Source organism: Myxocyprinus asiaticus, chromosome 33 (genome assembly GCF_019703515.2).
Source record: "Myxocyprinus asiaticus isolate MX2 ecotype Aquarium Trade chromosome 33, UBuf_Myxa_2, whole genome shotgun sequence".
In the NCBI taxonomy this organism is placed as follows: Eukaryota; Metazoa; Chordata; class Actinopteri; order Cypriniformes; family Catostomidae; genus Myxocyprinus; species Myxocyprinus asiaticus.
The window spans coordinates 42,244,293-42,309,292 of NC_059376.1; the positions used below are offsets into that span (position 1 = coordinate 42,244,293).

Below are 65,000 nucleotides of genomic sequence, written 5' to 3' on the forward strand. Positions count from 1 at the left end.
TCTTACTGAGGTGCAACAGTGCTAACCACTGAGCCACTGTGCCGCCGAAATTACACGTACTGTATATTTCACACAAATCTCAAGACTTTGAGGGGCAGCATTTAATGTTCTTATCTATCTAGTGTCACATTATAGTGGACAACCTCGTGCATTACCATGAAAACTTTAAATAATAAATCACATACATCGTCAAAAATAAATTCAGTTTGCTTACTTACAAATTAAATGTTGCAATCTCAGAATAAACAAATGTTTACGCTGTTTTCACTGTATTTTCTCACTCTTAGACCTCTCTAACAACCTGAAGCAATTCAGAATTGGATTTGTAATGTAAATAAAATACTATGTATGATTATTTTTAAAAGCACCTTCAACTACTTCCAAGTAGCTGATTTCTCATCTCTAAAACTTCAAACACACACATTTCTCCTGGACTCACTAAATATATCTTCTACTATTAAAACACATTATTATGACCTAATTTACCAGCACACACACACGCACATTTTGAGGTTGAAATTTTGTGTATGACAGATGCATTACATTCTTGAAAGAGACCATCATGTTCACATCCCTCTCTCATAGTCTCTGTTAGTTTCACTCGCTGCGGTCTTTTGGTTCCTTGTATTTATACTGGATGTAGTCAAAGATGTCCTTCTCACTGTCCACCAGCAGCGGCTCTCCCGCCACACCTGTATAAAACACAAAGTTTCAGACATATACATTCATGGGACTTCAGCCTTAATGTGCAACCTAGTCTCATCAAATGAACAATACTATTACAACATTTTTGGCAAACTGACTTTTTCATGCCACGTTCTATGTTTTGCAGCAGTTTCCTGGTGAAATGAACACAAGAGGGCGCCACAACAACTGTGTGTTTAATTTACTTTCACACAAATCACAACTATAACGGCTGATTATGATATCGATACTGTAACACATAATTGAAAATCAATAAATTTTCTTGCTTGTATTACAAACGACCTACAGTATATTTACACACTTATTTCAAAGTGATTAGCTTCCGCGGTAGCTAACCTGATAAAGTGTTGGACTTAAGCCCAGTCAAGCACGGAAGCTGACACATGAGCGAGAGTGTCATAGAAGCTAAATTAAATTACGCGTTTGCTTCAGAAAATGTGTTTTTCATTTCTTATGTTTAGGCGTTGGTTAAGGGTAAGGATGTCTGTTTTGTTCACCTCTCATTTGCTTTTTGGACCCTATTGGTTAGATTTAGGTAAAAGTTTTAGGCTAGGGAGGTACGTTTAACTCATCAAAACCGCCATCTAATATCCACCTAAAATCCTTATCTGTTTCACTTACTTTTAGCACCCCCTGCTGGACATTTCACTGGGAAATGTGTAATAAAGCACGCAATTTCATTTTGCAAAAATGTTGCCACGGTCACGTAATGTTCATGATATCAGACTGGTACTGTAAGGTGATCCAGTGTTCATGCATTTCTCACCCGTGACCCCCAGTGGACGGATGGTGTACTCATTAAGAGTAAAGCCTTTCTCCAGTGCATGAGTCCTCATGTTCTTGTTGAATATGTCACTCCCAGTAAAGTACAGCACTCCACAGTAATACTGATCCTTTGGAATAAGCCTACAGAACCAGAGAGAGTGAGAACGATGTGAAGAACATTCTGGATAATATGACTTTTGCCATACGAAAACCTCTGAGGGCTATTCCATGTCAGATCAACCACATTTCAGAAACTATCCTGAAGAAAGACAAACATAAATGATGATTATAATGAAAGTCACACTGTTAAATGGCATGAATCAATTTTTACTAAGTAATCCGTTATTTTGCACATGGGGGTCAAAATGGCAATTTTCAACTATGATTTTGAAGCAAAACTATGGGTCAAAAAAATGACCTTAGAAACATGAAAGTGTCATTATTTTATTTTTTACACAGAAATAGGTAGGTCTATTACTAAAATCAGTTGACTTCAGCAACACTTGTTGCATTATATGCCAATGGTGAGAGTCCAAAAATGGGAAAAAGCACTTTTTAATGCTGTTTTTCCAAAGATGGAGCACCTATAACTGCAGAAGTATTAAAGATATCTTAATATCCTTTTAGATTCTGGTTCAGAATAAACTTTCCTTTATGTTTCTCCATTTTTAAGGCCCTATATGGTTAAATCCCAGAGATATGGTGCTCTGAATGTGGCTCCATTTGAAAATTTAGTTAATTTTACCCATTTTCAATGGTCGAAAACCAAATGTGGGTCACATGGTATGAAGCTAATTTTTCTTGTCCATAAAAACAAAGATCTCAAGAATAAATTATGTTGAAACTAGAAATGTACCTTTATTTATTTACAAAATAATAATAATATAGTCCAAAAATACACTATTATTAAAAATAAGAGACACATGTGGCTCTTCAATTAGTGTGAAACACATATCTAATTTTTGTATTTTAGAAATGTACATCTGCAAAGCTCTGGAACACATCATTAGGGGTCCAAACACCATAGGTGATGAAATCCTACTGTATTTGTATTGATTTTGTTACTCTTTTTCTGCCCTAAAAGTGTCTGGGTGTCAGCAGCCGTACATTGCAGAGATCCCAAACTTGGTAAAAAAGAAAATGATCAAAATACATTTTAAACCTGTAATGGCCCATGATAGATGGTAGAACAGGAAGCTTCCAAAATGATCTCAGTTATGTAAAAGCTCTGTGATGGAAGCACGGTGCAGTGATGTATGAGATATTTATGGTATTTTGATATATTGTGTTGAATGATGAATGATTTCCATATTCATGTGCCATGGTATTTCTATGGTCCTCCAAAATCCTTCACAAAATACCACAGAATTACAATGTTACCATGTCCAAAAAACAAGGTAATACCATGGTACTTTTTGTTAGTAGAAAACAGAGAGTGGAAGAAAAGGAAGAGGGCTTTAAGCAGATACTGAAAAAGGGAAATAATGAGTACAGACCTGATATCAATTCGGCGGTGAATATAATCTTCCTCATCTTCCTGAAGTTGGCACACACCCTGAGAGAAGATCCCATTTATTTTTAATTGTGATTTATTATTATTTGTACCCACTTTGAGCAAGTGAGCGAGATAAAGACCCACCATAAACTTAGTGTCTCCTTTAGACAGAGTGTCCGTGATGAAGCCGAGGGACTCCAGATGATCCACAACTGCATGAAGAAGTTTTGGCTGCACGAGGTGAGAAATCATCAAGAAATTTGGTGAGATAGAAAACGATAACCTGCATGCAGTGTATTGGAATTGAACAATCATCTGACTGTATCACTGGTCTGTCGGTTTACCTGTTTCTCAGACTGAGAGGTGAAGTCTGGATGGGTCAGCAATATATCAATATCACCACTCGACTCTGCTCCTGGAGATCATAACAGACATTTGTATGTAATTGTAAGTATTTTAACAAATAAAACATAATGAATAGAAGTAATAAGTGACCTCTAAAGCTCAGAACGCATGTCACATCTCACTAATCTCACTACAGCTGTTTTACTATTTGATAGTATGGTAAACCATCACTTTAGCTTCATTCATCTGAGGTGTAAAAACAATGCTGAGGCTTCATAAGTATGCCAGAAATATGCAGTTATGCCAGTTACCTCTCCTATAGCTGCCACAGATGATGCCAATGTACTCAGGATCCACTATATCAAGTTCTTTTAATATCAGAGCCTGCCAACATCAATTAAACACATTAATACAGACTTACATTAAAAATGGGTCAAAATAACTGATTGAAATCACTGAAAACACCAACCTCCATTTTCTGCATTTCTGCACGAGGAATTCTCTTCTCAAACTCTTCAAAGTACCTTAGAATAAATAAAGACAACAGGATGTAAACATGGACATCGTAAACAGCAGACATTCATTAGAAATACACATTTCACAATACGAAAATGTGTTGTGTGAAAACACTAACACAAAGCCAAACAGTGTTTGACACAAACTAACAACGCTGTTGCTATGAAACCAGACTTACTTTAACCCGATCTGCTGATGATGGTTGAGTTTGTGTTCAATTTTCTTCAGATCTACAAAGTACCAGATGAGTATTAAAACACATGCATTTGGAGCTAAAGAATACAACAGAAACATCTATGCAACTGACAGTATACAAACCTTCTAATGTCCTGACACCCTCATCATAAAACTTCCTCGCCGCAGCAGGACTAAAATGAAAAAGACATATTGTGTATATTAAATATATTTGTCAACACTACTGTGATTGTTTACTCAACATAAAGAGCGTCATACCCGATTCCAGTCACTCTGGTTAAGAAGTTAATGGAGGAGCTTGTGTCATCACTGCGAATCTACAGACCAAACATACAGACCACATGAGCAGGTTAGAATCTATAGAAGATATATAAAAGAAACTATACAATATATATAACATACATACATTTCAGAATCATTACAGTTTATATTACACATGTCCCAGTTATAATCTATACAGTATATATATAATATGTCCTGCAAGAACCTATAGAGTAGATATAACATATATACCTGATTGAATCTATACAGTGTATATAACATACGTCCCTGTTAGAATCTATAAAGTATATATTACATATATACCTGGTAAAATGTATATAGTATTTATAACATGCATCCCTGTTTGAATCTATATACAGAACACAACATACATCCATGTTAGAATCCATACATTATATATAACATAAGTCCCTGGTAAAATTTATATAGTATATATAACATACTTCCCTGTTAGAATCTATACAGTATATATAACATACGGCCCTGTTAGAATCTATACAGTATATATAAACATACGTCCCTGTTAGAAACTATACAGTATATATATATATATATATATATATATATATATATATATATATATATATATATATATATATATATATATATATACATACGTCCCTGTTAGGATCTATACAGTATATATAACATACTTCCCTGTTAGAATCTATACAGTATATATAACATACGGCCCTGTTAGAATCTATACAGTATATATAACATACGGCCCTGTTAGAATCTATACAGTGTATATAACATACGTCCCTGTTAGAATCTATAAAGTATATATTACATATATACCTGGTAAAATGTATATAGTATTTATAACATGCATCCCTGTTTGAATCTATATACAGAACACAACATACGTCCATGTTAGAATCCATACATTATATATAACATAAGTCCCTGGTAAAATTTATATAGTATATATAACATACTTCCCTGTTAGAATCTATACAGTATATATAACATACGGCCCTGTTAGAATCTATACAGTATATATAACATACGGCCCTGTTAGAATCTATACAGTATATATAACATACGGCCCTGTTAGAATCTATACAGTATATATAACATACTTCCCTGTTAGAATCTATACAGTATATATAACATACGGCCCTGTTAGAATCTATACAGTATATATAAACATACGTCCCTGTTAGAAACTATACAGTATATATATATATATATATATATATATATATATATATATATATATATATATATCATACGTCCCTGTTAGGATCTATACAGTATATATAACATACTTCCCTGTTAGAATCTATACAGTATATATAACATACGGCCCTGTTAGAATCTATACAGTATATATAACATACGGCCCTGTTAGAATCTATACAGTATATATAACATACGGCCCTGTTAGAATCTATACAGTATATATAAACATACGTCCCTGTTAGAAACTATACAGTATATATATATATATATATATATATATATATATATATATATATATATATATATACATATATATATATATCATACGTCCCTGTTAGGATCTATACAGTATATATAACATACTTCCCTGTTAGAATCTATACAGTATATATAACATACGGCCCTGTTAGAATCTATACAGTATATATAACATACGGCCCTGTTAGAATCTATACAGTATATATAACATACTTCCCTGTTAGAATCTATACAGTATATATAACATACGGCCCTGTTAGAATCTATACAGTATATATAACATACGGCCCTGTTAGAATCTATACAGTGTATATAACATACGTCCCTGTTAGAATCTATAAAGTATATATTACATATATACCTGGTAAAATGTATATAGTATTTATAACATGCATCCCTGTTTGAATCTATATACAGAACACAACATACGTCCATGTTAGAATCCATACATTATATATAACATAAGTCCCTGGTAAAATTTATATAGTATATATAACATACTTCCCTGTTAGAATCTATACAGTATATATAACATACGGCCCTGTTAGAATCTATACAGTATATATAACATACGGCCCTGTTAGAATCTATACAGTATATATAACATACGGCCCTGTTAGAATCTATACAGTATATATAACATACTTCCCTGTTAGAATCTATACAGTATATATATCATACGTCCCTGTTAGAATCTATACAGTATATATAACATACGTCCCTGTTAGAATCTAAATAGTATATATAACATACGTCCCTGTTAGAATCTAAACAGTATATATAACATACTTCCCTGTTAGAATCCATACAGTATATATAACATACGTCCCTGGTAAAATGTATGTAGTATGTATAACATGCGTCCCTGTTAGAATCCATACAGTATATATATCATATGTCCCTGTTAGAATCTATACAGTATATATAACATAGGTCCCTGTTAGAATCTATACAGTATATATAACATAGGTCCCTGGTAAAATGTATGTAGTATATATAACATACGTCCCTGTTAGAATCTATACAGTATAACATACTTCCCTGTTAGAGTTTATACAGTATTTATAACATATATACTGTATCTATATGGAATACAGTATGACACGCGTGTTGTTAGAATCTACAGGGGTTTTGTGAGGGTTTTTCTTCAGCCAAATCAACATGGAATTTAAGACAGAGTTCCATTGTTGGCAGCCGGATTTTGTTTTCCATACAGTGGGAAACAGTGTATACATATAGTGTTATACATACTGTATATAGTCGTTTATATGTAGGACTTTTTTTTATACACTTTTACCTCTGTATATTGAACCAAAATCTGCTTTCATCGTGGATGATATTAACAGATATAGGAGTCTCCATGTGACAGCATTTGGTAAACAGATACAGGTTAAATCATTTCTAAAATAAAACATGTTTTTCTTATGCAGTCATATACCTTTTCCAGTTTGCGCAGTTTTCCTGTGGTTAAAAACTCATCAATTTTCTCAGCTATCTTTGCACCAACACCATCCTGAGAGAGACATGATTTAATAACAAAAACTTTGCACTTAAATCAGTCCACATGTATTACACACATTTCAGGACTCACAAAACTCCCAGAAGTAACAAAATAAAAGATTGGGTACCAGTGTCTTTGCTTCTGTTCCACTTTTGATCTTCTGTGGGTATTTGGCGATCACAGATGCTGCTTTTCTGAACAGAAAGTGTCACGTGGGATTGGTACACTTGTTATGTATGAGTTACATTTCTAGTTATGACATTATAGCCTATGCCACTAGACATATCACATATGACTGTCTTACCTGTAAGCATTGTATTTGTGGATGGCTCTGTTGACATTTCTCTCATAATTGGCCAACTCTGAATGGAGAATAACCATAAAAAGTGTGTTTGAATCTACTTTAGTAAACCAGTTGTTAAATATAGCAATAAAATTTAATTTAGAGACATTTATTTTAAATAAACAAAGCAAAATCTAAATATCAATGAGGCTTGGGCTACCAAATCATTTCCTGACCAATGATAAGTCTATAAAAAATAATTTTAATATCTATCTTTACGAATATGAACAGTATTTATTCGTGCAAGATTAATTCACTGCTGTAAAAACAATGTTTACCTTTGTTTTGTTAAGTGGAGCATTATATTATAAAACTGTACCTTTAAAAGTAGCTTAATAATTGCTGTTTTCTGTCCAAGTGTGTATTTAGAGATGTCTAATGTCCCATTAAAGTGACATTTTTGTCATAACAGCCTGTTACGAATGATGAATCTATTCGTCTTCATTTATTCTGTATTTAAAGGTCCAGTTAGCTTAGCCACATGCTAACCTGAGATGTCACAAGCAACACTCACCAATCAGAAAGTCTGTGATTCCTTCGTTTAGAGTTTCTTGTGGCGCTTTTCGTTTGCTCATAGTTTAAATTGATCGTATGAATGGATATATGTGTTTATTTTTACTTTGTACCAGCAAAGACAAGCGCTGACTCAAGAGTGACTAGAGACAACAAGACAAAGCATTAATATTAGCACTGTAGCCACGCATTACGGCGGAGGCGGGGCTTCGATGTACCACGCCCATTGTGCATGTATTGACTAATCAGATAGCTTCATTAGATATGTAAATATGCATGGACACGCCCAATAACTGATGCAACGCCACCAAAATAAATAAATAAATAAATAAATAAATAAATAAAACTTCCCTAGAATTAAAACGCATGAATGCTTAAAGCAAATCATATTTTCAAGCAAAACATTTCACGAAGGTTGTTAGGTTTGAAATAATAAAAGAAAACAATAGATCTAGTGTTGGAAATGTCTGGTTGGTACAACTTGTAATGGGAACAGTTAAAGCAAAACTCTAAAAAAAAAAAAAAAAAAAATTTATTGTGACCTCACATTCAAAATAAACACATCAACGACACATCAAATACAACTAAAAACACAGATCCTACTAATACCATAATACAGTGGTTCTCAACCAGGGGGGCAGGACCCACTAGGGGGCCTCAGCACACTTCCAAGGGGGCCTCTAGTTGACTTAAAATTAAGAAATATTAAAACAATTAAAATAATTACATTTAATTAAAATGCTAAAAAATACTTTAAGATGTATGCCTGCAAATTATAAACAGACTCTTTCTGAGCCTTCTAGAATAAAAAAATATCCATGATTAATTATTTTAATCAGACATGTCTAGTTTTGGGCGAGGGGGGCTTCAAATATTGTCTTGGACCATGTGGGGCCTTGGAGTCAAAAAGGTTGAGAACCACTGGCATAATAAATGACTGCATTATGATTCATTGGAGAGTAAGCACTGTTCCATAATAGACATTCAACAGTTATTAGTGGATGAGACAGATGCAATACTTTGATTACTGCTAATTGTGGAAAATTAACAAAAGCAAAAACTCCCTTCGAAGTTAAAATTCTGTTACATCACACAAATCCAAATTGCACTTCTACAGAATAAGACTGTTTTTAAAAAGAAATCAATAATTTCTGTGACTACTGCAATTTATGTTTGTCACAAACTTCCGATTTACAGTGTCCATAACAAGGAACCAATAAGAGCAGGTTGTGATAAAGCACTTCAAATTTATTCATCAAAATTCAGGGAAAAGCAGCTACCACTAACTGAGCAATATAGAAGAAACAGTCTGATATACGAGTGATCTAAGAGTCGATTTTCACATAGACTTTGTCACGCGAGAAGATTTTGATGGCCTCTTCAACTTCTGAGAGACTCTGATCAAGTTCTGCATGTCGAGAGAGCAGCTCATTCACCAGAGACCTGTGAGCTACAGAGATATGATATATCAGTATGAGATGTCAATATGGCACCCATTCACTTGCATTGTGTGGACCTACACAGCTGAAATATTCTTCTAAAAATCTTCATTTGAGTTCAGCAGAAGAAAGAAAGTCATACACATCCGGGATGGCATGAGGGTGAGTAAATAATGAGAGAATTTTCATTTTTTGGGTGAGCTATCTCTTTAACATGAATTAGAGAATGTCTTAGTATATAGTATGTCTCTATTTATGGTGCAGTGTAGCCATATGGCAACGATTACATTTTTTTCACTTTCTCACTCTTTGGAAAAAGCAACAACCTAGTGAATTGTTGGAAATGATAGGGCAGTCTTTAAAGTGATCGTTCAGGGGAGTGCTCCACAAGCTGCTCTGTTAAACACATTTTGGTTTGTTTCTTTATTAGATATTAGATTTTGCTAACTGATCATCTTTATCTAACATAATTTTACCGGAAACTGAGAAAATACAGTATTAACGTTGCCACATGGCGACTCTGTACTACACTTGATTTGCACTATTGCATTTTCTCATTGGGAATTTTTATAGATAGTGGCACCAATTTTATCATTGCATTTATGCATTGATTTGGAAGTGTTTACCATAATATACTGTAATTGTGGTGAATCAGCTGATCAGCGGGAGAGCGAGATAAAGGGGAGCCGGAGGCGCCAGTTCGAGGGAGAGAGAGAGAGAGACGTACGCGGCTGTGTTGCATGTGTGTCCTTATGTTTATGATTGTTTTATGTTTCTGATTAAACTTTACGTTGACTGTTCAGCCGGTTCCCACCTCCTCTTTGCCCGTCCTTATACTGTTACACCTACCTTTAATAAAACACTCAGTTATTTGGCAATTGTGCAGATATCGTGCATTTTTGCCCTGTTCTCCAGTTACACGCACATTGATAACGCATTAAAAACAAGCGCAAAGCTTCATAAAGATCATATGGTCTTTTATCATATGGTTATTTTCGCTACAGAGAACAGAGGATATTCTATTGGTAAAATTGTCTTTTAAACACATTTTTTACATTAATGTGATCTGTGTGTAAATCCCTTTAATTCCTATTAATTTTAAATAAATTAATTAATTTTATTCCATTTTTGTATTATTCCTTTTTGTATGATTTATTACATAATAACCTTATTTATTATGTAATATATTTATACAGGCCTATAATATCTGGAATTATATAATATATCATACTACAATATTCTAGAAAAATACTTATGCCTATATAATGTACTTGGCAGTTGTGTCACCACCTTTATTCAGTATCTGTGGTGTGATAAAAAAGTAACAGTAATAAAATTCTAAATTAAGCAAAGATGCCATGCAAAAAGGCATAACAATATGCTGAAATAGACCCAGACCTCTGCCTGAGAGAAATGAATTGATATCTGATGAACTGACTAATGAATCTTATAATTTTATCATATTTGATCAAATGCATTATATTTTTAAATGACCAAGTAATTTATGCAATTTAAGGTTTTTATTGCCGCATATACAAGAACAATAAAATATATGTTTATTCAAATGAACATTACCTCATTTACATGGTTTCAGTTGTGCAAACCATAAAACATCAAAAACCAAATAAATAAATAAACTGAGGAAAAAGGTGCCACTTGTGCATCAATATCATACATAATAACAATATTACTGTAATAGGCCAACCCGTTATAACACATGGATAAATCTAATAAGCGCACTAAGCATTCAGTTGCAAAGGCTAGGAAAACTTGAATGCGTTCATTGAGATATAAAAGTTGCCAGATAAAGTTCAATAATATACACATTCACATAATCAAGGAGAAAAGGGGAAAACGCTCGAGATTGCGCATGCGCGGTTCATGCCCCTCCGCTGCTGTCTCCTTCAGTGTGCCCTCTCGCGCTGTACAGTCCGGATAAACGGACACGCACATCGACACGGTAAGACATTCACTGATTTACTGATCACTGATCAGAGCATGCTGCATTGAACAACATGTAGGTTAAATGATTTTAACTGCAGTCAGGGCTTGAAAACAGTGGGATCTTATTCTGGACATGCGTGCACACTGGATCTGTAGGTCTTGAGACAGTGTGTGTCCAGGGCCGCATACAGACTTCAGTTACACCGCAATAATGATTATTATAAAATTGTATCACATAAATATGTTTCATTTTTAAAAACGAAGCATTGCATGCAGTGTTTCACCAAGGACACTGTAGAATCTCTGTTCAGATGATATTAGAGGAAAAGGAAACTTTGTATCGACCTGCGTGTTATTGCTACAATGTTGCAAATTATTGTGACAATGTATCAGCTGCGGAATAACGGACTCGCGCGCTGCCTCTGATGTAACAATCAGAAATAGATACATAAACTCGCGTGCTGTGTGTGTGTGTGTGCAAATACTCGGATTGATTCTGAACCCTGATGATTGATCTTTATCCTGATAATTGGTGATAGGCATTAAGGAATTAAATTGCTGTTTTGTGAAACGCTCTTTGGGCGTTGCGCGTGCGTGAATCGCGTCAGTCACACGCGGTGGTAGCGGGGCGCTGAGCGACTTTCTTTGTCGTGTTGTTTGGTATCTCATGGGAATGTAAACAGTTATCCAAAAGATCCAAAGAACATGATTGAATCACTAAAACAGATGATTTATGACTCTTTGGTAACATAGTGTACTGTCGCATATAATGCCATGTGACGTCTGCTATTGTTCTCTCTGGTCTGTCACTGTGTTGCATTGTGTTAATTATACAATAAATACGTTTCCTCATTGCTTAGGAGTTATTCATATTTTTCAGGATTTATTCCAAACATCATAATACGCATAACCTTAAACTATAGATTAGAATAGGGATTCATTTAAATGGGGCTAAAAGTAGAGTTTGGGTATAAACAGGTCATTGTGGACTGGCCAGTTTAAACAGAGAGGGGTTAAACATTATGCCAGCTTAAAGAAGCATTAGTTAATTAGATAATCTTTAGTCTGAAAAAGCCTAACTGAATGTGAAGCAGATCTGAAATATCAGAATGTGGTTCAAAGCTGCCAAACTGAAAAAAAAAAAGGGGAGGTGTTGTCACAGGATGTTCTGGAAGGGTGTCTGGTGATAGGGCTTAACCTTTGCCCGTTGACCTATTCTTACTTCTCAGATCAACATACACAAATGTGTAGCTGCCATGACATACTTATAGAAAGTTGGCATGTCCTGCAGTGTGACATGCTATACTTCATCTAAAACTATTTCAAACCGCATTTTGATCATTCTTTTATAATAATTATGCACACAGCATTCATAACATCATTAACTGAGAGACTGCATGAATACTTGTGCTTTTAAAAATTCATTTGTGAATAGTGAAAATGGTGACCAGTTACAGCACCTAAAATGCACACTTTCAAATATACATTCATATCAATTTTAACATGCAATCTTGATGTTAATTTAAATGCTCATTGACATGTTATGTGCCAACCAGTCATATAGAGAAAACACACATAGAGAAAAATTAACTCATGCACTATATACATGCACTTAAACACGCACTAAAGCCTGAATATGATTACATAACAAAGACAATAAGCTCTTACCCCAGCTGTTTTGCAGCATGAATTATGTTTAGTCCTATGTACACTGAAAAGTGGAAACAAGCAGGTTTTTTGCTCTTTTTAAGGAGCTACTGTATATCAATCTAACCTGACCCTTAATTTCTTCTGTTTGTTACATTTGGAAAAGAGCCAAAAATGCAACAAATCTTTATAATGCTGGTCTCAAAGGAACACATAACTATACCTACATTTTTGCTAAATGATTTCTACGTGGCTTGTTGTATGTAGCATGTCAGGTATGTTAGACAGTATGTTAGTCTCAGTCCCCATTCACTTTCACTGCATCATTTTCCCATACGATGAAAGTCAATGGGTACGGAGGCTGTCATTCTGCCTAACATCTCCATTTGTGCTACATAGAAGAAAAAAAGTCATATAGGTTTGTAAATAATGACAGAATTTTTTATTTTGGCTGTATTGATTCTTTAAGGAAGGGTGAGTATGGCAAAGGTGGCAGTGTTGAGGAAAATATGTCTAATTTCGGAACACCTCTCATGGAAAAGCAGTGTCAGTTTTAGTGTCACTATATTTATAGTGTGTGTCTTGGGATCTGGGGGAGGGGATACACACTCTTCAGTGTGTGTGGTTGTAAATATGCTGCCTCAGAATCCTGTCTTTTGGGATCCGCCCCCATTCCCATGAGCAGATGTCAGTTCATATGTTGCCATGGTGACACAGAAGACTCTCACCAAGGACAGGGCTGTTCCCTAATGTCACATGACAGGTGATGCTAATCACCCATGGCAACACTTCAGAGCACACCACAGGCACCAGACAATCATTCTGTTATATGGGCAGTATGTCAGTGGTAGTTGGCATGTGCATAATTCTGAACTCTGACTCCGTTTTGAAGAGCCATGTCTGAGAAAGGAGCAAAGCAGAGTGCAAAGAAGGAGAGTGTGGAGGAGAAGAAACAGAAAGACATACAGAAGGAGAAAGAGATACAGGTGAAAGAAAACAGTAAAACCTGCTGCGATCACTGCAAACCAAAGACATGCGGTGAGTGACGAAGAGAGAGAGAGAGGGCCAACAATGCTGTCAGAGCCACTGGAAAGGGAACCAAACAGACAGTTAGTTAGACAGACAGAAAGTTAGTTAGACAGACAGACAGACAGACAAACAGACAGTTATAGTTAGACAGACAGGTAGGTAGATAGGTAGATAGACAGACAGACAGTTAGTTAGACAGGCAGACAGTTAAGACAGACATTTAGATAGATAGAGAGACAGTGAGTTAGAAATATAGGCAGAGACAGTAAGACAGACAGACAGATAGATAGAGACAAAGACAGAGAGGCAGACGGATAGATAGACATAAAGACAGACAGTTAGAAAGACAGACAGATGGATAGACAGACAGACAGACAGACAGTTAGTTAGACAAACAGTTAGACAGACAGATACACAAGATAGACATATAGACAGACAGACAGTTAGTTAGACAGACAGATAGACAGACAGGGCAAGATAGTGATGCTATAAAAAGATCAGGAATTACAAATAGAGGACAGAAAACTAGCAAAAAACTCTCCACAATGGTTCTGATGTCATTGTGATCAAGAAATGTTATGGGTTCAAAATGAGTTAAGCTCAATGTATAACTTTTAACTCGTCTCTCTAGCTGCAAGACGTAACGTCGGTAAACCAGATACATTTCAAACGATACACGCTAAGACACCAGAAACTAATGTGACAAATGTATATCCACAAGTAAATAAATAGAAGTTCATCCACCTAGAAAAGTAGTCCCACTTTTAATAAGCGCTTGCATAAAAATACTACTTTCAAATGTATGCCTTAAACACTCCGGAATGTCTTGCTCCACACACTTCCATTTTAAGCGTGTAACTGTAAACACAATTTTTGCTTGTTTTTATTGTCTGTGGTTACTGACAGCATGTCACAGATGCTGTACATGGAGCTGAACTTACATTGAACCGGAATCTTCCTTTAAAGACCCCTTATCTGTGTGTGTGTGACCATAGAAGTGAACCTCGCTCCTGTTGTTGTGTGAAGATAGTTGTGTGTTAGCGTAAGCTGCTAATAAACCCTCCAGTGTAGCCCTGTTAGGCTTGCTAACATGCGTGAAGTCAGCAGCGCTTGACGTTAGCAAGCTGATGCATCTCTCAGTGGTGATAAAGATTATAGAGCACACATTAAAGGGATTTGTGAATGTTAGCTGTTAGCTGTAGTTAGTATGCTAACAACTGTGCTAGTAGGCTGCTTCCAAGGCTGTGGATCAGTTCCCTATCAATTCAGTTCACTCGACTTTGCATTTGAACGCTATGGGGAATTCCTTTTGCCACAACCTAGTTGAAGCCCTTGTATCATAACGCCAATCTTATGATTGGCAGTGGTGTTTGAGCCCCGCCCTTTTAGGTGCATATTTGCCCTATATAAGTGGCCGCTCAAACCATTTCTTCAGAATTTTCTTCCTTCAAGATCGACATCGTCTTGACTACGCGTCTGGATCAGCCCTCCCTTCATCGTCGACGGACACCCATCAGCGGACGGGATTCCCTGCAGACGCATCAGGACATTCTTTGCCTGACTCGAAAGATTCACCCGCCCCCTCTAGTGTTCCAGCGAATAAGTCTCTCCGCCTCACCGCCAGATCGGGTTCTTCTTTCAGCAAGACATCTACCCGCTTCCTGCAGCATCCAGGCAGGAGCTGCATCCTTTGATATATGTGTGTATATATGTAATATTCCATCCAAGTGATGTAAAACACTATAAAAGAGCCGCTTGTGTGTACGCTTCTTTTTAAAGATGTCATATCGCAAGTGTTCCTGTGAGCGATATATCGCTCCGTCAGACCAACATGAGAGCTGCTATCACTGGGCTGCACCCATACCGAAGCAGCTCTCATGTGGAGAGACTGCCCTCACTGTGAGGACATGAGTCTCAAGATGCTCCGCTCTAGGGTCGCCCTCTTTCTGAGGGACGATTCTGTCTCCCACACCCTCCCGACCGCTTTCTCTGTGTTAAGTCTTGAGGGACCACACAAGGAAGCATGGCGGGGCTGCAAGGTAGAGATGGAAGAACCCGAGGAGGATCTCGTGCTGGTGCAAGTCCCACAAGCCCCTCGATCTTCCCACGCAGCGTCTTCGCCAGGGCAGTAAGCACCTGACGACCTCCGGCCCTCTATGAATGAGCACGGTCTTGTCGTATTCGGCGGGTCTGAGGATGATAATGATGCCGTGTCCCTCACAGCATCGGAGAATGGTCCATGGAGGATGTTGAAGCCCCTCCCCACAGCAAGGGTGAGGATTGGCCATTGGCACTGGCCATTGATACGAGTTACTCCGCGTCATTGCGCTGGTGGTCGAGGAGCTCAGCTTTGAGTGGTCGCCTTCTGTTGAGCCGGAAAATTCTCATCTGAATGAATGATTCCTACACACCGTCCACCGTCAAAAGACAGTTCGGAAAGCAGTGCCGTTCTTTCCTAAGGTTCACACAGAGCTTACTGAGACCTCGCGCGTGTCATACACGTAGATCGGAGGGGCTGCCATCCTCGGGCATATTTTAGCATCTTTGGCGCTACGATAAAAGGGCTTCAACTAGGTCTTGGAAAAGGATTTCCCCATAGAGTTCAGATGCAATGTCTCGTTTCCTTCATCTCAGCGTACCGAGATTACTTGAGAAACCAGAGATATTTTGTTGCCATTGAGTTTTGAATGAAGTGTGTGTAGGAGGAATATTGAAATGTTAGACGGCATGTGCTACTGTTATTTGTTGAGACTGTTGTAGTAAACATGTTGCACAACTCGCTAGCACATTGTCAGACAGCTGACTAGCTTCAAGCAGATCCGTATCTGGTAACTGAATGATTTTGTGTCTCATATTGACTAAAGTTTCTCTTTCTTTCTTTCTTTTTAGCAAACATGGCTGTTCCTCCTGCGTACGCTGACCTCGGCAAAGCCGCCAAAGATATCTTCAGCAAAGGCTATGGTGAGTGACATTATGGAAAATACACGAAAACTACAATGAATTATTGAGTACATCACATGGAATGATTGCTTTGTACAAAGTTTAAGCTGAAATAAAGCCCAATGTGTAAGACCACCAGGGCAACATGAACATAGCCAACCAGAAAGCCCTATTAGCACATATTCTCCTCATAGTGAACATGAGAGCCGCTGGTCATTGTAACGGTGATATTTAACACAATTGAATCAATACTGACCTGCTGTCCATTGACAGATGGGTGAGTGGGCGAGGTTAATGTCAGGAGGGGTTCAATAACAGGAGAGAGAGAGTGAGAGAGTTCTGCAATAAATGGGCTCTTGAGGGTCCACATTTCCTCTCGGAGCATCATGGCAATTAATGCATTCTGGAAACAAGCACACACACACACACACACACACACACACACACACAAGAAAACTATAGCCACTAATAGCAATTGTTACGACTACAAATTGTTACGAATTGATAGCAACTGTTACAACAAATTTGTATGTATGTTACATGCGCAGTAAATACAGTAAGACAAGGCACAAAATTCTAAAAGTACAATTAGTAGTTGCATGGTCATATCCTGCATTTTTAAAAGGATCAACACTGGTGTACTGTACATTGCAATGTACATTATACACAAACTGTATGTATACACATATACAGACTTTATTCACGCTAGCGCCATCTTTGATTTTAAATGGGAATGACAACTAGGCTGTGAGGGGGAAAGACTTACAGACTCTTTAATGGGCCGTACTGCAGTTTAAAGTGTTTCTGGATCGTTCTGCAGTCAAAACATTGACAAAATATATTTCTAAGAGCATTCAGTGTACAAAGAACTCCAGACAACATGAGTTGTGGAAAATCAGATGTGAGCTAGGAGCTTTATACAGCTTTATACATACCGTTCATGCCATTGAAGAGACTGTACATCTATCCCTCACAGCCTTGTTGTCATTCCCATTAAAAATTAAAGATGGCGCTAGCGTGAAGGTCTATATATGTGCTTGCATACATGCATGTGTATAATGCACATTGCAATGTACTGTACACCAGTGTTAATCCTCATATATTTGGTCATTTTGAGGTTAGCGGCATTGTTTTCCCATGAGACATACAATTGTATGTATATTTGTATGTGTGTATATACATAAACATACATACATATATACAAAGGGTTGGGAGCAGGGGCGGACTGGGAAGAGAAATCGGCCCGGGATTTTACATAGAAACTGGCCCAAAATTTGTTTGGGGTTGGGGGGGGTGGGGGGGTGTCCGCTGTCCTTTTCTGTATATCGCTGCCTCCTTCGGCATATCATGGAGGCCCATTTCAGCTTATTGCGGCCCATTCGGCCCCGTTTCATGACCGGCCCATCGAGAAAAGTCCCGGTTCTCCCGATGGCCAGTCCGCCCCTGGTTGGGAGGGTTACTTTTGAAATGTATTCCACTACAGATTACAGAATGCATGCTGTAAAATGTAATTTGTAACGTATTCTGTTAGATTACTCAAGATCAGTAATGTAATCTAAATACTTTGGATTACTTCTTCAGCACTGGTGGATTTTTTTTCACTTGTTTTATATATATATATATATATATATATATATGAAAATATGGTTATAAATCTGAACATATAAATGTAAATCTGAAAATATAGTTATAAATCCAAATGTGTAAAATATATAAAAATATATTCTAATTTACAACTATATATTCAGGATTCATAACTATATATTCATATTTACAAGTATATATTCAGATGTATATAATTATAAATTCTGAATTTATAAATGTACACTCAGTATTTATATAATTATTTCATAATTATTATGGCCCCCCATAATATGTATATTAAATATATAAATTTAATTTATTTAAATAAAATGTCCCTAAATGTAAATCATTTGAACATTTTAGTTCAGAAAGGCATAAAGTTTTGGTTTCTAATTCTCTGATCGATGTAACCATACATTTCTGTGTGTTGACTGTGACAGTCTAACTTAAGGACACTGAATTACTGTTATAACTCGCTCTGAATAGAGTGCCAGTTGATTTCCAGCAAAAAGTATAGATTCCAAATTCTCTCTGTCTCTTTCAGGCTTTGGAGCAGTTAAACTGGACCTGAAGACTAAGTCACAGAGTGGAGTTGTGAGACTCTTTCCCTCTATTTCATATTTCACTTAGAAAGTACTGTGGTGTTACCATGGTCCAGTGACGGTATTAGATGATAAATAACATCATATACCATAGTAATACCAAGCTACATATTTGATATGTTTTTGTTTGTGTTTACTTGTCACTTCTTGCTCTTTTTCATGTTTACTTGTGACCATATTTCTGCTGATGAAACACGTGTGTGCGTGTGATTGTGGTGCTGATTCATGTTCTCCACCGCTGCTCTCTTCTGTATCTGGGTCAAAACTGTTCTTCTGGAGCAGGTCTTGATTATGTGAATGTATTTGTGTGTGCGTGGTGAGGAAGTGGGTGTGGCCGGGCTGTGAGGGTGCACGCCTGGCGCTGAGTTGCCCCAATCAGCGGGAGAGAGAGATTAGGAGGAGCCGGGACACCAGAGAGAGAGAGAGAGAGACATGGAGCTGTGTTTATGTCTGCGTGTCAGTGTTCTGCTGAAAAGCAAAGTTTTATGTTGTCTTTAAGTTGAACATTAAAGTCTACGTGTATTGTTCAAGCCGGTCCCAGCTTCCTCCTTTTCCCACTTACGAACATGTTACAGTGTGATTTGGCATGAATGTGAATGTGTGTATCTGTGTATCTCTTTCCTAACTGCCTGTTTCTCTCTGTCCTTCTTGCTTTCTGTATTGGACGTCGCTGTCAGATGGTAAGAGATTACAGACGGTGCTTGTGTGTTTAAGAAAGAAAAGTCTCTCACTCTTTGCAGGCTACAGCTCACCTCCCCATCAAATTTTTTGTTTTTGCACTAATATTGAAAAAGGTTTGATGTCTGATAATGTTTCAGCAATGGGGTGTGAGAATGGCTTTAATTTAAACACTGATTATTGAGAAGGACATTCGTATAATTCAGTTAAAACCCAAAGACTCAATGCATGCAATATGACTGTTATATCTTGACTTCATGTTTAGCCCAATTCCAATTCAGCTCCTTCAGCTCTTCTCGGGCCAGTTGCACCAGCTGTGCATACATTGCAAATTACGCTAGTTTTAGTGCAAATAGTAACTAAGTTACGCTACGAAATTTCAGATGTGCATGCCAGGTTTTATGTGGAAATTTAAGACCTTATGAACAGCTGGTGCAGCCCAAACGTGCTCTATCCAACTCAGTGTTTTTAATTTCCCGTTAACAGGTTAAACCGTCTCCTTCACCTCTCCTATATTTCTGGATCTTTCTTGGGATTTTCCTCTCTCCCAGTACCTTTTTTCACATCCTCTGTTTCTCGTTTGCTTCTCAGGAGTTCTCCACGGGCGGCTCCAGTAACACAGACACTGGGAAGGCAGCTGGAAACCTGGAGACTAAGTATAAAGTGAAGGAATTAGGCTTGAGTTTAAACCAGAAATGGAACACAGACAACATCCTGACCACTGAAGTGACTCTGGAAGACCAGGTGAGTCCGGCATTTTATAACAAACAGTGGCCCCATATAAGTATTCAGACACTTGATATGTCATTGCACTAGGTCATTTTTTTACTGACACAAATAAGATAGGACATGCATACAGCCTACTTTTTTCATTATTTGTTTGCAGATGACATTTGTTTTGATATTTTGCCGTGTAATGCAATGAAATTCATTTGGCACCACAGTACATATAAACCTTGCAAAGAGTTATAGGTATAAATGGTGGAATATGTTACTATATGGTCTTGTTGTTTTTCTGTAAAGCTGGCTAAAGGTCTGAAGTTGGGATTGGATACTTCTTTTGTGCCCAACACTGGGTAAGTCAACTCTCATGCCACTTCAGTTCGACTGTCCTTCTAGTTCAAAACCGAGCTAACAAACTCTTGTTTTGAATAGAGCAATTTGACTAGAAAGTTGTATTTTAGCAAATTTGAAAGGGATAATCTAGAATCAGAGTCTAGAGCAAAAAGGTCATGTATCACCCTGAAGGGGTTTATTTTGAAATAATGACCAGCTGACTGTACATTATCCTGCTTATTACACGTCTGCTTACCAGATTAATGAATGCATGGACATATAGTTATAAATCAAAATATATTACATTTATATATTCAGATTTACAACTATATTCGATTTACATCTATATAGATTTCTAAATACGTATTCAGATTTATGACTATATAATCAGAATTTGTAACTATATATTCAGATTTACAACTATATTTAATATTCAAATATACAACTATATATTCAGGACTTATAACAATAAATATATATTCAGATTTAAATTTAAACATTCAAATATACAACTATATATTCAGGACATATAACAATAAATATATATTCAGATTTAAATTTAAATAATCAGATTTACAACTATATATTCAGGACTTATAACAATAAATATATATTCAGATTTAAATTTAAACATTCAAATATACAACTATATATTCAGGACTTATAACAATAAATATATATTCAGATTTAAATTTAAACATTCAAATATACAACTATATATTCAGGACATATAACAATAAATATATATTCAGATTTAAATTTAAATAATCAGATTTACAACTATATATTCAAGACTTATAACAATAAATATATATTCAGATTTAAATTTAAATCTTCAGATTTACAACTATATATTCAGGACATATAACAATAAATATATATTCAGATTTAAATTTAAATAATCAGATTTACAACTATATATTCAATTTACAACTATATATTCAGGACTTATAACAATAAATATATATTCAGATTTAAATTTAAATATTCAGATTTACAACTATATATTCAGGACTTATAACAATAAATATATATTCAGATTTAAATTTAAACATTCAGATATACAACTATATATTCAAGACTTATAACAATAAATATATATTCAGATTTAAATTTAAACATTCAGATATACAACTATATATTCAGGACATATAACAATAAATATATATTCAGATTTAAATTTAAACATTCAGATTTACAACTATATATTCAGGACTTATAACAATAAATATATATTCAGATTTAAATTTAAATAATCAGATTTACAACTATATATTCAGGACTTATAACAATAAATATATATTCAGATTTAAATTTAAATAATCAGATTTACAACTATATATTCAAGACTTATAACAATAAATATATATTCAGATTTACAACTATATATTCATTACATATACATAGATTTGTAATTATTTTATTTATATTTATATTATTTATATTTAAATTATTTAAAAATAATATGAATTTTTATTAGTTTACTTGTAAAGACCTTGGAGTAATACGTCAGAACGTGAGCAAAGCGATATAAGTAACATAGATTCCTCTAATAAGTGATCAGCTGTACAACGTTGCAGTCATTATTACAAAATATTTGTCCACTGAATGCTACGATTAACCTATCAGAATCACATATAGCTGTGTAAATAATCCCAGAAAACATCCCGCCTCGTGTTTTTTCCTAATGTCTTCTCCTGCTCTGATATCTTCAGGAAGAAAAGCGCTAAACTGAAGACGGGTTATAAGCGAGACTACATGAATGCGGGCTGTGATATAGACTTTGACCTGGCCGGACCGACGGTTCACGCCGCAGCGGTTCTGGGTTATGAGGGTTGGCTGGCCGGTTATCAGATGGCCTTCGACACGGCCAAGTCCAAACTTGCCCAGAACAACTTTGCTTTGGGCTACAAGGCGGGAGACTTCCAGCTACACACTAATGTGTAAGAAAGCACTCAACATTTACAAAATTATTTGCTTTTCAGTTTAATATTTCACCCAAAATTGAAAATTCTGCCATCATGTACTCACCCTCATGTGGTTTCAAACCCTCATTTCTTTCTTTTTTCTGTGGAACACAAAAGGAGATATTCACATGGCTCTTTTCCATACAACGACATTTCATAGTGACCACAACTGTCAAGCTCCAAAAAGCACCTTAAAAGTATCACAAAAGTATCCATATGATACATGCACTATCTTCCAAGTCTTCTGAAGTCAAAATACAACAGCTTTTTGTCACAGACTGAAATTTAAATCATTATTTGCTGAAAATCTTCCCCTCCTCTATACACAAGCACAAGAACCAATTAAATATAAGCACACTTTCTCCTCTTCATTCTTCTGAAAAAAGGTGTTTGAGCAGCTTTCATTTTTTGGGTGAACTTGAATAGTACTAAATCTGATTTATAAAATCTGTAAAAACATAAAATAAAGGCTCATAATGCCAATGAGATCTAATTAACAAATAGTATTATAGCTGTTGACGATAACCGTGCTGTTGTGTGTGTGTTGTAGTAATGATGGTACAGAGTTCGGCGGCTCCATCTATCAGAAGGTAAATGATCAGTTGGAGACGGCGGTGAATCTGGCGTGGACCGCCGGCAGTAATAACACACGCTTTGGCATCGCTGCCAAATATCAGCTGGATAAAGATTCATCCATCTCTGTGAGTCTTCAAAATACAATCACCCACACCACAAGATAATAATTCAGTTCTACATCTGACACAAAAGCTCCACCTCTGTGCTCTAAACCCTGTGTGTATATCCTCTCATACTTCCCTGGACAGGCCAAAGTGAACAATGCCAGTCTGGTTGGAGTTGGATACACACAGAGCCTCAGGCCAGGTATACAATCGCTCTATTACATGACAAGTTTCTATGAGAGGCTTTATATACATATATATATATATATATATATATATATATATATATATTTTTTTTTTTTTTTTTTTGGGACTTTCTCCCCTTTTTCTCCCAATTTGGAATGCCCAATTCCCTATGCGCTCTAGGTCCTCGTGGTGGCGTAGTGACTCGCCTAAATCCGGGTGGCGGAGGACGAATCTCAGTTGCCTCCACGTCTGAGACCGTCAATCAGCACATCTTATCACGTGGCTTGTTGAGCGCGTTACCACGGAGACATAGCGCGTGTGGAGGCTTCAAGCTATTCTCCACGATCCACACACAACTCACCACGGCCCCCACCAACGCGAACCACGTTATAGCGACCACGAGGAGGTTACCCCATGTGACTCCACCCTCCCTAGCAACCAGCCCAATTTGGTTGCTTAGGAGACCCGGCTGGAGTCACTCAGCACGCCCTGGATTCAAACTAGCGAATCCCAGGGGTGGTAGCCAGCATCTTTACCACTGAGCTACCCAGGCCCCTGACATTATATTTTATTAATTGGGCTTAGTGATTAAAGATCTAAGCAGGTAACCCAAATGTTGTAGGTTCCAACCTCAGAAGGATGAATTCATGAAACCATCACTATTGCGTCTTTGAGCAAAACGATTAACCTTTATAATAATGGATAAGCGGTGGCTTAAAGAAAACCAGAGGTGTACTCGCTATTATCTTTGAACATTTTCAACATTCTGTAGTTATGAACAAAATAATTTGTGGTTTAATAAATATAGTATATGTGTAATATAGTGTATTTATGTATATATATATATATATATATATATATATATATATATATATATATTTTTTTTTGTAAAGCCTTTCTAGAGACCTGAGATGCAAATTAGCTTACAATAGAATCTTTTATGTACAATGCATCTTTTTTTTTTTTTTTTTTTTTTTTATCCCCTTTTCTCCCCAATTTGTAATGCCCAATTCCCACTACTTAGTAGGTCCTCGTGGTGGCGCAGTTACTCACCTCAACCCGGGTGGCAGAGGACAAGTCTCAGTTGCCTCCGCTTCTGAGACCATCAATCCGCGCATCTTATCACGTGACTCATTGTGTATGACACCGCGGAGACTCACAGCATGTGGAGGCTCATGCTACTCTCCGCGATCCACGCACAATTTACCACACGCCCCACTGTGAGCGAGAACCACTAATCACGACCACGAGGAGGTTACCCCATGTGACTCTACCCTCCCTAGCAACCGAGCCAATTTGGTTGCTTAGGAGACCTGGCTGGAGTCCCTCAGCACACCCTGGATTCGAACTCGTGACTCCAGTGGTGGTAGTTAGCGTCAATACTCGCTGAGCTACCCAGGCCCCCACAATGCATCTTTTTAGTTCTTTCAGCTAGTATTATTTTTTTGTCTTGTACAAATAATACTGATAAAATACATAAATAAATAAATGAAAAAAATAATACAAATAGTTACTGTTTATTTAAAATAATTCACATGAACTAACAATGAACAATACTTTTTCAGCACTTATTAATCTATATATATATATATATATATATATATATATATATATATATATATATATATATATATATATATATGTGTATAGTATACATATGTATACACATATAATTGTTTACGGTTAGTTCATGATACCTAATGCATTAACTAATGCATTAACTAATGTTAACAAACATAACCTTATTGCAAAGTGCAACCTAAATAATAATAAATAAATGTAATAATAATTAAAAACCAATAAATAAATCCCTATACAAATAAACTCTAAAATAAAAAACTAAAAATAAACCTCAGGTTACTTATTATGTCCGTGGTCTAAAACATATAGGTTCTGCTCTAAAATCCGATTGTCTGAGCCATATTCAAAGCCGATATCTACACACCTGTGATCACACGTCATTTATATTATATATCAATAGACCAAACTGTTCAGCAACCATAAACAGCTGACAGGTAGGCTAATGAGCTACATGGTGATATAATATTTTTTTCTGCTTATTAATAATAAATCTAGTTATTTATTGAACATCAGTGTCTTTCATCATATTGCAATTGCCAGCACTTTATTAGGATTAGCATTTATCCACTCAGTGTCGTGCATTACTGTGATTTTACAACAGTTAAGAGCGTTGTGCCTATTAAAACCCTTTAATTGTGGCAAAACTCACTGTAAGTGGCTTATTGCTTTAGTAAGACATGATATTGTAAGTTTATCTCTCTTTCTCTGTCCTGTTTTCTCTCAAGGTGTGAAGCTCACCCTCTCTGCTCTGATCGATGCAAAGAACTTCAATGCTGGCGGGCACAAGGTTGGCATGGGCTTTGAGCTGGAGGTGTAGACATCATGCAGAGATGAAAGAAGAGAACCCACAGAGAGCTGACAGTCCCATTTCACCCAGATTTACTAAATAAATAGACCTTAATAAATTGGCCTTACAGTACCTCATCCAATACGAAAAAGGTTCACTAGTCACATGACCCGTGATGTTCCTGGTGTAACAGTAGCCAGCTGGTACGTGTGCACTAGCGACTGACGCTAGAGGCTGTAGCCTTTTGCCTCCTCGTTAGCGTGCCTGCCTTCCATGCTAGAGACCCCGGTTCGAATCCCGCTCGGAGCGGGTCGAGCAGGAGCGGTTACAGTGGTGCCGTGACCCAGATGGGTGTGAGGTTTAGGGGGGTGAGTGTAACAGTAGACAGCTGGTACATGCTTGTGCAGTATGTAAACCTCACTCCCCTGGCCTCAAGTGGTGCACTAGGGACAGTAGCCTTTAGCCTCCTTGTTAGCGCACCCACCTACCATGCTGGAGACCCCGGTTCGAATCCCGCTCGGAGTGGGTCAACCAGGACCGGCTACACCAATCTTCCAAACCATCACCATGACAACATCTGTGTGTAACAACACTAAGACAGCCAGTCATACAGTACCATATAGTTTCTTTTTAAATGGACTTCCATTTCTACACTTCATTAAACAAGCGAGATGTTTAAATACCCTTATTATTCTGTTGAGTAATGTTAAATTATAAATTATAAGGAATGACACTCTGGAAGCCCTTTCACTCACGTTTGTTCATGTTATGTCTTGATAACATTCATAGCCAAACGTTTAATAATTTCTCATTTAGGTTGTCTATGTTTGTGGGCTGGAGTTAGTGAAGGACGGCATATTTTTTCCCCTGAAAAACACCTAAATTATGTTAAAAGTTCAGGACTAGAAGAGGAAACCGATATTGTGGAACTCAATAAAGAGGATTGTTAATGGATTTAATTTTATCATCATTTGAATTTAAGACACAATCACTGTTCAAGTACTTAAAGAAATGTTCCAGGTTCAATACAAGTTAAAGGTGCTGTAAGCGATTTTAGCGTTTTAGCTTTCATGTGACTGAGCCATTGAATTAGCCACGCCCCCTCATTCCAAAACCCCGCCCTCCAAAGACAATTTTGAGACCAAAAACGAGCAAAAGAGCAGCATTGTTTGTTCCTGTGGCTGGACACATTTTTGTTTGCTGTTTACAAAGTATACAGCTGTTGCAGAGACCGGTGAGATATCTCAGGACACTTATTTCATTAATGTCTTTAAGGGAGTAGGGACATTTTTTGCATACTTTTCCATGAAAAAATCACTTACAGCGCCTTTAAAAAAACATTTCGGGTTCAGTACAAGTTGGGCTCAATCGACAGCATTTGTTGCATAATGTTGATTACCACAAAAATTAATTTCAACTCGTCTCTCCTTTTCTTAAAAAAAGCACAAATGTGTGTTCCAGTGAGACACTTACAATGGAAGTCAATGGGGGCCAATCTGTAAACATTAAAATACTCACTGTTTCAAAAGTATAGACACAAGACGTAAACAACATGCATGTAAACATGATTTTAGTGTGATAAAATCACTTACTAACCACATCTGTGGAAAGTTATAGCCAGTTTTACAACTTCGTTGCCATGACGATGTAACGTCAGCAAACCCTTAAACACTGAAACGATTACAATTGAAACAACTTTATAGCTGAAATAATACATGAGTTTTAACAGAAGAATTCATGTAAGTGCTTCTATAAAATTATAAGCTTCACATTTCTGCCTTTAAACCCTCCAACAATTGGCCCCATTGACTTCCATTGTAAGTGTCTCACTGTAACCTCGATTTTTGCTATTTATTTTTTAAGAAAACAAGGGTCAAGTCAAAAATACATTTTTGTGATAAACATTATGAAACACATTCCAAAATTACACACTTCACATTTCAAAAGTGACTTGGTTTTAAGTCAAATAACTGAAATCACACAAACTCACACGTGCCATAAACCACACACTTAGTTTGGTCAAACTAATTTTATATTTTTCATAAAATGTACATTTACATTACAACTACATCATTAAACAAATCATCATAAAAAAGCTTTACAATCAGCTTGTACCTGAAAAAAGTGATATTTTGTTTGTTGGGATGTAAAAATAGCCACCATTGTTGACTAAAGTTGTAAACTGCATATATTTCATAAGTTCACATGTTCATATTATGTATAAGAAGGAAACAGATGGACAAGAGCTCATCTAGGAACTTCATGATTATGATGAAAAGGATATTATGCTGGAAATAGAGCACTTGTATTAAAATGAAAGGGAGAAATTGGAACGCCCAATTTGGTGGGCGTACAAAAGGAAGTCCCGCCTTACAGGTAAAAGAGCAAATTGTCTTTCAGATACAGATATTGCCTGTCAATCAACTTGAGAACACCCATGTGCGTTAGCTGGGCCAGCCTGAAAAATAGCGATTTTTAACCTGATCTGAGCTAATGCACAATTTATGATACCATTGTTGTCAGATTTGTGGAGATTTCAGTCTTTCCCCGTTCAAGTACATTGCAGCTGTACTTGTATGCCGCTTGTATCAATAGAAATTAGCTGCGGAAGCCCTCCCAAGATTGCCGCCAAGTGGACTGACTTGCCTTGAAAGGGACTTTAATACCCATCCACTTAGTCTGTCCAGTCACATTGAGCTAATGAGGAAGCAGGAAAGATAATAATAATCCTAAACAGCAGAAGAACTAATGTAGTAAAGTGTGTGAAAGCTTGTGCTATTTGTGTCTGTGTGTAGCACCTACTGCTCTGCAGATCCTCCTAAAGAATCCCAATGCGAGTTAATTTCCAACAAGATTCCTGATCAATTCAGTCTGATCTGAACAGTTTGAGCGGCACATTTCAGTACAGATTGTTTTGGGACTGTTTGTGAGACAGTTAAAAACAATACTGAACCCGACAGCAAACCCGCAGCTCGTGTGTGAACGCAGCAAAGCGCAATTACTTATTATGTGACGAGGACATTTACATACAAGTCTTAAAGGCACAGCAGCAAAAACTGCCTGTTTAATTCTAAAGGCTGAAACATACTGTACTCAAGTGCGCAGATATGAACGCAGTTGAACATGCTTAACGTGCATTCTTGCACTTCCGTGGCGGGAAAAAACCTCAGTACTCAAGGGGCTGATAGATTTACCTTCAAATGTCTGCACCATTAAACTGGAAGTGTTATTATACAGGTAAGCTTAACTTATTGCTCAGCAATACTCTGTTTGAAAGACTTGCTGTAAGCGAGAAAACTCACCATAGAAGCGGACAGTTGAAACTAATGTCTGCTATAGCGCCCCTTGTGGCAACATTGAGAATGCAACACATACTCATGTTTTGAATTGCGTTCTGACACATTTTTGGAACGCAACTACACATGAAATCGAGCTTGCATTGTAATTAGTCTAGAGACTGAGTGCGTTTACATGCACGTTCTTAAAATGATTATGCTTCATAAGCCAAATGCATTAAACGGCTTTATCAGTTTAAGATCATAAACAGCATAAGAATAAACTAATTGACATGGGTAGATTTAACAGCTTAACCGACCATTCTTACCAGCTTATCCGATGCCTCTTCAAGGTTTGACGTGAAAAAGCAGAGAATAGCATGATTATAAATGTGCTTTGTCTGATTTTTTAAATAAGCTGATTTTTGGGAGTTATCAGCGTATTGGTGTGCATGTCAATGGGCTCTATGTTTCAGCCTTCAGGGTCATAAAGAAAGTGGAAAATGGTCACAAAACTACATTACGACAAATAACCTTGACTAATATTGTAATTCGACCTCAGGGACAAATTAAATGATTAAAACACTAAGCTTTGGCCCTTTAAAACTGCACAGGAATGAAGCGGTCAGTTAAACGTCAGCTCACACTGCCTGCAGTATCACGTTTCCTCCAGTTGATGGCAGTAGTACAGTAACAGTCTTTGAGTTTCTAACACACTCTCATATGAAATGATTGACTGGCTGGAAACATGTGACATCAAGCCAGATCCTGCCCTCCATTTAACCACTCCCATTCTCTCAACATCTGAAAGAGAGAACAACTCATGGGCCTTTATGATTGACATTTAACATAAACACTGTAGTCATTATAATGATCTTTGGTTAAAAACAATACCTGCATGCTTGTCTCTGTTTCCTGAATGGTTTCTTGTACTAAACTCTGCAGTCGGCTCTCAAATGTCTTGCTCTCCTCAATCACAAGCTGAGACTCGTCACTATGCACACACACACATACACACACACACACACAAAGGGTGAACGCCCATGATGGAAACATGCAAAATAATGCAAAGTCATCAACTGTAGCCTTGAGTACAGTAACAGACAGTCACGCATGTCTCACACACACTGACGGTTTGATTCTGGTCTTACGTCGGGGGTAAATTGGGCAGGCTGGTGGTAGTTGGGGGTCTGTGGGGCAGCAGAGGGTGTCCAGGGGTCGGAGGAGTACGCCCCCCGTCAGGACTGCCACTCACTGGACTGCGAACTTTACTCTGGAAAAACACAGGCACACAAACACACACTATCAAGACACAATACACAGCAACACACTCCATACGACAATACTGCACAGTGTTAATTTTGTGTCAAATTTTAAGATAAGTGTTTCATATATAAGATTTAAATAACATCAGCTCCTGACATAATAGCTTATAATGAATATACTGATGTATTAGCTACTTTTAGACATTGCTTATGTGAATTCCTCACATTTACAGTTTAGGAAATTATGCTGCATTTCGTTGATGAGATTAAGACTGATTTTCTGCATATTATGCAGTATATAGTATATATACTGCATACTATTTAGAAAAAATAACATATGATATAGTATGCAACAAAAATGGTTTAAAATAGTTGTATACTACATTGTGGTCACATGACTTCATTGTATCATATGCGAATGGCATTAAGACAGTTATTTTGCATTTTTAATCCAATTATGTGTAAAAATGTCTTAACATTTCACAGTCTGATGAAAGAATGAGCCAAAAACAAAAAAGATGTTAAAAATCACATTTGATATCACATCCAATCCATTCATCACACCCGAATTGAAATAAACTATTCCATGCAGTATTCCACATAGTGTTTTCTTTTGTCAAATGCAGTAGGTAATCCGGGTACTCTATTTTATTTCATTTTCATTTTGTGCACCAGACCCGTCGCCAAGGGAGGGCATTAGGGGGCAGTGCCCCCAACCCCCCAATGACACATCGTGCCCCCCTTAATCAAGAAAAGATCAAATAACAAATTAGCATTTGGAAATAATTTCCTCTCGTTGTTTAAACATGACTGTTTTTGTAACCTGTGCAAACAATTCATGGCAACATCAAACCTAACTCAACAGCAGACACAGGCATCGGCATTGGCAGAGCAGCAGGTGGGCATGCTATCGCGAATACTCACAACAGTGGTGTTGTTTTTATTGATGTTTTATTATTATGTTATTGGAATTGAAGATGTTTACTAAGTGTATAGGCTAATATGTTTACATAAATGTAAATAGGCTGTGTTGTAATTTATTAGCTAATCGCAACTGCTGTAGGCTGGATTAGTTAGATTGTACTGTATGGTGTTAGGTTGTGGTGAGAGACTTTATTATAAAACTTGGTCTATGTCGATTATAACTACTGACTGGGTTGTCTTGCATTGTGGTATTGACATTGTTTTAGTCTTTCTCTGTGTCTCAAATCATAAAAAAGTGTGCCTCAACGAAATGCCCACCCACCAACTCTATATGTTCTGGTGACGGCCCTGTTGTGCACAGTATACATACAGCATACTGCCGAAATAGTATGAGTTGTATGGTAGTATGTGTCTTACACAGGCAACTTTGAGCAGGTTCCACAGCTCTTTCTGTCGTTTCTCCTGTAGGTGGAGCAGTCGATTCTCGCTCTGAGCCATGGCGCTCACCATCCCCTCCACACGCGGTAACAACTCCAGAACACGCTGACGACACACCATCGTCTTACTGCATACACACACACATATTACATTTGATGATATTATGAATGGCAGTTTCTTTCCCCTGACCCTAATCTCTAAACATAATCCTCACACAAACCGTCTGGCATTTTACATTTTCATTAAGTCATTTTTTAGGATGTTTATTAAGTAATTTTCCACGTGAGGACTGTTGGCCCCACAATGTCAGAGATTTCAGGTTTTCCTAGTCTTGTGGGGACATTTGGTCACATAAAATGTAGATAAAACCTGACCCCTCACACACACACACACACACACACATAGAGCAACAGACCTCAGGTGTGTGTAGAAGTCCCGTAACTTCCTCTCGTAAAACTGCACGGCTTGAACCACCAGTTTGATCACTTCCTGGCAGTCACCCTGACAACGCTGCTCTGAGGGCAGTAAGGAAAACAAAGTAACTTTAACAACACATCAGAATAGATCATCTGCAGCAGGGGATCAGACGGTGGACACTCTTTGATTTTGAGAATGTCATGACAGACGCAGGTGTCTTACCTCTGGGTTTCTCTCTCAGCTTACGGAACAGATCCATGGCCTTCACTTCACTACAAAACACAACACAGAGTATGTGAGTGCAATACAAATACACAATGTGAACACGTGTCACAAATACATCTCTTCTAACCACTTGTGATTGGATTTGAAGGAAGGATCTCTGATTTCATGACTGCATACTGTACATCACACAGTGCTTGTGATTGGATGTTAATACCAGGTGTAAAGGGGCCTGTGTGTGTGTGTGCTTACAGTGTCTCTAAAGCCTCTCCGCTCCTCCAGGGTTGTCTCTGAAGGTCCACGATATCAGTCTGAAGCGTCATCATCTCCTCTTCCAATTTATTCACATCATCCGTCTGCCACACATATAATAAATATTTAAATATTCACACTAACACTAAAACAAACAGTTACACTAACAAAAATATTAACAGGAATCTCTGTGACAGCTAACAAATATGACATCACTCACACAAATGCTCTTACCTGCCCACAGTTGTTAGCTGTCTGTTCCATTTCTCGCCAAACACTCAATAATTTTTCAGAAGCTGGAAACACAAAATACTAGATCACTAACATTATCAAATCACCAATCATAACACCAACAATCATAACATTTCTAAATCACCAATCACCAATCAAGCATTATTAATCATAACATCACCAAATCCCCAATCATATCTCCAAATCACCAATCATAGCATCACCAAAACTTAACATCTCCAAATCACCAATCATAACATCATCAAATCACCCATCATTTCATCGCCAATCACAACCTCTCTAAATCACCAGTCATAACATCACTGAATCATAACATCACCAACCCCAACATCACCAAATCACCAATCATATCTCCAAATCACCAATCATAACATCAACAATCATAACATCATTACATCACCAACCATAACTTCTCCAAACCACCAATCATAAATCACCAATCGTAACATTACCAAATCACTAATCATAACTTCATCAATCATAACATCTCCAAATAATAACATCACCAATTATGAATCACCAAATCGCCAATCATATCTCCAAATCACCAATCATAACATCACCAAGCCCAACATCACCAAATTGCCAATCATATCTCCAAATCACCAATAAAGTCATCACCAATCATAACATTTCCAAATCACCAATAATAGCATTATTAATCATAGCATCACCAAATCACAACATCAACAAATTACCAATCATACCTCAAAATCACCGATCATAGCATCACCAATCAAAAGTTAACATCTCCAAATCACGAATCGTAACATCACCTGATCACCAATCATAACACCACCAAATAACCCATCATTACATTGCCACCCATAACTTCTCCAAACCACCATTCATAAATCACCAATCGTAACATTACCAAATCACTAATCATAACTTCATCTATCATGACATCTCCAAAACATAACATCACCAATTATGAATCACCAAATCGACAATCATAATCACCAACTCGAAATCACCAATAAAGGCATCACCAATCATAACATTTCCAAATCACCAATCATAGCATTATTAATCATAACATCACCAATCACACTATCACCAAATTACCAATCATATCTCAAAATCACCGATCATAGCATCAGTTAAAAAGTTAACATCTCCGAATCAAGAATCATAACATCACCTGATCACCAATCATAACATCACAAAATCACCAATCATAACATCACTGAATCGTAACATCACCAATCTTATCTCCAAATCACTAATCCAATCACTAATCATAACTTAATCAATCATGGCATCACCAAATCATAACATTGCCAATCATAACATCTCTAAATCACCAACGATAGCATTATTAATATTAATCAAAACACCACCAAATCACAACATCACCTTAATTACCAATCATCTTCAAATCACCAATCAAAACATTTAAACATCACGAATCATAACATCATCTAATCATCAATAATAACATTACCAAATCACCCATCATTAGGCCTACATTGCCAACTATAACTTCTCGAAATCACCATTCATAAAAATCACTGAATCATAACATCACCAATCCCAACATTACCAAATCACCAGTCATATCTCCAAATCACCAATAAAAGCATCACCAATCATAACATCTTCTCCGAATCAGCAACCATAACATCACCGAATCACTAATAATCACTTAATCAATAATTTCATCGCCAATCATAACATCATCAAATTCTCAATCATAACATTACCAAATCAGCAATCACAACACCACCAAATCATCAATCTGTATTCATATTCTGAAAGTAATGCAATACATAGGACTGAGTGTGTGTGCGTGTGTTGTACCTATCCCTGTAGCTCTCTGCTCTTGGTATTTGTCGATGTCGATGTGCAGACTAGTGCTGAAAAACTCCAGCGTGGCCTTTAACCTCTGATGCATGGACACCATCTCATTCTTCTGTTTGGACAATGTACCATTATGTCTCAGAAGACTCATACTGGAATAGAAAGAGAGACACAGTAGAGAGGGGAACAGAAATGCAGGCAAGATTTGAACCTACATCTGCCACATGAGCTCAATCTGTCTGGAGCAAGCGCACTAACAGCTAGGCTACTGACTTACATGACTACTTTCTGCCCCTGCTGCAGTCTCTGCCAGTCCTCTTTCAGTGTGCGTATGGTGTGCCAGGCTTGACCCCATGTGCGTCTCTGTGCGCTGTAGGCCAGCGAGCGTTTGGGGTCGTTCTCTAAAACATAGAAGACATCAGTTTAAAAACCCTTCACTGAACTACACACAAATAATAAAACATCAACTGAACAGAGAGGGGGAGAGGATGCTCATTTGAAAAAGTGGTACAGTAACTCACGGACGAATCGGATGTTTTCAGGAAGGACGCGTGGGCTAAACTGCGGTTCGTAGTTGCAGCACGAACGGTCAAACAGGAAAACCAGCGGCTCCTCTGCCCGCCGAGTTTCCAGCAACTATCAAACACAACACAATGTTGTCAAGGGGTAATATCATACATTTATTTCTCCCAGAAGTCCACTGATAAGGTAAGTAAAGGTTACTTGAACCAAAACCAGACATAGTTTAGTTTTTCACTATTTTTCTCTTATCATAAGTTCTACTGGTGTTGTTGCTAGGCAATGTAGACATCTAAATGAAGGCAGTACTTTATTAAATCTGACGTCAGAAAGTTGTGGAGGAAATTAGCCATTTTTGCAGTTTAGTTTCAATAAATGGACTACAGAGGAAGTTCTGACAGTTACACTATGGAATCTCATTTGATGGTGTGACCCCTTTAAAACCTGGCTGAAGCAAAAAAAATTAGTTGCTGTTGCATCAAAGATGCTTTAAATTAGAAGCTTCGAATAAACAAACGTACACAATAATCAATCGCACACTGCATGACGCTATTATGCGGCTCGACGGCAAGCCCCGCCTCCAACAGCAGCTCCTGATTGGCTGGAGGAATGCATGTGTCCTGTGCGATTCGCTCCTGTAGGGATGCCACGTCGTCCTCCGGCTGGACGGAGTATGTCAATATTTCAGCGGAGGTCATATTAAGCACGTGGACCAGCTGGGGAGAGAGAAAGACAAGTGTGGATGTCTGCATGAGACAAAATAGTCTTAGTCATTTCCTTGATGGGAACTTTAACCAACCTTTAGATTCAGAATGCGGCTTAATTCATCAAAGCAGAAACATGTGCCCTTTGGAGACTCTTTGCACCCCTCTGGGGTCTCTTTACTGTCCTCCTCGGTGTCTTTGGGCCCATCCTGACTGTCTTTACCCCTTTGTCTTAAATCTTTGCCTCTCTCTTTAGGTGACCATCTCAGCATCAGCTGTAGCCAGTGTTCAAGTTGACCAGCTAACAATCTAAAACACAACATGATGTTAACAACTTAGAGTACACACTGTGAACCATGCACTACTTATATATTTATGCAGTCATTATAGATTAATTACATGCACTAACCTGTTGAGGTTATGTGGATTAGGCAGATGTTTGGAGAACCGGACCTCTCCTGTGAGATCTTCATAAACCACAATATCATCTTCATGTTTCTGTAACAGTTTGGTGTGCCTGAGGAGAGGTAAAGATGGAAAGATAAAGTGCAAGAGAACCTAGGATTATTTTACAACACACCCACTGCCGTCAGTCTTGATTTTTCTTAATTGCTCAATGGATGTATTTTAAAAACACTCCTTTGAGTAAGAATACTGGAGCACGGCCAAAAACAATAAAGCAATCTTTGGAATAACAAACTGTAGAAGCAAGAATATTATCTTTACGCAAACTTAAAATGTTAGAACAATGGCGAGTCATGGTTGGTTATGAAAAATGTATCAGGTTAAGATTTAAGTGCCCTTATGAAAGACTCTATTAACCCACTGTGCTTTTGTTACACACTGAGAGGCTACATACCATTGAACGGGTTGCCAGGTTGGTAGAAATGGTCTAAATCCAGTGATACACTCGAATACCAGCGTGCCAAAACTCCAGTAATCCACCGCCACTGTGTACTTCTGCTGTTCTAACAACTCGGGGGCCTGAGAGAGACACAGACAGCAAAAGAGAGAGTTAGGAAAAACGGTAAAGAGAAGAGGTTGCAAAAATCCTCTCATGTACCCACCAAATACTGCAGCGTCCCAACGAACGACGTGCACAGGCTGCTCTGGTCCAGTTCTTTAGCGTAACCTAAATCTATGATCTTATGGACCAACTAGAGGAGGAAAAGATGTACAGTAAGTCATAAAGTTCAAACTTAAATTAGAAGCAAAGAAACATTTATGCTTTTTAAAAATACAATCAAACATGTCTCACTCTTTTTTCTCCCTGCTGTAGGACGATGTTCTCAGGTTTGAGATCTCTGTGAATGATTCTCATCCCGTGGAGGTATGTCAGAGCTGACGCTGCAGAGACATAGAGATTAACAGCTAACTAAAGGCCAAATAAATGATACCGTAATGGCTATAATTTAATGATAGCTCTTTTTGTTTTGAGCATCCTGATTAGTCCGACACAGCAAGATTGGAGTGAGCGCTAAAAAGGAACAAAAAAGCACCATAAAGGTATAAAAACAAAATAGCACATATGATGTATGTGCTATATTTTAAGTCTTTTAAGCCATACTATATCTTAGTTGAGCGATTTAACCATCAAGTTCTGTTCTGTGTCTTTTTTGATAAAATCGTATCGTTCATCGGAGAGGTATAAAACTTTGTTCCATTAAGTTTAAGTGGCTTTCTAAAAAAAAAAAAAAAAAAAGTAACGCTTGTACTGTTTGCAGTCAAATTTGACTGACCATTAAAATGAATGTGGAATGACACACAGAGACAAAATGCAGAACACACACTCAGAAATGAACTGATGAGAATTTAACACTGCCACATTGCAGAACACACATTTACTCACCCACAAACACATACTCACCCAGCTACACCACACACACACACAACAACAACCACACAGACAGACCGAAATGAATGGAAATGAATGGGTGAAACTGTGACACAGCCACAAAACAGAACACAAACACATCACACATTACACATACTGTACACACACTTACAGAACTACAAATCTGAACCCACTGTGGAGAACATTTGCCCTTCCAGAAAAAAAAAACCTTGCATCTTTTTGTTACAAAAACACTTTTAACACTTTTAAAAACAGTTCCCATGCTAAACAAATTAAAAATAGCTAAACTCTGACAAACAACAGTCTTTTATAATGCCTTAATATATACCCAAATGCATAACTTGTGATATTATCTAGAAATTAAGTTACAGCATTAAATTACAGAGACAATGCAATGATAAGGAGAACACTGAGGCCACCTATAGGCTATACTTGTCATTGCTATTAAATGTTTATATTTTTGTCATGTTCTTTTCCAGCAGATAGCAGCAGATGCCATAATGCAAGACACAGCAGCCTTTTCATGAATATTCAATTCTGCTTTTTAGTTGGGGCCTGGGTAGCTCAGTGGTAAAAGATGCTGGCTACCACCCCTGGAGTTCGCTAGTTCGCTAGTTCGAATTCCAGGGTGTGCTGAGTGACTCCAGCCAGGTCTCCTAAGCAACCAAATTGGCCCGGTTGCTAGGGAGGTTAGAGTCATATGGGGTAACCTCCTCATGGTCGCTATAATGTGGTTCGTTCTCGGTGGGGCGCGTGGTGAGTTGATCGCGGATGCCACGGTGGATGGCGTGAAGCCTCCACACGCGCTATGTCTCCGTGGCAACGCGCTCAACAAGCCACATGATAAGATGTGCGGTTTGATGGTCTCAGACGCGGAGGCAACTGGGATTCATCCACCGCCACCCAGATTGAGGCGAATCACTACGCGACCATGAGGACTTAAAAGCGCACTGGGAATTGGGCATTCCAAATTGGCTGAAAAAGGGTAAATCCCCCCCCCCCCAAAACAAAATCTGCTTTTTAATGACGTGAAGGTAGCAACAAATTTGCTTATTTTATATAAAAATTTTATATAAAGACGCTGACTACCACCCCTGGAGTCACGAGTTTGAATCCAGGGCATGCTGAGTGACTCCATCCAGGTCTTCTAAGCGACCAAATTGGCCCGGTTGCTAGGGAGGCAGCTGAGATTCGTCCTCCGCCACCCAGATTAAGGAGAGTCACTACGCCACCACGAGTACTTAGAGCGCATTGGGAATTGGGCATTCAACATCCACTTTCATTGTATTAAAAACCAAAGTTCAGCCTAAGATATCCTTTTGTGTTTCACGGAACAAAGAAACTAATACAGGGTTGAAATTGCATGAGGTTTGTGTGTGTGTGTGTGTGTGTTTGACAAACATCCTACATTAGCAAGCATGAAATGAATCTGATTCAAACTCTCCACCACCTTCAACTACAAATCTGGGTCAAATATATGACTCAGTTTATGCTCTGACCTTTACAAGACTAGATTTGACAATTTCAAATTCGTCAGTAATATAAACAGAGAGTCACCACACACGTGTACTCGTGTGACCTCTGTTTATTGCTTGTGTATGTTGATGTGCATATATAGTCTGATGGAGATAAAGGTCAACTAGTCTGGCTTGCTGTCTGAGACACAACTGTACGTTTCCCCTCATGAATGTAGATCTAGTTATAGAAATTAAAGGTGGAGTTTGGGAGCTGGAGGGATGATGGAAAAATTTAGTTAAACATCTCTTAATGTCTTCTGTGTGGCAACTGGCTGGAATAACGAGCTCTTGCAGAACTTTGGAAATCCATATGTTGGTAAGTGTATGTGCGTGTGTGTGTGTGTGTGTGTGTGTACTCACATATATCTTGGATAAGTGTCAGTACAGCAGCCTCTCGCATGCCACAGCAGTTCTCAAGCAGGTTTAGATACTGTACGTGCAGAAAACACAGATATTATACAAGAAAATGCTGTAGTACTATGTTGGAGTGATGGTATCATATTAATACCATGGCACTTTGGTATAGTATATTGTAGCTATATGCCATTAACACTTTACATATACAAATAAACATGATATTACTATACTACACGTCCAAAAACAATGATAACATGGTACATGTCCTGGAAAAACATAGTTTTACCATGGTACCATGTCTTAAAACCCATGGTATTACTAGTACATATCCAAAAAACTGTATTACCATGCTTCATGTCTGAAAAAACATGGTAGTACTTTGGTAAATATCCCAAAAACATGGCATTACCATGGCACATGTGCAAACACCATGGTATTACCATGATACAAGTCAACACACATTAGTATTATATAATACATGTCAAAATAACATGGTATTACAATGCTGCATATCCAAACATAGTATCACCACGCTACATCTCCAAAGAACCTAGTATTACCACGTTATATGCCCAAAAACATGGTATTACCATTCAACATCTCCAAAAAAAAATATATATATATTATTACCACGGTAAATGCCCCAAAAAAATAGCATTACCATGCTACATCTCCAAAAACAACTATTATTACCACGGTAAATGCCCAAAAACATGGTATTACCATGGTACACCTCCAAAAAAACTAGTATTACCACAGTAAATGCCCAAAAAATTTTTATTATCATGCTACATCTCCAAAAAAAAAAAAAAAATTTATTACATTTACATATTTGGCAGATGCTTTTATCCAAAGTGACTTACAGTGCCCTTATTACAGGGACAATCCCCCTGGAGCAACCTAGAGTTAAGTGCCTTGCTCAAGGACACAATGGTGGTACATCTCCAAAAACAACTATTATTACCACGGTAAATGCCCAAAAACACGGTATTACCATGCTACATCTCCAAAAACAACTATTATTACCACGGTAAATGCCCAAAAACATAGTATTACCATGCTATATCTCCAAAAACAACTATTATTACCATGGTAAATGCCCAAAAACATGGTATTACCATGCTACATCTCCAAAACAACTATTATTACCATGGTATATGCCCAAAAACACGGTATTACCATGCTACATCTCCAAAACAACTATTATTACCATGGTAAATGCCCAAAAACACGGTATTACCATGCTACATCTCCAAAACAACTATTATTACCACGGTAAATGCCCAAAAACATACTATTACCATGCTACATCTCCAAAACAACTATTATTACCACGGTAAATGCCCAAAAACATGGTATTACCATGCTACATCTCCAAAAACAACTATTATTACCGCGGTAAATGCCCAAAAACACGGTATTACCATGGTACACCTCCAAAAACAACTATTATTACCGCGGTAAATGCCCAAAAACACGGTATTACCATGCTACACCTCCAAAAACAACTATTATTACCGCGGTAAATGCCCAAAAACACGGTATTACCATGCTACACCTCCAAAAACAACTATTATTACCGCGGTAAATGGCCAAAAACACGGTATTACCATGCTACATCTCCAAAAACAACTATTATTACCACGGTAAATGCCCAAAAACACAGTATTACCATGGTACACCTCCAAAAACAACTATTATTACCACGGTAAATACCCAAAAACACAGTATTACCATGGTACATCTCCAAAAACAACTATTATTACCACGGTAAATGCCCAAAAACATAGTATTACCATGGTACATCTCCAAAAACAACTATTATTACCACGGTAAATGCCCAAAAACATAGTATTACGATGCTACATCTCCAAAAACAACTATTATTACCACGGTAAATGCCCAAAAACATGGTATTACCATGCTACATCTCCAAAAACAACTATTATTACCACGGTAAATGCCCAAAAACATGGTATTACCATGCTACATCTCCAAAAACAACTATTATTACCACGGTAAATGCCCAAAAACATGGTATTACCATGCTACACCTCCAAAAACAACTATTATTACCACGGTAAATGCCCAAAAACATGGTATTACCATGCTACATCTTAAAACACCATGGTAATATCATGGTATTTTCTGTAAGAGACACACCTTGCGGAGGTCTCCTCCTTGGCAGTACTCCATAGCCAGTAACGGCAGGTCGTTTGTGGCCAGTTTCTGAAGTTCTTCTGGAACGTCTCTCGCCGCCACCACATTCATGTGATTCAACCTGTGAAAGAGACATTTCATCATAATACATGAACATAAAAACAATAAAAACAGAGAGACTCAATGTACACATCCAGCTTATAACGTTTTGTGTTCTCACAAAATCTGTGTTGCATAATGTGTTTATTAAACTGTGTTTTTAATATTCAGATGCCTGGATGGCACTACCCTAGATCAACTCCAATAAAACACAGAGTCAGAACAAACATAACTAAAACCAGATGGATTCCAGGCACCATAACAGAATAACTGCAATGCAACACCTAAATCCACATGTCATCTGTGAAAATAAAAGCTCATTCTACTATGCTCAGCCGGTGATTCTAACATAATTACTGTAATAACAAATACTAGCTCTTTACTACTCATACTTTACATCTGTGTCATTACTGTGTAACTGAATCAAGGTAGGTTACAGTGGGCATGCTATCATGACTGATGAATGTAATCAGTTACTCCGTGAGCTGTCTTGATGTCAGGGTATTTCTAAAGTTGCTGCCAGTACCATGGAAAATAAGGCTAGTTTCCGTTCTCTCCCCAAAGAACTAAAACTGTTCATGAGGTCATTCGTGAAATTCCTTCATATTTCAGAGCTAAATCACAGAGAGCGTCACATTTATTTAAAAGGTTTGAGAGACATGTAGCTAATCGTCACTTGTGGAATCAGTGAGACAGAGAAACTCAGTTGCCCTGGGTGTGTTCTTTGAAAATGTCTGTGGGAGTATGTGTGTGTGATGGTTGTGGTTTGGCTTTATACAGTGAGTTCTATAAGAGGGTGTAAGTCCAGGTTTATGGCTCAGACCAAGTCTGGGGACATACTACTATAAATCTGAGAAAACTAGCATGTCCCCCAGCCGCTCTCTGTGTCTCTCTCAGCAGCATCAACAGAAATATACATACTGGGACAGTCATTTTAACAATTCACAAATGCACAAAAATACTGAGTGGAAACATTTTGCAGTTGCATTTATGGGAGTTTTATGTCATTTTTTCCCTTTTGTTCTGAAAGCCATGACATGTGTCATTTCCTGCTCATCTCAGATTCTGTATTGTGTTTAATAGAATTCTGTGCTGGAAATGACGTTAATGGAAATTACATTTTTACTTTTTTGAAATAAAATGGCCAACTTCTTTCTCATGCCAAAGTCTAATTTCATTGCTAACATTTAATGTATCCTAAACACACAATCCAATAATATTTTTACACTTTTGCATAGTTTGGCAAAATTACAGCTTGATTGGAAATGGCGCCCAATAAAAAGTTATATTTCCCTTGAATTTTATTTGTTTTGTCTCATATTTAATCTCAAGCATGCTCTTCACTGACACTTTTGTCTACTTGGTTGACAAGTACACTAACTTTTGAAAAAAAAAAAACTTTATTAGGTGCAAAATTGTTTGGTGCACTCAAAAAAATATATTAGACAGTTTTTAGGATTTACACATTTTAATTTCATAACAAAATTAAATTAAATTGAATTGTGCAATTTTCAGCTAAATTTAAATAAACATATGTGAATGAAATAAATAATAAATAAATAAATAATACAAATTAAACAAAACATAAAATATTAAAAAAATAAATTTAGTTAAAGATGACAATTAAATTTGATGGAATTTTAATATGAAATTGAAATGCGTAAATCTTGAAATGTTTTATTTTTTTATTTTTTATTTTTTTGTGTGTGTGCACTGTGGAAATAACCACAACTGTGGGACAATTGTCATTTTTGAAAAATTTTGGATTTTTTTTGGAAGTTTTGGATTTCAATAAATGTAGAAATTTTTATGTTTATTTCTCTCTTACTTTAGATTATCATAGTTTTCAAAAATTAATAATTTTTATTTCTATAATGAATTTTCCTAGTTTAATATTGAAAGTCTACGTCTGGGACAAGGCTAAAAAAAGTCAAATCTAGACACAAATGGTATTTGAAAAGTACCAAAAAGAAATGATGAAGGCCTGGTAAAAAAAAAAAATCCCTATTCGGTTTTAATGAGACATGCATGCAAATTACTGTGCTAACTATTTTTAGACAGGTTGCACTACTTAAAACAGTAGGAAAAAACTAATGTAGGAAAATGTCTAAATAGCTACTTGCAGATTAAACAGGTCAATTTAGGTTTCATGTTGACTTCATCCTCAATAAACGTCACAAATGTACATGAACATAGATGACATACATAAACTTCTGCTGTTTCTTGTGTAAATCTTTCAAAGGTTCTGAAATGTGTGTTTACATGGCTGAAAAACTTAATACAATAATCCAAACAAATGGACAACATAAATATGGCCACAACAAAATCACCCCTAAACCAACAACATGATGGAAACCTCTCTTAAAATACGTAGTCAACCAAAGATGCACTTGTTGTTAAATTACAACGAGCCTGAAGGTGTTGTGATGGCACAAACAGAAAAACCGACCAATGCCGCAGCCTTATATTCCATACTGCTGGGTCACTTTTCACTACTGTGGTGTCATAAAGTCAGCCCTCAGAGCTTTTGTACATAAACACATTTTAAAATAGCCGAATAACAACAGAAGGCTTTGTGTGGTCGCTTAATGAAACTCACATTAAAATGATAAACAGAAAATATTTATTTTTGGACTTTAGTGTGCAAAACATGGAAAAATACTATAAAATTAAGTGTTTTTTTTGTTGTTTTTTTTTACCATGATCTCTTTAAAGAAGCAACTGCTTTGACATGAAAACATGCATTATGATATCAGACAAAATAACAAAATTAATAGAATTACTTTAAAAGAATAGTTCACCCAAAACTGTTTCTTTTTAACCCCCCACATATTATTTTAGCCATATGCTATTTTCTTTTTACAGTGAAACACTAAAGCAGAATGTCAGAGCGACTGTTTTCCATATAATCAAAGTGCATGGTGATTTACACATTCAAGCTCCAAGAAGGACAAAAATACACCATTAAAGTATCATAAAAGTAGTCCATGTGGCTCGTGCGCTAAATTTTAAGTCTACCGAAGCCATAAGATAGCTTTGTGTGAGAAGCAAAATGTATTTGCTCTGCTGTACCTCTCCAGCTCATTTGCTGTCACAATTTTCAAACTTGCTATGTTGCGAGTTAAATGAACTAGACGTATTATCTCTAGGGGAACATTATCAGTGAATAAAGACTTACATTTTGTTTTTTCTCAAACATAACTATCGTATGGCTTCAGAAGACTATGAATATAGTTTGAGTTGTATGGAGCACATTTAAGATACTTTTATTGTGCTTTTCTGTTCTTTGGAACTTGATAGTATAAATCACTGGGCACTTTCTACCTAACATCTTCATTTTGGGTTCAGCTATCGCTTTAGGGATGAAAATACATATTTGCACAGCGGCATTTCGATATCATATAGGTTCCCAAGTAGGGACACTTGAGCATACTTAAAAAAATACACTCAAAGCACATACTTTAGTGTGTACTAAATGTATTGTTTTTGCACAATTAATTGCAACATAATTGTATTTGATACTTAATTAGGGCTTAAATGTTTTTTAAATGCAACATGTTCAACTTTTTGAGTGCTTTTTTGACCCGCTATAGTAGCACTTAACCCTTGTGTGTCAATTTAAAAAAGTTACTCAGAGGTCCTAAGAGGATAAAAATGTCTGCGTCAAAAAACTGCCATAATTATATTATATATTAATATTATTTTCCACTTTCACTGACTTAGATTTTTTTAACCAACATCAGTCTTGCTCATAACTATCAAATATTCATTCATTTTCAGGATTTTAACCCTTTAAATGCCAGTTTGTTTATATAATGCCACTGTTGTTTTTTCACACACACAAATTTCTCAATACACACATACAAAACACACTCTGACACCCACACAATATTATCTGCATTATTTATTCAGTTGGCCTGCAGTTCTCTATAATACAGCAAACAGAGAATAGGGGAAAAGCTTGTATTTGCTCCATTGGCTAAACTTGAGAAAAATGGCGCCATCTAGTGGAAAATATAAAAAATGTAATTTTGAAGCCAGGGCTCCGGAATGAAAGCATAATATCATAGAAATCATGATTTTATACTTTAATGGCACTGGGATCAAATATTGCAGTTTTAATGGGTTTCAATGGGGATATTTTTGTCCCGAAGGTCCTGAGTGTGACTATTTTGTGTACACAGTGTATTATAGATATATTATAGGAACTGAGGTTGAAATATCAAATTTCCCCCAAAAATACACACCTTTGGCTAAATTTATGGCATTGGCATTAACACAGCCAAAATGATCGAAAAACAAAAATGAAAAAGGACAAAAAAAATGTCCCGAAGGTCGCACAAGTATGTTTTTTTTTTTTAAACATTTTATTTTAAACCGGTACTTGAAATATATTTCAAGTAAAACATTGGATATACTTTGTTGCAACTTAATATTAGTTGTACTGCAACTTCAGGGCATTTTTTTAAATATTATTTTGAATGTACTTGCATATATTCTCCAGTGCAACTTGTTTGAATTGCTACTAAAACACACTTTAGTGCAACTAAATACATGATTCAAAAACAAACTAATTCACTTGAAATGTTTTTTTGTATTTTTTTCAAATTTTACTCCCCAATTTTGAAGAACCACTAATCGCGACCACGAGGAGATTACCCCTTGTGACTCTACCCTCCCTAGCAACCGGGCCAATTTGGTTGCTGAGGAGACCTGACTGGAGTCACTCAGCACACTCTGGATTCAAACTCGTGACTCCAGGTGTGATAGTCAATATCAATACTCGCAGAGCAACCCAGGCCCCCCGAAATGTATTTTTTAATAATCTTCTTGACAATACCACCGTGATTCAACCTGTTCCCACTGTGTGTGTGTGTGCTGCCCTGCAGGCGGACAGGAAGAAGGAAATTAAAATTGGAAGAGATATATTCACCTCTTCATGATCTGTATCTCTAAACTCCATCTGCCCTTGTTCTTGGCGCTGAGTTCCTGCCGACACTGTTTGACAGCGATCTGAACATTGCTGTCCTGTACACACACACAAATACATCATGTTAGGAAATATAAGAGCCAAATTGCACTGATTGACATTAACATTTGACAACACAGAGTGTCACTGCAAGTCTTCATTTTCAACACTAGATCTACTGAACTCAAAATTGCCCCGAACACATTTAAAGAACTTTTCACTCAAAATAACTGTGATTCCATCAGCAGATGATAAATGCATGAGTGTCACTGTGAAGAATGACATCATACTGTAGTGAAACTCAAGAGAGGAAATCAAAAAGTGGCACTTGAATTCCACCTTGCCCATTTACTTTGGCACTTCCTTTAGGTCGTTTCTTGAGATAGGAATTATGACGTCTGGTGTAATTACCAGGAAGAGAGAAATAAGCAATGTGATCGGGTGTGTAAGCAATAATAGCACACAGTAATGATGACAAATTAGATTTAATGAGCTTGTTTTTAGTGTGGAGTGGTTCTGTTCTTCAGGATGAAAGAATTTAGGGTGTCAAATGTCTCATGACCACTCATGAAAATGCTTCTGTTTTGCATTTTTTAGCAATTTAATAGAAAATTAAAAAGCACTGAAAAATGAACATGGATTCAAGAATTTGTATTATTTGGTTTCTCCCCAATTTGCTGTTGTTGTTGTCTGCACAAAGAGTTAACATGATAAATGTCACTAATTTACTTACATTTGAATAGTGACATAGAAATAGTGCAGAGTCTGAAATATTTCTTCTTTAATTTTCTATGTGGTCTCAGAGATTACAATTACAGCTGCAACAATTATAGGCAAATATATTCAACTAGATGGAATTTTGTTATGAAACTGAAAAATGCAAATCTTCAAAATAGGCTAAAATATTTTTTTTTTCCAGTGTTATTACAACACACGTATACTGTGAAGTCACACCAAACCACAGTATTTCCACAATGGTATGAGTGAACGTCCACCAACATCCTCTTTGCCAACACTCTTATTAATGTTCATGGCATTCTGTGACAGGATGTGATGTCATCACTATTTGAGGGTGTGTAAGTCTAAATATACCCTGAGCTGGAAAGGACATAAATATGGTGACTTAAAGGGTTTGATGCATGGACTGTGCTGGATGACCTAAAAAGCCATCACATGCTTAAACAACATTTTTCCAATTTAAGGAAAAAAATGGGTTCTTGGGTGTGCAATTCACTTGTTCAAATCCCTAACCAGATGTATGAACAACATAAGTAATTATGCATGCATTAACAAACACCACTAATTCAATCTATTAATGTTTAATCATCCTGAAGATTCCTTTAGAAGAATGCATGACTGCCATGTGTGTATATATGATGTGTGTGCATGTGTGAATACATGCCAGTATCAGTCTAACTTCAGCAGGCAGTGAGTGATCATGCCGTCACCCATGACACGATATTGGTAACAGGCGGGTCTGAGTTCAGAAGCACACAGCAGGTAGATGTATTTCCTCTTGTCTTGAGTACTTTTCATTGTTGACAGGCAGAATGATATGGTGGGAATTTAAAGTGCTTCTGTTTTAAGACTCTGTTACACCTTTATCCTAATATCTGAAGCCAGATTGAGCAGGATGAGCTGGGACGACCCCTTGAACACACCGTTTACCAGAAGAACAATAAAAAAAGGAGGTGTGAGACTAAAATGAGTGACACATGGGCATCCACTGGGTTCAGGTTTATGAATGTGACGTGTTTAAATTAGGGCTAATCGAAAATAAAAATATTTTTTTTTTGCAATTGCAATTAATCTCATATTTTTTCTATTTAAAATTAGCTGAATGTTGCCTCTAAAATCATTATCATTATATATATATATATATATATATATATATATAATATTTTCTTTCAAAACGGGATGCATTCTGTTTTAATGCATTCAGTTGTAATATTAGAGATGTTTTATTGAAGTAACAGAAATCACACACAACCGAATGAGATGGTTTTAATGATAAATTTGGTAAATGCATTGCATTAATCTTATTAGTTAAAGGTGATGTACAGTTTGTTTTTGCAATAGCAAGCATAAAATTTGCTACCAGAAAGATATCAGTGAAACGTGTCAAGAGAAAACACATCTGTCTTTGTGACAGGGAAGCGTGCTGCGCTTTTTTAGCCAATCAGAAACTCTCTCTGCCTGTCAATCATTTTGCACATTTCAGTTTGATGACATCATCTCTGCTGAAATGGCTTTAGAGGGTGGGGTTTGTGAGAGAGGGGGTGTGGTTGAACAATGACAGATGTTCAGGACACCTGTACGCAAACAGTCATTATTTTTGCAATTCAATTTGGTGCTCGCTCCCCCTCCACCACAACTGTGTCTATATGTTCGGTTCCTGAATGCATACACTTGCATATGTTTTGCTGAACAGAAAAGTGTCCTGTACCTTGTTTTGCCAGAGAGTGACATTCCCAAACCCTCCGGTTCCCAATCGCTCCTTCAGTTCCCAGGGGCCACACATCTGCGGCTGCATGGAAGGAGGACGACTCATCACGGCCCCTCACTCTCACTCACAAACCCTGGAGAAGAGAGAGATATATTTCATTTCTGTACATCATTTACAAAAAAACTTTCTAATAATATTGGCAATCTCTATCTATCTGTCTGTCTGTCTATCTGTCTATCTATCTATCTGTCTATCTATCAACTAAAAATATCTATCTATCTGTCTGTCTGTCTGTCTATTTATCTGTCTATCTATCTATCTATCTATCTATCTATCTATCTATCTATCTGTCTGTCTATCTTTCTATTGTTCAAAGACGCATTTCTCTAGTTTGTATCCATCGATAACAGGGCATAAGTGTTTGTGTGTGTGTGTGTATGTGTGTGTGTGTGTGTGTTACTTCAAAACAAAATATTGGAACCAAAACTTTTGCAATTTCATGGAGAAATGTAAATTCCACTAAAATGTATTTAGTCTTTTCAACAGCGTTGTTAAAATACTGTGCGATATTTATGTCTTGTTTCATGTTTGTAAAAGCTTTATAATCGATTTACAAGAGCTCTGATTTAAGTAATGCTACAATATTGCATAAGAACATTTCTTGTATACATAAAAGTCAGAGGATAGTGGTGTTTCAGAGTTAATACGCAGTATATGGTGTATATTTGACTTAAACTTGCTAATTTTTATTTTAACAGATGTGTGACTTTTGATGAATTTTACCGTCATAAATCGGAAGTGACTTTACCTTTTAATTTCAGATTTGAACTATCTCCTCCAGAAGACTTTCACCAAAAAACACCGTTTCTCTCCGTCTTGGACTAGAGTATACTGTGATGTTTAAAAGACCTGCGAAATTCTTTAATGTATCATGGTGTGAAATGAAGATTTTACGGTTTCTCTTCTGAAAACAGAAGAGATTTGATCTACTTCCTGAAACTTTCCTTTCCCGTAAACACTGTAATAGCGCAGGCACGCTACTATACTATATTATACTATACTATATTATAATATATTATACTTTACTATACTATACTATACTATACTATACTACACTATACTATATTATATTATACTATACTACACTATACTATATTATATTATACTTTACTATACTATACTATACTATATTATAATATATTATACTTTACTATACTATACTATACTATACTATACTACACTATACTATATTATTTTATACTATACTACACTATACTATATTATATTATACTTTACTATACTATACTATACTATATTATAATATATTATACTTTACTATACTATACTATACTATACTATACTACACTATACTATATTATATTATACTATACTACACTATACTATATTATATTATACTTTACTATACTATACTATACTATATTATAATATATTATACTTTACTATACTATACTATACTATACTATATTATACTATACTATACTATATTATACTACACTATACTATATTATACTACACTATACTATACTATACTATACTATACTATACTATACTATATTATATTATACTTTACTATACTATACTATACTATACTATATTATTACTATACTATACTATATTATACTATACTATATTATAATATACTATACTATACAATACAATACTATACTATACTATACTAATACTATACTATATTATATTATACTATACTATACTATATTATACTAAACTATACTATACTATATTATACTACACTATATTATACTATACTATACTATACTATATTATACTATACTATTCTATATTATACTACACTATACTATATTATATTATACTAAACTATACTATACTATATTATATTATACTAAATTATATTATACTATACTATACTATATTATATTATACTATACTATACTATATTATTCTATACTATACTATATTATACTATATTATATTATACTATACTATACTATATTATACTATACTATACTATTTTATATTGTACTATACTATACAATACTATATTATACTATACTATTGTATACTATACTATACTATACTATTGTATACTATACTATACTATTCAATACTATATTATACTATACTATACTTGGTGAATTTGCTAATTTTTTTCAGATCTTTTAGTTACTGTAGATAAAGCTTTAATTGTTGGTCACTTCAACATTGACATAGATAATGAAAATGACATATTGGGATTAGCATTTATCGATATTCTCAACTCTCTTGGAGTCAGACATAATGTAACAGGTCCAACTCATCACCATAACCGTACGCTAGATTTAATTCTGTCATATGGTGTTGATGTTGATACTATAGAAATTCTACCGCAGAGCGATGACATCTCAGATCATTACCCCATCTCTTGTTTGTTGCGATCAGCTAATGTCAGTCATTCTACATCACGCTATCATTCAGGTAGAACTATTCTTTCGACCACTAAAGATAGCTTCATTACATTTATATTTACATTTATTCATTTGGCAGATGCTTTTATCCAAAGCGAAATCACAAAATAGGAATACATTATAAGCGAATCATCTTAAGGAGACAGTGGTACAAAAAGTGCCGTATTACAAAGTTTCACTAGCATCAGAATAGTATTCAAGACAGATTAAAGTGCAACAAGAATATTATTATTATTATTATATATTTTTTTGTGACTGGTTAAGTGCTCATGGAAAAGATGTGTTTTTAGCCATTTTGTGAAGACAGTAAGTGAGTCAGCTTCACGGATGGAGTTGGGAAGGTCATTCCATCAATGTGATACGATGAAGCTGAAAGTCTGGGAAAGTATTTTGGTGCCACTTTGTGTTGGTACAACAAGGCGACGTTCTTTAGCCGACCGCAGGCTTCTAGTGGGCGTGTAGCTCCGCAGAAATGATTTTAGGTATGCTGGAGCAGACCCAGTGACTGTTCTGTATGCCTGCATCAGAGCCTTGAATCTGATACGTGCATCAACCGGCAACCAGTAAAGAGAGACAAAGAGTGGTGTAACATGCACTCTCTTTGGTTCATTAAAGACCAGACGTGCTGCTGCATTCTGGATTATGAGACAGGGAAGCTTGCAATGAGAGGGTTACAGTAGTCCTGTCTCATTATGACAAGTGACTGAACAAGAAGTTGTGTGGCATGTTCAGAGAGGAAGGGTCTTATCTTCCTTATATTGTAGAGTGTAAATCTACATGATCGTGTTGTCTTTGAGATGTGGTCTGTGAAATTTAATTGGTTATCTATGGTTACCCCTAGATTTTTGACAATTTTGGAAGGCGTTACTGTAGTTGAACCCAGCTGCACGGTGATGTTGTGTTCAACGGGAGTTCAGTCTTGGCTGGGTTAAGTTGCAGGTGGTGTTCCTTCATCCAGGCCGAGATGTCTGCCAAACAGGCAGAGATTCGAGCAGTCACTGTGGTAAGAGAAACCATGTGCCTGAATGATGGGTCCCAGTGATGTTGTGTATATAGAGAAGAGAAGTGGCCCAAGCACTGAACCCTGAGGTACCCCAGTAAGTAGCTGATGTGACTTGAACACCTCACCACTCCAGGCTACCTTGAAGGACCTACCTGAGAGACGGGAATTAAACCAGTCAAGCACAGTTCCTGTGATGCCCAGAGAAGAGAGGGTGGAGAGTAAGATCTGATGGTTGACTGTGTCAAAGGCTGCAGAAAGGTCCAGCAGAATCAGGACAGATGATCTGGATCCAGCTTTCACCTGTCTCAGTGACTCAGAGACAGACAGCATTGCAGTCTCGGTGGAGTGTCCACTTTTGAAGCCTGACTGATTGTCATCCAGCAGCTTGTTCTGTGAGAGATAGGCAGAGATTTGATTGAAAACTGCCCTTTCAAATGTTTTCGTCATGAATGGGATGAAAGAGACTGCTCTGTAGTGTTCTACTTGTGTGGGTTTAAGTGCAGGTTTTTTTCAGCAGTGGGGTTACTCGAGCCTGCTTAAATGTAGTGGGAAAAGTGCCTGTAAGTAGAGATGTGTTAATTATGTGCGTGAGTGCAGGTAGGATGGATGGAGAGATGGCCTGGAGAAGGTGGGAAGGAATGGGGTCAAGGGAACAGGTGGTGGGGTGCTTGGAGAGGAGGAGATTGGAGACCTCAGTGTCAGTCAGATGAGAGAACATAGAGACAGAAGAGCTGCATACAGGAGGTGGGTGTTTGACAGGGTGTGGTGCTGATAATGTATTGCTGATGGCTGTAACCTTCTTAGTAAAAAATGCAGCGAAGACATCTGCTGTCAGTGATGTGTCAGGCGGTGGAGGACAGAGAAGTGTGTTGAATGTTCTAAACAAGCTGCAAGTGTCTGTGGTGCTGTTGATCTTGTTCTGGTAATAGGAAATGTTTGCAGATTTAACATTATCTGAAAAAGTTGCAAGCAGAGATTGATCCTTACCCAGATCTGATGGATCTTTAGATTTCCACCATCTCCTCTCAGCTGCCCTGAGGTCAGTCCGATGTTCACAAAGGATGTCAGAGAGCCAGGGGCTGGGTGGTGTAATACGTGCTGGCCTAGAGGAGAGAGGACAGATGCTGTCTAGACAGGTTGTTAAAGTCGAATTTAGTGTGTCTGTGGCAGTGTTTACATCCAGGGTGGAAAATACGTTTTGTGTGGGAAGAGAGGTGGAGACAGCAGTGTAAAAACACAAGGATGAAAGAGAACGGAGGTTACGGCGAAAGGAAACCAAAGGCGTAGTCTGTTTTAATATAATCTTCCTAACCAATAATCTTAATAATCTTAACTAACTAATAATAAACTAATAATCTTCCAGATCTATCTCATACACTCAGTAAGCCCCAAAGCCTTGAAGAACTTGATGAAATAACAGAAAATATAAATACAGTCTTCTCTAGCACTCTTGATAGTGTCGCCCCCCTTCGATTAAAGAAAATTAAAGAAAAAAGCCTCACACCTTGGTACAATGATCACACTCATGCTCTCAAGAGAGCAGCTCGGAAAATGGAGCGCAAGTGGAAGAATACAAAATTAGAGGTATTTCACGGTGCATGGAAGGATAATGTCTGTAGCTACAGACAGGCACTAAAAGCTGCCAGGTCAGCATATTTGAGCAAACTCACAGAAAACAACCACAACAATCCTAGGTGTTTATTCAGTACTGTGGATAAATTGGTTAGGAGTAAAGCATCGACTGAACCAGATATTCCATCGCAGCACAATAGTAATGACTTCATGAAATTCTTTACTGATAAAATTGAAATAATCAGAAATAAAATTGGAATTGTGCAATCATCTGTCACAGTACCTCAGAAAACAGTGTCTCATAATTTTTCTCACGTGCAACTTCAATCCTTCGCTGTCACAGAGCTAACAAAACTTATCGAAACATCAAAAGCCACAACATGTGTTAGATCCAATACCAACTAAGCTCTTAAAAGAGGTATTCCCTGTAATCTCAGAACCTCTTCTTAATATTATTAACTCCTCGCTATTCTTAGGACATGTCCCAAGAAACTTTAAAATGGCAGTTATCAAACCGCTTATCAAGAAGCCACAACTTGATCCTGGAGAATTGGCTAGTTATAGACTGATTTCAAATCTCCTGTTTATGTCAAAAATACTAGAAAAGGTTGTGTCCTCCCAACTATGTTCATTTCTACAGAGAAATGGTATATATGAACAATTTCAGTCAGGATTTAGGCCCCATCACAATACAGATCAGAGTTACAAATGACTTGCTCTTATCATCTGATCGCAGCTGCATTTCACTTCTAGTGCTTTTAGATCTTAGTGCTGCATTCAACACGATTGATCATGACATTCTCTTGAATAGATTAGACAATTATGTTGGCATTTTTGGACTTGCATTAGCATGGTTTAGGTCCTATTTAGCAGACCACTACCACTTTGTTTATGTAAATGAGGAATTGTCAAACCAAACAAAAGTTAAGTATGGAGTGCCACAGGGATCGGTTTTAGGGCCTTTGCTTTTCTCCTTGTATATGCTTCCCCTAGGAGATATTATCAGGAATCGTGGAATAAGTTTCCACTGTTATGCCGATGATACCCAACTTTATATTTCTTCGAAACCCGATGAAATTTCACAATTCCCCAAATTAGCAGAGTGTATCAATGAAATCAAAGATCGGATGGCCAGAAATTTCCTTCTACTCTATTCTGACAAAGCAGAGGTACTAATTATTAGACCAAAAACCTCTAAAAACAAGCCGCTAAAATATAATTTGACTCTCGATGGATGTACTGTTACATCGTCTTCAACAGCGAAGAACTTAGGTGTTATATTTGATACCAATCTGTCCTTTGAAAATCAAATTACCTATGTTTGTAGAACAGCATTCTTCCACCTCAGAAATATTGCTAAATTATGACACATGCTCTCTGTTGCTGATGCCGAAAAACTAATTCATGCGTTCATGACCTCAAGACTAGATTATTGTAATGCATTACTGGGAGGATGTCCAGCAAGATCAGTAAATAAACTTCAATTGATTCAAAATGCAGCTGCCAGAGTGCTGACTAGAACCAAGAAATATGATCATATTAGCCCCATTTTATTGTTGTTACATTGGCTACCTGTTAAATTTTGTATTAATTAAAAAATTGTTAGCTACATATAAAGCTTTGAATGGTCTAGCTCCGCAGTACTTAAGTGACCTTCTGACATGTTATATTCCATCACGTTCATTATGATCACAAAATTCTGGCCTGTTAATAGTTCCTAGAATATCAAAATCCACAAAAGGAGGTAGACCATTTTCATATTTGGCTCCTAAACTATGGAATAGTCTCCCTAACACTGTTCGAGATGCAGACACACTCACTCAGTTTAAGTCTAGACTAAAGACTATCTATTTAGCCAGTCCTCCACCTAATTTATCCATCAACTCACAATTAGGCTGCTTTAGTTAGGTCTGCCGGAACCAGAAACCAGAAACATTGATCATGATCTATAACTCTGCATAAAATTGAATGGCATCTATGCTAATATTATTCTATTTGTTTCCCTGTCTCAACCTCGGGACTCCTATCCTGAGGTCACCAGAACCGGCTGGATCCAGCTCCATTCCTGCTTCGTGTTGGACTCCACTGCTATGTGTCACTGAGTGATGACGACTAAATGCAGCTGGTACCAGTCAAACATCACTTCGGTCTATTACGCTGGACTTCAGAGGATGAACTGATGCCAACTCCAACCATAAGACATGGGATGCATCATATGCCATTGCCTGAACCTTGGACTTAGGATAGACCTCACCGAAATTACCGGCCGGTTGAACAGCGATGCACCTCAATGATGTCTGCCTGAGTGAAATTTAAGATTACATTTATTTGATGAATATAAAACAGAAATGTAATGTCTCTCTTTGGCGTAAGCCCTGTCTGGTGGTCCGAAGAAGTTGTACTCGGAACCGTCATATCCTGCCGGAGATAGGAGGCAGGGGTGAGGAGCCTTCCCCCATGCAGGACGGGACTCAACTGGTGGTGGTGGGGTGGTGGAGGTTGCTGTGTTAGCACACTGAAACAGCAATGTGATAGATTGTGAGCATATATATAAAGCAATGGCTTACATGTGATTGGCTAGGAGTTACCTAGCTAATGGTGGGATGATGTAGAGATGCTAGTCCTCCCGCTAGAACTACATTGCACTTATATTAACTGTATTCCACTACAGTTACAATTTAAATAATTGGTAATTAGAATACAGTTACATTCAAAAAGTATTCTGGTTACTGAAGAGATTACTTTGCATTTTATTGTCATTTGTTTCATTTAATATTTAGTCCTTTCAGATGGAAAACATTTATACATATAAATGATGCGATCCAAAGTGCATTTGAACAGCGGTGAAACACTTTCTTATGATGTGTTACATTCATAGGAACAGACAGAGAAGTAAGTTTGAAGTAAGTTTGGAGCAGAAGAAATAGAAATAAACCTTGTGAAAAATTGTCAGCTTTACGCTAAGATAAAATGCTATTTCTAGCCATTTTACATGCACATGTTACCAGACACGATCATATTTTTTTTATCAAGAAAATTCACGTTGGATCATAAATTCTTTTTTTTCTAGTAAGACCTTTGATATTAGGGCAAAAATTGTATTGTTGATAATAATTTTTGTATTGTTTTCCTCTAAAAAAAAGCAAAAATGTGTGTTCCAGTGAGACACTTACAATGGAAGTCAATGGGGCCAATTTTTGGAAGGTTTAAAGGCAGAAATGTGAAGTTTATAATTTTATAAAAGCACTTTAATTTTTCTGTTACAATTTGTGTATTATTGTTTACAGTAATTTATGGATTTTAAGGTTCATTGACATTACATTGTCATGGTAACAAAGTTGTAAAATTGTCTATAACTTTCCACAGATGTGGTTAGTAAGTGATTTTATGACAGTAAAATCATGTTAACACACATATTGTTTATGTCTTGTGTCTATACTTTTGAAACAGTGAGTATTTTAATGTTTACAGATTGACCCCATTGACTTCCATTGTAAGTAACTCACTGAACACAGATTTTTGCTTTATTTTAAGAAAAGGAGGGAAAATTAATTTGCGTGGTTATCAACATTATGCAACAAATGTTGTCGATTGAGCTTAACTTGTATTGAACCCGGAATATTCCTTTAATATAAATTTGTTACAATTTCTGCAGAATTGTTGTAGATGAATTGGGAACAATGCAAACATGAGAAAAATGTCTTTAATACATTTTTATATGCAAAAAAGCACTGGGTTTACACTCATTTCTTCAATGGAAAACATTATTGTACACATTGGGTTTTTTTCAGTCATTTTTAATGGTGGAATATTAAGATGATATAATCATTTGACCTCATCCAAGAGCTTTCATGAGACATGAGTGCCTCCATATGTCGATCTCTGCTGATCTCTGCTTTTTCTCCAAATAAAAGGCTGTTTTTATGGTTGTTTATCAGTGATGACCATTTTCACTGCTTTCTCCCTAAACAGCCAAAGTGACATGCAGTAACACGCCTGTTCTGCGTCAACCGGAACAATCTGCTCCTTAAATGTGAATCCAATGAATCTTTTCAACCATTTGAAACAGGAATTCTTAGATGTTGCCTGCAGAAGCATGTTATCATTAAGTAAATAAATGACAGCAGGATAAACAGTTAATAAATCAGCTTAATCAGATGCACAAGTGTTTATCAAACCACTGGTTACAGCATCTAAGACATTCTCCGGCGGTCACTTGGACATGGCTGCTTTTTGACTGTCCGTACTGGTCACTAGAGCATCTGTTGGCATGAGAGACGATGGCATAGATGTGCCATCCTTAAACACCCTCGAACCTCTCATTGTGTGTTTATTGAAAGGTTTTCTGTAATCGTGCATGATACTTGATGACACATTAAGATAGTGTGTAACAATATGCGCTTGAGTCACACCATAACAACACACATGCTGTCACAAAGAACAGAATACAAATACTATTACAAGCAATATTTAGTAGTCATTTAAAAACACTTTTAAAACACTGACATAGAGTAGGGTACAATTTGGATTAAAAGGCCCCCCAAGGGTTTAAAGAGATATAGTGTAGAGACATTGGGACAATAGTTGAGACAGCAAGATGCTTTTTTAGTTAGTAACGAATGAAAATAGGCACTTAAAAAAAGGGTGCACCACTTCCTGTTAATTTCAATCATATCTGACGTTTCAGAACAAAAAGTATTCTATAAACAAATGCATCTCCATTGTGATTGGATCTTTCAATGTGAGCCCACTTTGAACATTCTTCAGAACAAATCTATTCATCCCACTAAGAAAAACAATGTGTTTTGGGGCTTTTTATGTTAAACTGTAATGCAGCACTAAAGTGTCAGACTTTAGAACTCGACTGTATAAGTACAAGAATTAGACTTAAAATTCTCTTAATCACCTCCAATTCTGGGGAAAACCCAAACCATTGGCCTTTAGAATGAGCCTGGGGCCATAAAGTTAAGAAACAACAAAACAAAGATTCATTTTTCCCTTAATGGCTTGGGAATTAAAGGAATATTCCGGGTTCAGTATGAGTTAATCTCAATTGGCAGCATTTGTGGCATAATGTTTATAACCACAAAAATTTATTTTGACTCGTCCCTCAAAATGACTTGCCCCTTTTTAAAAAAAAAAAATAAAAAAATAAAAAATCTGTGTTCCATGACTACCACACCTGGAGTTGTGAGTTCGAATCCAGGGCATGCTGAGTGACTCCAGCCAGGTCTCCTAAGCAACCAAATAGGCCCGGTTGCTAGGGAGGGTTGAGTCACATGGGGTAACCTCCTCGTGGTCGCTATAATGTGGTTCTCGCTCTCGGTGGGGCGCGTGGTGAGTTGTACGTGGATGCCACGGAGAATAGCGTGAAGCCTCCACACGCGCTATGTCTCCACGGTAACGCGCTCAACAAGCCACGTGATAAGACGTGCGGATTGACGGTCTCAGACGTGGAGGCAACGGAGATTCATCCTCCGCCACCCGGATTGAGGCGAGTCACTACGCCACCACGAGGACCTAGAGCGCATTGGGAATTGGGCATTCCAAATTGGGGAGAAAACTGGAGGAAAAAAAAATAAAAAATCTGTGTTCCAGTGAGACACTTACAATGGAAGTCAATGGGGTCAATTTTTGGAGGGTTTAAAGTCAGAAATGTGAAGCTTATCATTTTAGAAAAGCACTTACATTAAATCTTCTGTTAAATCTTGTGTATTATTTGAGCTGTAAAGTTGTTTAAATTATTTTAACAGTCATTTTAGGGTTTATGGCATTATGTCGTCATGGCAACAGAGTTGTAAAATTGTCTATAACTTTACACAACTGTAGTTAGTAAGTGATTTTATCACAGTAAAATCATGTTAACACACATATTGTTTATGTCTTGTGTCTATACTTTTGAAACAGTGAGTATTTTAATGTTTACAGATTGGCCCCATTGACTTCCATTGTAAGTGTCTCACTGGAACACAGATTTAAAGAAAAGGAGGGACGAGTCGAAATTAATTTTGTTGTAATCAACATTATGTCACAAATGCTGTCGATTGACCTTAACTCATAATGAATGTGGAATATTCCTTTAATGACTTGTTGCCCCCCACCCCCCACACACACAAAAGAGGCACACATAACAGCCATTAAATGCACCAGAAGTTAGTGTTTAAAAGCACAGGGGCCCAACATAATTGGCCTCGTCTTAATTTTCTGCCAAGGAAAGCATCATGTCTTTTATATTTAGTGTAAAAGACTGACAGATATACAGTGAAACTAAACAGAGGCAGTTTCATCTGCGGCCTCAAATCAGTGGCCTCAAAAAGTACATTTTCACTAAAGGTAATTGCATTAGATAAAAACCAAGTTTCATATGAAAACAAATTATGCTAGCTTTTCTCAGAACTAACTTGCAACTAATTAAGCAACATGGTGTCTAAAAAGATTATTTTCAGTAGATGTGTGGTCAGTTCAAACCCATCACATGTTCCACTCATTTTTGACCACCACAAAATGTAAATACTTTTTATCTTCCTTTTGATCACTTTCAAACTTTTGTCAAAATAATTGCCACTTGTTTTGATATTTTGCTATACAATGCAAAGACATTCATACATTTTCAAGTGTATCTTACAATAAGTGTTCAAATACTTCTTGTGGCCCCGCGATCACATCACTGATACATCATTACTGACTCACACACACATATATATACTATCGGAAATTCCTGGTGTGCATCCAGCCAGTGTGTGTGTGTGTGTGTGTGTGTGTGTGTGTGTGTGTGTGTGTGCACGTGTGAGTGTGTGTGTGAGTGAGTGTGTGTGCGTCTGTGTGAGTGAGTGTGTGCACGTGTGAGTGTGTGTGTGAGTGAGTGTGTAGGTGCGTGAGTGTGTGTGTGTGTGTGTGTGTTGTCTGTGTGTATCTGTGTATCTGTGTGTGTTTGTGTGAGTGAGTGTGTGTGTGTCTGTGTGTGTGTGTGTCTGTGTGTGAGTGTGTGTATCTGTGTGTGTGTGAGTGTGTGTGTCTGTGTGTGTGTGTGTGTGTCTGTGTGTGTGTGTGTGAGTGTGTGTGTCTGTGTGTGTTTGTGTGTGTGTGTGTCTGTCTGTGTGTGAGTGTGTGTATGTGTGTGTGTGTGTGGGAATTCCTCTCCCCACCCTAAATCACCATCATGAATGGGTTCCGTCCCATCCCACTCCTGTGCGGAAGAGTCTGGGATTTGGCAATAAATATCCTTGGATTCATGACACACAGAAACTCGGAGGAGCACTTTGCACAGGAACCAGAGTGAAGCGCACTTGATTTGGGAGGTAAGACTTGCACACAGCAGTGTTTATTTTTGATGTAAGGTGTTTGAAATCTTGAGATGTGTTGATATCTTATTTGTTTGAGTCCAGACCAAGGGCTGTATTCCAAAACCTAGTGAGCTGCCTACATAGACAGTAGTTCTGGGCATCATGTGCCCATTTCGAGTCAACTCCAATGTCCAACTAGGCTGGCTAAGGCAGCTTACAAAGTTTTTAAGACTGCACTAAAGCACTACTAATGCTGCTAAATTGAATTATATGTGCAATAGTTTTATAATGGTCCATAGTATATATATATATATATATATATATATATATATATATATATATATATATAAATATTTAAGTTTTATATATGTATATATATACTGCATAAGTACATACAGTAAAGCAGTAAATTACAATATTATTTATATCTATAAAATGATATTGCAATCTATAGTAATTAAAAAGGCCCACTAAAACTGCTATTAAAGAATTATAAGTGTATATAGCTACAGTTGTATATAGTAGACTATATTACTACATGTACAGCAATATAGCATAGAAAAATATTATAGTATAGTGTAGCAATATAATTTAATATTATATATAGCTATAATATTATACAGTAATGTCCTTCCTAGTATAAAACATTTAATAGTATATAGTGATAAAAACAATGAGATTGTAGGAGTGAGAAAGAAAATGTTGCACAGTTTATGTCAGTTCAGTTATTGTTATATGTGTTTAAATAGTATAACATTCAAATGTAGGTGAAACTTTATTATTCAGCAGTTACCAGCACTTACAGTAAGAGTTCGATTATAAATTCAAGCTGTAAATACTTAAAGCTGGTGTGACGTAGATGTAGAGGAATTCCTCTGTGTTAAGATGCTGGTATCTGCAGAATAATAATTGAACGGCATGCCTGTACCACGAGCATACTGCACAGGGGCGTAGATTCCCCAATAATAAAAACAAGTAAGAACAACCCCCCCCCCCCCCCCCCACACACACACAATATTTATTCCATGATTAATGGAAACAAGTAAATCTGCGCCCTTGATACTGCACTGTGCGATGTGTCTAGAAATGTCATTCACAGAGATCAAATGAGAGATACCCGGGGGTCAGACACAGTTTAAGACTTGTCCTAGTTTAGAAAATATGACGAAACTAAGATTAAAATGCATATAAACTATTGGAAACACCTAAAGTGTAAGAGAAACACAAATAAGCCACATTTAAGATGTAATACACTCCAAATTGTGGTCTCTCTGTTGTGTTCTTGTTAATATGTGTTTACAGCCAAATGACCTATTTCTTCTTCAATGACTGTTCGTGCTCAGCACATTTAGATCATGCTGTAATGCGTTGGCTTTGTCTGTGCTTTACAGTGAGTGTGTGTGTTTAAGTCAAATTCCTAGATGGCTGCTCACCAGGTCTGATTTAGCTGACGCTGACATTTTGCTCATAAGTTTTAAAATTAAAGAAAATTTTTCCTGTGCTGATTGATCTCTTTATCAAACCCGTGCAGATGTACAGATGCACATACAGAGCAGATATACTGCATGTATGTACATATACAGATATGTCTATCTCTGCTTTGCCCCTCTCTCTCTCTCTGTCTCTGTGCACGTGCGATGATGACTCAGCTGCACTCCTTTACAAGCTATTCAGCTCACTCATCACGTTTGAAGTAATCTATTCCTGTATTCATCCCTCCCACTTGTCTTTTTCTCTGTTGGACAATGCTGCTCTGTTCTGTCTTTGGGGCGGATTTCACACACATACACATTTCATACAAATGCACACACACACACACACACACACACACACACACACAAACACTACAACTACAAATGTATGTACAGTATATGCATATTAAATGTATATATTGTGCTAATTGATCACAGCAGACTTTTTGCAGACCTTTTTATAAAGGGTTAGGACCCAAACGCAGGAGGCAGTTTCACCATGTTTTATTACAAACCAAACAAAATACAAACAAAAACTCGCACAAGGGAGATAAACAAGAGCAGAGAACTCAAAGAAACAAACAAACTAAAAACCAACCAAGCAAAACAGGGCATAGACTGACGATCCCACACAAGACTGAACACGATTTTAAATAAGCAGACTAACGAGGAAGAACAAGGCAAAGGAGAGGGCGAGGTATCACTCCAGACAGAAAGGCACGTGGCAATGAGGATCCCAAACAAAGCCACATACTAACACATGACCTACACAGAAAATTGACACAAGCAACATGCAATTTCAGAATGCAAACTGAAACAAATGCTTTAAAACTTTTAGACTTTATGAAGAAATGTAAGCTTCATGTTTAAAAAAATATTAACCAAAAAAACTAACCAGTATACAAATGTACAGTACATGTTCAATTACTAAATAAATAAAATGCCACTGTGTATATATATTTTATTTCAACTTCTTTATTAGAATAACAGATCGAGCGAATTTACAGGAAAATACCAGAAGCAAAGCCAGTTTAAAACAGAAAGCCAGGGATTTAAATGTTTTTAAAAAGTTCATTAAAATAATGAACCGGTTCTGGTTCCCTTGGCAGCGAAGTGTCCATCGGTTGAACCCTACGGAGGCGCCTCTTTTGAAGTGCCCTTCGAAGCAGCTATTTATGAGTCCTTCGGTTTGGAACAACCCTTCAGCATGGCCGCTATGATTGTTCCCCCTTCGAATTGCCCTTTCGGAGGCGGTTTATCCTGTTTGGAACGCAGGGCCAGTGTGATTATTAAAGCACATAATGCTGCGATTTAATTATATAAATGTATAGTCTGCAGTCACATTAAAAAAGCGTCCTCTTCTATCATCTACTACAACAAGCACAGGGCGCAATGCTTATAAAATGGTAGGCAAGCTAGCTGGACAGACAGACAGACAGACAGACAGACAGACAGACAGATAGATAGACAGACAGACAGACAGACAGATATAGACAGACAGATAGATAGATAGATAGATAGACAGA

At 36.9% G+C, this 65,000-nt stretch overlaps 4 protein-coding genes across 6 annotated transcripts in view; 2 read left to right on the forward strand and 2 right to left on the reverse strand.

Moving 5' to 3' along the window:
* The window catches only part of LOC127424479 (DNA polymerase beta-like), a 9,876-nt gene extending 1,588 nt beyond the window's left edge, over positions 1–8,288 (reverse strand). The window contains exons 1-14 of the mRNA XM_051669746.1: positions 8,108–8,288; positions 7,555–7,612; positions 7,378–7,444; positions 7,188–7,262; positions 4,280–4,338; positions 4,145–4,194; positions 4,005–4,056; positions 3,780–3,834; positions 3,622–3,694; positions 3,310–3,380; positions 3,110–3,196; positions 2,967–3,025; positions 1,472–1,611; positions 1–692 (exon numbers count right to left, since the gene is read on the reverse strand). The exon at positions 1–692 is cut by the window's left edge and continues 1,588 nt beyond it. Coding sequence (XP_051525706.1) covers positions 598–692; positions 1,472–1,611; positions 2,967–3,025; positions 3,110–3,196; positions 3,310–3,380; positions 3,622–3,694; positions 3,780–3,834; positions 4,005–4,056; positions 4,145–4,194; positions 4,280–4,338; positions 7,188–7,262; positions 7,378–7,444; positions 7,555–7,612; positions 8,108–8,168 — 1,002 coding nt within the window. The 5' untranslated portion in view covers positions 8,169–8,288 and the 3' untranslated portion in view covers positions 1–597. The remainder of the gene's footprint in view (positions 693–1,471; positions 1,612–2,966; positions 3,026–3,109; positions 3,197–3,309; positions 3,381–3,621; positions 3,695–3,779; positions 3,835–4,004; positions 4,057–4,144; positions 4,195–4,279; positions 4,339–7,187; positions 7,263–7,377; positions 7,445–7,554; positions 7,613–8,107) is intronic.
* A 3,134-nt stretch (positions 8,289–11,422) lies between these two features.
* LOC127424115 (voltage-dependent anion-selective channel protein 2-like) lies at positions 11,423–27,180 on the forward strand. 2 transcript variants are annotated; one of them, XM_051669018.1, is made up of 9 exons: positions 11,423–11,505; positions 17,055–17,126; positions 19,234–19,283; positions 20,561–20,713; positions 20,993–21,045; positions 22,741–22,968; positions 23,543–23,693; positions 23,817–23,874; positions 26,165–27,180. In XM_051669018.1, exons 1-9 carry the CDS (start codon positions 11,427–11,429, stop codon positions 26,254–26,256), a joined length of 936 nt encoding a protein of 311 aa, XP_051524978.1. In that variant the 5' UTR covers positions 11,423–11,426; the 3' UTR covers positions 26,257–27,180. The 2 variants fall into 2 exon arrangements, with proteins under 2 accessions (XP_051524978.1, XP_051524979.1); XM_051669019.1 differs by lacking the exons at positions 11,423–11,505; positions 17,055–17,126; positions 19,234–19,283 and adding an exon at positions 19,318–19,971.
* A 139-nt stretch (positions 27,181–27,319) lies between these two features.
* LOC127424113 (inhibitor of nuclear factor kappa-B kinase subunit beta-like) lies at positions 27,320–50,699 on the reverse strand. 2 transcript variants are annotated; one of them, XM_051669017.1, is made up of 22 exons: positions 50,509–50,699; positions 49,701–49,833; positions 47,219–47,313; positions 42,190–42,307; positions 40,030–40,099; positions 37,556–37,644; positions 37,365–37,454; positions 37,157–37,281; positions 36,707–36,814; positions 36,393–36,606; positions 36,115–36,309; positions 35,596–35,710; positions 35,352–35,475; positions 35,075–35,226; positions 33,254–33,315; positions 33,020–33,123; positions 32,768–32,817; positions 32,544–32,643; positions 32,108–32,255; positions 30,653–30,774; positions 30,396–30,495; positions 27,320–30,305 (listed from the first exon to the last, which is right to left on the reverse strand). In XM_051669017.1, exons 2-22 carry the CDS (start codon positions 49,803–49,805, stop codon positions 30,258–30,260), a joined length of 2,334 nt encoding a protein of 777 aa, XP_051524977.1. In that variant the 5' UTR covers positions 49,806–49,833; positions 50,509–50,699; the 3' UTR covers positions 27,320–30,257. The 2 variants fall into 2 exon arrangements, with proteins under 2 accessions (XP_051524977.1, XP_051524976.1); XM_051669016.1 differs by having other exon boundaries at positions 27,320–30,495.
* An 11,213-nt stretch (positions 50,700–61,912) lies between these two features.
* LOC127423856 (tissue-type plasminogen activator-like) overlaps positions 61,913–65,000 on the forward strand; it is a 22,771-nt gene continuing 19,683 nt past the window's right edge. Inside the window, exon 1 of the mRNA XM_051668512.1 lies at positions 61,913–62,017. The gene's annotated coding sequence lies outside the window, so the exon portion shown is untranslated. The remainder of the gene's footprint in view (positions 62,018–65,000) is intronic.

Coding starts and splice junctions, on each gene's coding strand:
- LOC127424115 (XM_051669018.1), top strand. CDS start 11,427: ATGCCCCTCCGCTGCTGTCTCCTTCAGTGTGCCCTCTCGCGCTGTACA. Junction 17,127..19,233: donor TATCTTCAGCAAAGGCTATG/GTGAGTGACATT, acceptor TGTCTCTTTCAG/GCTTTGGAGCAGTTAAACTG. Junction 22,969..23,542: donor TTCCAGCTACACACTAATGT/GTAAGAAAGCAC, acceptor TGTGTGTTGTAG/TAATGATGGTACAGAGTTCG.
- LOC127424113 (XM_051669016.1), bottom strand. CDS start 49,805: ATGAGTCGTCCTCCTTCCATGCAGCCGCAGATGTGTGGCCCCTGGGAA. Junction 37,282..37,364: donor TTGGGACGCTGCAGTATTTG/GTGGGTACATGA, acceptor TGTCTCTCTCAG/GCCCCCGAGTTGTTAGAACA. Junction 32,256..32,543: donor GACTTCTACACACACCTGAG/GTCTGTTGCTCT, acceptor GTGTGTATGCAG/TAAGACGATGGTGTGTCGTC.